The sequence below is a fragment of the Aegilops tauschii genome, chromosome 2 (genome assembly GCF_002575655.3).
Source record: "Aegilops tauschii subsp. strangulata cultivar AL8/78 chromosome 2, Aet v6.0, whole genome shotgun sequence".
Lineage (NCBI taxonomy): Eukaryota > Viridiplantae > Streptophyta > Magnoliopsida > Poales > Poaceae > Aegilops > Aegilops tauschii.
The window spans coordinates 165298310-165370109 of NC_053036.3; the positions used below are offsets into that span (position 1 = coordinate 165298310).

At 46.7% G+C, this 71800-nt stretch overlaps 4 protein-coding genes and 1 long non-coding RNA gene across 6 annotated transcripts; 3 read left to right on the forward strand and 2 right to left on the reverse strand.

The window, feature by feature from the left end:
- Nucleotides 1–20421: 20421 nt before the first annotated feature.
- LOC120973201 (uncharacterized) lies at nucleotides 20422–24686 on the reverse strand. Of its 2 annotated transcripts, XR_005767416.3 has the most exons (4): nucleotides 23732–24686; nucleotides 23521–23623; nucleotides 23332–23446; nucleotides 20422–21781 (listed from the first exon to the last, which is right to left on the reverse strand). It is a non-coding gene; the product is annotated as an uncharacterized lncRNA (long non-coding RNA). The 2 variants fall into 2 exon arrangements; XR_012202178.1 differs by having other exon boundaries at nucleotides 23332–23623; nucleotides 23732–24671.
- Nucleotides 24687–29256: 4570 nt separating this feature from the next.
- LOC109750811 (remorin 4.1) lies at nucleotides 29257–30872 on the forward strand. Its single transcript, XM_020309785.4, has 2 exons — nucleotides 29257–30216; nucleotides 30321–30872. The coding sequence occupies exons 1-2, from the start codon at nucleotides 29479–29481 to the stop codon at nucleotides 30510–30512; spliced, it is 930 nt and encodes a 309-aa protein (XP_020165374.1). The 5' UTR covers nucleotides 29257–29478; the 3' UTR covers nucleotides 30513–30872.
- Nucleotides 30873–32917: 2045 nt separating this feature from the next.
- Nucleotides 32918–38121, reverse strand: LOC109750912 (uncharacterized). Its single transcript, XM_020309860.4, has 3 exons — nucleotides 37746–38121; nucleotides 36270–36622; nucleotides 32918–36164 (listed from the first exon to the last, which is right to left on the reverse strand). The coding sequence occupies exons 1-3, from the start codon at nucleotides 37942–37944 to the stop codon at nucleotides 33168–33170; spliced, it is 3549 nt and encodes a 1182-aa protein (XP_020165449.1). The 5' UTR covers nucleotides 37945–38121; the 3' UTR covers nucleotides 32918–33167.
- A 124-nt stretch (nucleotides 38122–38245) lies between these two features.
- Nucleotides 38246–40249, forward strand: LOC109751069 (uncharacterized). Its single transcript, XM_020310007.4, has 2 exons — nucleotides 38246–38551; nucleotides 39762–40249. The coding sequence occupies exons 1-2, from the start codon at nucleotides 38299–38301 to the stop codon at nucleotides 40007–40009; spliced, it is 501 nt and encodes a 166-aa protein (XP_020165596.1). The 5' UTR covers nucleotides 38246–38298; the 3' UTR covers nucleotides 40010–40249.
- A 4292-nt stretch (nucleotides 40250–44541) lies between these two features.
- Nucleotides 44542–46008, forward strand: LOC109751170 (polygalacturonase inhibitor 1). The gene has a single exon (XM_020310092.4). The coding sequence runs from the start codon at nucleotides 44670–44672 to the stop codon at nucleotides 45672–45674; it is 1005 nt and encodes a 334-aa protein (XP_020165681.1). The 5' UTR covers nucleotides 44542–44669; the 3' UTR covers nucleotides 45675–46008.
- Nucleotides 46009–71800: the final 25792 nt, after the last annotated feature.

Genomic DNA, 71800 nt, shown 5'->3' on the forward strand with positions numbered 1-71800 from the left:
CCAGTGCCTGAAGCTGCTGAAGAAGAAGAAGATGACTCCGTTGTATTGAGGAAGCTGAAGTCCAAGATCCCTGGCCACAATGATGCACACCCAGTTGTAGAGAACATGAAAATCAGGAAGGATGCAGGACTGAGGTTATGGATACAGTCTGATCCATATGCTGTCAGGAGGAGAACTGTTGTGGACTAGAGGTTTCACACCAAGGAACATCAAGACTTTTATGAGACAATCTTGCTTGACAAGAAGCCCATTGTGTGTGACATGAGATGGGTTGACTGGGAGTACATCAAGAAGAATGAAGATCACTATCCAGGTGTGTATGATAGCTTCAAGGCATGTGGAGTTGACACATTTGTGGCCCACAAGCTCACCAAATGGAATGATGAGTTGATCATGCAGTTTTACTCCACTGCCCACTTCTATCCAGATGGAAGGATAGTATGGATGTCTAAGGGTACTAGGTACCAGTCTACAGTTGATGAGTGGGCCAAGCTTATCAATGCCCCTGAGGAAAATGAGGATGACTTAGATGTTTATGTTGAGAAGAAGAAAGACCACAACACAATGGCCAACATGTACAAAGAGATCCCAGATGATGCTTTGGATACTCACAAGTTTGCATCTGTCCACTTTTTGTTGTCTGGTCTGCCCACTATCAATTGGATCTTAAGGCACACACTGCTACCCAAGTCAGGTGATCACAAGATGATCAGAGGACATGCCATAAACTTGCTACATTTTTTTATGTGCCTCAAAAGTTCAAGGTCATGAGTTTGATTGTTGAGACAATCAAGAGGACTGCTGCTGACCAGAAGAGGAGTTGTGGGTATGCCCCACAAATTCAGGAGCTCATCAACTCAAAGATGGGCACAGGCAAATATCTTTTGGATAAGGAGCACCTGCCCATCTACCCTGAATTTGAAGACAACACTGTTGTCATGAATGAAAATGAACCATCTTCAGCTCAAGCACATGAGAAGAGAGAGAAGGCAAGGGCAGAGAAAGCTGCAAAAATGCTAAGTGTTGAGGAGGCATCTCGAGTTTTCCTAAAGAGCAAGCAAGATCAGTTAGCATATCTGATCCAGTCCACACTGAGGATTGAGAAGGGCTTGGCCACCCTGACTCGGAACCAGGAGAGCTTGGAGAGGATCATTGAGACAAAGTTCTATGATCTTGATCTGAAGGTCACTGAGATCCAAACTGCAGTTGAGCAGCTCCAGGAGGAAGCAGAGGAGAAGAAGGGCAAGTCTACTACAGATACTTTTGCTAGAGTGCCCAGAGGACAAAGGTCTGCTGCAGTGCTCGTGAAGGAGTTCTCTCTACACCGCCTACTGAAGACCAAGCCTAAGAGACATTTAGCACTATGCATTTTTGAACTTATTGGTAACTTGTTGCCAAAGGGGGAGAAAATGTATAGATCATGGTCTTCGAGAGAGAGTGTGTTGGTTTTATCTCTCTTTGCACTTATTTAGTTTGAACTTTATTTGTGTGGTTGTGTGATACACTTTACGTTCTTTTGTGAGATACTTGTTGATCATATGTTTGATCATATGCTACCCTTAATGCTTGTTGGATGATACTATCTTTTATATCCTTATATGATCATTCACTTTGCTTGGTGATGAGTGCATGTTTTTTTAATTTCTATCATTTTGAGCGCTCCACCAAGATGTATGTGACATGGAAGAGTAACCCATGATCCTAATCGATTGTGCATTTGCATTCAAAAGCAAATTTTAAATAATGCACAAATTTAGGGGGAGCTCTTTCTTATCACATACTTCTCAAAGCGACAATGTTTTTCAATCTTATTTCTCATTTGTCGAAGCTTTGATCTATATGTTGTCATCAATTACCAAATAGGGGGAGATTGAAAGTGCAACTATCCCTGGGTGGTTTTGGTAATTCCTAACAACATATAGCTCATTGAGCTAATGCTATTTCAAGATAAATATTTCAGGAAAGCTCAATGATTGGCATGGCATGGATTAGAAAGTGCACCCTTCAAAATGCTAAAGACAAAAGGTTGGCTCAAGCTCAAAGCACAAGACTCTACATTTTCTATTTTAGTGATCCAAGATCACATTGAGTCTATAGGAAAAGCCAATACTATTAAGAGGGGATGAGGTGTTGCTTAATAAGGTTCTTGCTCAAAATGCTTAGTGATATGCTCCAAAAACCCTCCACTACTTTCTCATATCCACTTATGTCCCAAACCAAAAAGTCCAACTCGGCCCCACCGAAATTTCATATCCGGAGCCACCGAGTTCAGTTGACATAGCCACTGCCAGAAACCCTAGTCTTTTCGGTCTCACCGGTGGGGATCTCGGTCTCACCGAGATGGGATTGTAATCACTCTGTTTCCCTTCGTAACGTTTCGGTCAAAACGAGATGAGCGATCGGTCTCACCGAGATTGCAATGCAAACTCTCTATTTCCCTTCCGTAACATTTCGGTCCAACCGAGATGAGCGAATCGGTCCCACCGAGTTTGCCTGAACAACTCTCTATTAGTCTATTACCAAAATCGGTCTCACCGAGTTTGTGTAATCGGTCTCACCGAGATTACGTTATACCCTAACCCTAATGAAATCGGTCCCACTGAGTTGACATGTTGGTCCCACCGAAATACCTAACGGTCACATTATGAACCAAATCGGTCTGACCGAGTTCTCTGAATCGGTCCCACCGAGTTTGGTGATTTGTGTGTAACGGTTAGATTTTGTGTGAAGGCTATATATACCCCTCCACCCACTCTTCACTCGTGGAGAGAGCCATCAGAACATGCCTACACTTCCAACACATATTTTCTGAGAGAGAACCACCTACACTTGTGTTGAGGTCAAGTTATCCCATTCCAACCACATAAATCTTGATCTCTAGCCTTCCCCAAGTTGCTTTCCACTCAAATCTTCTTTCCACCAAATCCAAATCCTGTGAGAGAGAGTTGAGTGTTGGGGAGACTATCATTTGAAGCACAAGAGCAAGGAGTTCATCATCAACACACCATTTGTTACTTCTTGGAGAGTGGTGTCTCCTAGATTGGCTAGGTGTCACTTGGGAGCCTCCGTCAAGATTGTGGAGTTGAACCAAGGAGTTTGTAAGGGCAAGGAGATCGCCTACTTCGTGAAGATCTACCCGAGTGAGGCAAGTCCTTTGTGGGCGACGGCCATGGTGGGATAGACAAGGTTGCTTCTTCATGGACCCTTCGTGGGTGGAGCCCTTCGTGGACTCGCGCAACCGTTACCCTTCGTGGGTTGAAGTCTCCATCAACGTGGATGTACGATAGCACCACCTATCGGAACCACGGATAATAAATCTCCGTGTCAACATTGTGTTTGCTCCCTCAAACTCCTCCCTTACCTTCATATGCAATTGTTTTACATTCCGCTGCTATACTCTTAGAATTGCATGTCTAGGTTGATAGCTTCACTTGTGCTAAGTTGCTAAAATCTGCCAAGAACTAAAATTGGGAAAAGGCTAGATTTTTATTTGGTCAAATTTCAAGCAAATGTTAGTCAAGATATCGGAATGTTGAGAAGGTTCACAAAATTGGAAGTAAAGCAAGTAGACCAATAACAAAGAATGGCACACAGAAACACACACACGGATAGATAAATGGGGTCGTGCAACCAAGGAGTGAGCTCAAAATGTGGAATCCATGAAAAACGCTCGTGTTGCACAACTCTAGAGAGACGCTAGCACGATTGCTCAATAGGCAGATACGACACTTGTGCACAACCTATGAGATGCCAAATGTATCAACTTTCTGTCACAAGTATGCTATATATGTATGATGTTCCGGTGTTTTGCACATGATGATCCAATATGATCAATATGGTAATATGATATGCAATGTGGCGATGTTATGGCTATTGCTTACAAGCTCTTTGCTTTTCTCTTTTTGCTTAAAATCTTATTCTTTTTTTCTTTGGACACTTTTGAAAAGCTCGAACCAAGATAGCAATTGTGTATGCAGGAACAATCTTGTGACACAATAGATGATATGATGATATCAAGATGAAATGGTATGAATGCAAAGGAAGGTACGGATCACTAATGTGCACAAGTAACGTTGCCGACAATAGTCGAATCGCTAGTCTCGATAGGCAAGTGACACAAAATGGCTCGGGGTTAACAGTACTATGGCAAGAAGAATGTACAATGATGGGATACCACGATACCAACATGATATAGAGGTTACCGTTCTTTCTTACAGTTAGGGTGTCAAAATGGTGAAGGTGGTCAATGACAAATCCTTGACGAAGTTGTGCGGCGGTGTTGTCGATGTCGAACCGTTCCTAGTTAGCCGAAACACCCTAGGAAACGAAAAAAAACACAAACTCAAAATCTCCAAAGGCAAACGTAAAAAGGTGGTTGTCGGTGTCAAAACCGGCGGATCTCGGGTAGGGGGTCCCGAACTATGCGTCTAAGGTGGATGGTAACAGGAGGCGGGGGACACAATGTTTACCCAGGTTCGGGCCCTCTCGATGGAGGTAATACCCTACTTCCTGCTTGATAGATCTTGATGACATGAGTATTACAAGAGTTGATCTACCACGAGATCGTAGAGGCTAAACCCTAGAAGCTAGCCTATGATTATGATTGTTGTTGTCCTACGGACTAAACCCTCCAGTTTATATAGACACCGGAGGGGGCTAGGGTTACATAGAGTCGGTTACAAGGGAGGAGATCAACATATCCGAATTGCCAAGCTTGCCTTCCACGCAAAGGAGAGTCCCACCCGGACACGGGACGAAGTCTTCAATCTTGTATCTTCATAGTCCAACAGTTCGGCCAAAGTATATAGTCCGGCTGTTCGAGGACCCCCTAATCCAGGACTCCCTCAGTAGCCCCCGAACCAGGCTTCAATGACAATGATTCCGGCGCGCAGATTGTGTTCGGCATTGCAAGGCGGGTTCTTCTCCAAATTCTAAGTACCTGTCGAGTAGTGTCCGGCTTCCCATGAATGTTGCACTCCTTGGCTTCTGCGCCTAATAATGGCTATCTTCCACGTGTCGAGCGAATGCGAGAAGTCGGGGCATTTTTACACTTGCCACCCTAACCATGTGAGTAAATCGTCTATTTAAAGAGCCGGGGATCCTCAGATCCAGATCACATCATCCTCCCACAGCGAGTATTCATTGGAGCGCGCCCGGAAAAGTCCATCCCATCATGGCCGGCCATCGCAGCTCCTCCTCTCGCTCCCGTAGCCCTAAGCCAGGCAATTGGAACAAGTGTTCCATCCCCCACAGCCAATTAGTAGAGTTACAGACCTAGGGGTTTCTCCCTCCTGCGTATATGGTCCCCGTCCGAGCCGGACTAGCCACTTACAACGGCGGGGAGCAAGCGGAGAGCTTTCCCAACCCATCCATGGGGGAGCGGGTATGCCTTGTCCCTTACTTATTAAGGGGACTTGGATTTCCAATCCATCCGTTCCTCCGCGAGCTCCTGGAGTTCTACGGCCTCCAGCTGCATAACTTTACTCCCGCCTCCATATTACACATCGCTAGCTATGTCGCCCTTTGCGAGCTGTTTCCGGGTTGCGAAGCTCATTTCGAGCTATGGCGGAGGCTATTCTGCCTTGTGCCCCATACATAGGAGGGGTCAATATATCAAGTGGGCGGAGCCGAAATATGGCGCATTGCCGGGACCGGATATCTGTCCGGTACTCCGAAGAAGACATCCGAAGACTGGCCTTCAGAGTGGTTTTATATGGAGGACGTCCCCCTTCCGGACCCTATTCGGATGGGCCTTCCTGAGTTCAATAACGCCCCTTTGGAGAAACTCCGCAGCTGGCGCCCTCGGAGCCCCCAGGAGGAAGATAACAGAGAGGTCCTTTACCTGATGGGTCGGATAAAAACGCTGGCCAAATCACGACTGACAATAATCGAGGTTATGTCAATATGTATAATGCGGGGGGTGCAGCCACTTCAATACCGGGGACAACCCATGTGGCACTTCAATGGAGAAGACGATGCCACCCGCTGCGGCCGTAAAGGTCCAGACTCCGCCGCTGCTCTAGCGAAAATACTGTCCGATTTATATAAAGGAGAGGAAGAGGAGTTCATCCGCATTAAACCACGGGATGGATTCTCCATGTACAACCCCCCAAACTGGGTGAGCTGCTACTTTTTACTCCAGACCTTCCCGCATTATTCATCATAAATATTTACCTTGCTATTTCATAGCAGGAACTGCGAAAAGCTGTGAGGGAGGTCCACAGCCCGTCTCCACAGCCAGAGGACCCTGACCAGGCCCTCGACCCCGGACTCGAAGAAGATCCGGACACATTTGTGGAGCTCATCGACAAGACGTTCTATCAGTTAAGCTGCGACGGTGCCTTGGTGGCCATCATAGCCGATTATCCTGGACTGCTCCCTGCATCGTATGTAAGTAAAACCATAGTCCCAACTTCCAATAAGGATCCCTTTTTTGCACTTCACCCACCGCACACATATGGTGCCTTACAGGGAAGGCCCTCGGGACGCCATGCCGAACCCGCGGTGACTCACCAACAAGGGGCACCAAAACCGGGTAGGCTTAAAAGGAAGGCGGTCAGGACTGAGACGCCGTCGCAGAGGTATGAAAAAGAACCCTACTCTGTGGTTGTCGTCTTTAAAATATAATAACGTCCATGGTTCCTGGTAGGAAAAACGCTTGCCGGACCGTATCCGGAGAGCCTGCCGGCCACGCCTCCACCAGCCGGGCTCCAGAGCCGGACTCAGAGGTAGATGCTAACGTGGGGACAACGCCGGATGTTCCTCCTACAGAGGATGTGGATAGGCTGTCCGCTACAAATTCCGAAGTGGAGAGCGCCATGAATCACAGGCGTCGCCGGGCCATACTCCACGACCCTGGTTTCTCTGAAGAGGCGTTCGATGCCTTCAACTCAGGAGACGCGTACATCCGAGCTGCTCAAAATGGTCTTGCCAGCGCCACGGACCAGTATGTAAAGGATATACGGGTAAGAAAAATCTGATAATTATGTATATCAGTAGCCCCTGAGACTTGAAACAGTTGGCACAACTGATTTAAGGATCATTATTTGCCTAGGTTCTTACGGAGAAGAATACCCAGTTGTCTCAAGAGCTGGAGGAATGCAAAGCCCAGCTACGGGCCACAGTTGCCACAACGAAGGAGTCCAAGAAGGCCCCATCTGGTAACACTTGTTCCTATCAAAAAGAACGACGTATACCAGTTAATATTCGGCATGCATGCAAATCTAACAATAGATTATGCGGATGATCCCGGAGTGAATCCGGAGGTCGTGCGAGGGGATAAGCAACATGCTCAACGACAGCTAAAGGCTGGCGAGCGCGTGCTTACGCAGGTTAGGCGGGAGAAAAACGATCTCCAAGATGCCAATACCCGGCTGAGTGTTGAACTGAAAGATGTTCCGGCCCAGCTTGCTGACTCCATAAAGGAAAATAAGAAGCTTTGATACGTCTCCAATGTATCAATAATTTTTTATTGCTCCATGCTATATTATCTTCTGTTTTGGACATTATTGGGCTTTATTATTTACTTTTATATTATTTTTGGGACTAACCTATTAACCGGAGGCCCAGCCCAGAATTGTTGTTTTTTGCCTATTTCAGAGTTTCGCAGAAAAAGAATATCAAACGGAGTCCAAACGGAATGAAACCTTCGGGAACGTGATTTTCAGAACGAACATGATCCAGGAGACTTGGACCCTACGTCAAGGAAGCTTCCAGGAAGCCACGAGGTAGGGGCGCGCCTACCCCCCCCCCCCCCCAGGCGCGCCCTCCACCCTCGTGGGCCCCACGTTGCTCCACCGACGTACTCCTTCGTCCTATATATACCTACGTACCCCCAAACGATCAGATACGGAGACAAAAACCTAATTCCACCGCCGCAACCATCTGTACCCACGAGATCCTATCTTGGGGCCTGTTCCGGAGCTCCGTCGGAGGGGGCATCCATCACGGAGGGCTTCTACATCAACACCATAGCCTCTCCGATGAAGTGTGAGTAGTTTACCTCAGACCTTCGGGTCCATAGTTATTAGCTAGATGGCTTCTTCTCTCTTTTTGGATCTCAATACAATGTTCTCCCCCTCTCTTGTGGAGATCTATTCGATGTAATCTTCTTTTGCAGTGTGTTTGTTGAGACCGATGAATTCTGGGTTTATGATCAAGTTTATCTACGAACAATAGTTGAATCTTCTGAATTCTTTTATGTATGATTGGTTATCTTTGCTACCTTTTTCCCTAAAACCAAAGATGGCAATACCTAGATCTATCCTTGCTACTATGCCTAGCTAGGGGTGTTAAACGATAGCGCTTGTTGGGAGGCAACCCAATTTTATTTTTAGTTTTTTTTTCTTTTTGCTTCTGTTTAGGAATAAATTTTTGTTCTGCCTCTGGTTAGATGTGTTTTAATGTTTTAATTAGTGTTTGTGCCAAGTTAAACCTATAGGATCTTCTTGGATGATAGTTATTTGATCTTGCAGAAAATTCCAGAAACTTTCTGTTCACGAAAATAATTGTTAAAAATCACCAGAACGTGATAAAATATCGATTCCAATTGCTGCTGATCAATAAACAAATTGCCTAGGTCTTCCTATTATGGATGATTTTATGGAGTTCCAGAAGTTTGCGTTAGTTACAGATTACTACATACTGTTCTGTTTTTGACAGATTCTGTTTTTCGTGTGTTGTTTGCTTATTTTGATGAATCTATGGCTAGTAAAATAGTTTATAAATCATAGAGAAGTTGGAATACAGTAGGTTTAACACCAATATAAATAAATAATGAGTTCATTAGAGTACCTTGAAGTGGTCTTTTGTTTTCTTTCGCTAACGGAGCTCACGAGATTTTCTGCTAAGTTTTGTGTTGTGAAGTTTTCAAGTTTTGGGTGAAAGATTTGATGGATTATGGAACAAGGAGTGGCAAGATCCTAAGATTGGGGATGCCCATGGCACCCCCAAGATAATCTAAGGACACCTAAAAGCCAAAGCTTGGGGATGCCCCGGAAGGCATCCCCTCTTTCATCTACTTCCATCGGTAACTTTACTTGGAGCTATATTTTTATTCACCACATGATATGTGTTTTGCTTGGAGCGTCTTGTATGATTTGAGTCTTTAATTTTTAGTTTACCACAATCATATTTGCTGTACACACCTTTTGAGAGAGAGACACATGATTCGGAAATTATTGGATTACTCTATGTGCTTCTCTTATATCTTTTGAGTTATATAGTTTTTGCTCTAGTGCTTCACTTATATCTTTTAGAGCACGGTGGTGGATTTGTTTTATAGAAACTATTGATCTCTCATGCTTCACTTAGATTATTTTGAGAGTCCTACAAAACAGCATGGTAGTTTGCTTTAACAATATTAGGCATACAAGATTAGTAAAAGAAAAATTCTTATGAGTGTGTTGAATACTATGAGAAGTTTGATGCTTGATAATTGTTTTGAGATATGGAGATGGTGATATTAGAGTCATGCTAGTTGAGTAGTTGTGAATTTGAGAAATACTTGTGTTAAAGTTTGTGATTCCCGTAGCATGCACGTATGGTGAGCCGTTATGTGATGAAGTCGGAGCATAATTTATTTATTGATTGTCTTCCTTATGAGTGGCGGTCGGGGACGAGCGATGGTCTTTTCCTACCAATCTATCCCCCTAGGAGCGTGCGTGTAATACTTTTCTTTGATAACTTGTAGATTTTTGCAATAAGTATATGAGTTCTTTATGACTAATGTTGAGTCCATGGATTATACGCACTTTCTTCCTTCCACCATTGCTAGCCTCTCTAATACCGCGCACTTTTCGTCGGTATCATATACCCACCATATACCTTCCTCAAAACAGCCACCATACCTACCTATCATGGCATTTCCATAGCCATTCTGAGATATATCGTCATGCAACTTACCACCGTTCCGTTTACTATGACACGCTCCATCATTGTCATATTGCTTCGCATGATCATGTAGTTGACATTGTATTTGTGGCAAAGCCACCGTTCATAATTCTTTCATACATGTTGCTCTTGATTCATTGCATATCCCGGTACACCTCCGGAGGCATTCATATAGAGTCATATTTTGTTCTAAGTATTGAGTTGTAAGAAAATAAAAGTGTGATGATCATCATTTTTAGAGCATTGTCCCAAGTGAGGAAAGGATGATGGAGACTATGATTCCCCCACAAGTCGGGATGAGACTCCGGACTAAAAAAAGAGGCCATAAAAAAGAGAAAAGGCCCAAATAAAAAAATGAGAGAAAAAGAGAGAAGGGACAATGTTACTCTCCTTTTACCACACTTGTGCTTCAAAGTAGCACCATGATCTTCATGATAGAGAGTCTCCTATGATATCATTTTCATATACTAGTGGGAATTTTTCATTATAGAACTAGGCTTGTATATTCCAATGATGGGCTTCCTCAAAATGCCCTAGATCTTCGTGAGCAAGCGAGTTGGATGCACACCCACTTTGTTTCTTTTGTTGAGCTTTCATATACTTATAGCTCCAGTGCATCCGTTGCATGGCAATCCCTACTCACTCACATTGATATCTATTGATGGGCATCTCCATAGCCCGTTGATACGCCTAGTTGATGTGAGACTATCTTCTCATTTTTGTCTTCTCCACAACCACCATTCTATTCCACATATAGTGTTATATCCATGGCTCACGCTCATGTATTGCGTGAAGATTGAAAAAGTTTGAAAATGTCAAAAGTATGAAACAACTTCTTGGCTTGTCATCGGGGTTGTGCATGATTTAAATATTTTGTGTGGTGAAGATAGAGCATAGCCAGACTATATGATTTTGTAGGGATAACTTTCTTTGGCCATGTTATTTTGAGAAGACATAATTGCTTAGTTAGTATGCTTGAAGTATTATTATTTTTATGTCAATATGAACTTTTATCTTGAATCTTTCGGATCTGAATATTCATACCACAATTAAGAAGAATTACATTGAAATTATGCCAAGTAGCACTCCGCATCAAAAATTCTGTTTTTATCATTTACCTACTCGAGGACGAGCAGGAATTAAGCTTGGGGATGCTTGATACGTCTCCAAAGTATCTATAATTTTTTATTGCTCCATGCTATATTATGTTCTGTTTTGGACATTATTGGGCTTTATTATTCACTTTTATATTATTTTTGGGACTAACCTATTAACCGGAGGCCCAGCCCAGAATTGTTGTTTTTTGCCTATTTCAGAGTTTCGCAGAAAAAGAATATCAAACGGAGTCCAAACGGAATGAAACCTTCGGGAACGTGATTTTCAGAACGAACATGATCCAGGAGACTTGGACCCTACGTCAAGGAAGCTTCCAGGAAGCCACGAGGTAGGGGCGCGCCTACCCCCCCCCCCCAGGCGCGCCCTCCACCCTCGTGGGCTCCATGTTGCTCCACCGACGTACTCCTTCCTCCTATATATACCTACGTACCCCCAAACGATCAGATACGGAGCCAAAAACCTAATTCCACCGCCGCAACCTTCTGTACCCACGAGATCCCATCTTGGGGCTTGTTCCGGAGCTCCGCCGGAGGGGGCATCCATCATGGAGGGCTTCTACATCAACACCATAGCCTCTCCGATGAAGTGTGAGTAGTTTACCTCAGACCTTCGGGTCCATAGGTATTAGCTAGCTGGCTTCTTCTCTCTTTTTGGATCTCAATACAATGTTCTCCCCCTCTCTTGTGGAGATCTATTCGATGTAATCTTCTTTTGTGGTGTGTTTGTTGAGACCGATGAATTGTGGGTTTATGATCATGTTTATCTATGAACAATATTTGAATCTTCTGAATTCTTTTATGTATGATTGGTTATCTTTGCAAGTCTCTTCGAATTATCAGTTTGGTTTGGCCTACTAGATTGATCTTTCTTGCAATGGGAGAAGTGCTTAGCTTTGGGTTCAATCTTGCGGTGTCCTTTCCCAGTGACAGTAGGGGCAGCAAGGCACGTATTGTATTGTTGCCATCAAGGATAACAAGATGGGGTTTTTTATCATATTGCATGAATTTATCCCTCTACATCATGTCATCTTGCTTAAAGTGTTACTCTGTTCTTATGAACTTAATACTCTAGATGCATGCTGGATAGCGGTCGATGTGTGGAGTAATAGTAGTAGATGCAGACAGGAGACGGTCTACTTGTCTCGGACGTGATGCCTATATACATGATCATACCTAGATATTCTCATAACTATGCTCAATTCTGTCAATTGCTCAACAGTAATTTGTTCACCCACCGTAAAATACTTATGCTCTTGAGAGAAGCCACTAGTGAAACCTATGGCCCCCGGGTCTATTTTCCGTCATATTAATCTCCCGACAACAAGCTATTTCTTTTGCCGTTTTTATTTTGTTTACTTTACTTTGCATCTTTATCACAAAAATACCAAAAATATTATCCTATCAGATCTATCAGATCTCACTCTCGCAAGTGACCGTGTAGGGATTGACAACCCCTTATCGCGTTTGTTGCGAGGATTTATTTGTTTGTGTAGGTGTGAGGGACTTGCGTGTAGCCTCCTACTGGATTGATACCTTGGTTCTCAAAAACTGAGGGAAATACTTATGCTACTTTGCTGCATCACCCGTTCCTCTTCAAGGGAAAACCAACGCAGTGCTCAAGAGGTAGCAGGCTTCGACGCGGCATTTTTAGTAAGTGCTTGAACGAACTTTTGTAGAGTTCGGTGAAGAAATCGGCTAACAGAGTTATATCTGTAGGTATGCTGACGGGTCGTCCCGCAGAGGAGATGCCCGGGTCTGTGGGTGATCTTTTGCCAGAGCTCTCACAACTGCACGAACAAGTTCGGCAGGTGATGCAGGGCATTGCCCAAGCCTTGTGGTCATCCGCCTCCCTGCCAGGAGGCATGGGCGAGCTTGTAGAGATGCTCAAGGGAGCGCGGCGGCGCTTCCGATTATGGAAGATATCTGCCTGCCGACAAGGTGTAAGGGAAGCCTGGGCCATGGTGAAGACTCGATATACCAAGGCTGACCCGAACCACATTGCCGACGTTGGACCTGTGGGGTCTGATGGGAAAGAGATCCCCGTCAGTTTGGTGTATGACCAGGTGAAATTAGCCGCAAAGTATTCTCAACAGGATTGTAGGCTAGACAGCCAGTTGGATGGTATAGAAGAAGAATTTAGTCAGTCTAAGTGACTGTGTACTTCAAGTGACATATATTGTCCCTACCCGGATTGTAAATCATTTGTCATGGCGGACCTTTTCGCTTCGACCTCCGGACCCGACAGTTCGGAGTGTATCCGAATACCCGCTCAGTTATGTACAAACCGGGGTACGCGTGGAAACCAGGCATAGGGGTCATAAGTGCTTGAACAGACAAGTACCCAACTAGCTATGTCATATTACATGGATAGTAAGAAACATCTTCCAGGTAGAATAGTTCCGTTAAGGGTTCCTTTCCCTGGGTACGCATGCATTAATGTGCATGTCCGAAATGCGAAAAGAGACGCGGGATATAAACATCTGGGGGCATGTATTACAATAAGTATAAGTCATCTTTTGTTCATCGACCAAATATTCCCTTAAGAACGCTAGCTTTCGGCTTCACCCAGTCTGAGGTACACATCCGGCTGACCCGGCAGTAACAATCGCAGAGGTGCTCCCCTTATGCCCTAGCCGAATTAACGGGAACGTAGGGCATAAACACAAGAGCCAGGCAACCCAGCTTGGCCAAAACTTAAGTCATATCGATGCATATAATGGCGAAGAAAAGGTACATGTGGAAAAGTAACACATGTGCGTGGGGCGTAGAGCCCGAAACATAGTTATATTAAGCTTCTGTATAAGAAGCCCCCAGGTATAGTGAGCACACCTAGCGCGTCAAGATTGTGTAGTCAAGACACATTTTAACCTTTTAAGGCCGTGAAGAAAAAGGGAAGAAAGAAAGAAAGAAAAGACAGATAACGGATATATATATAAAAAATTGACGGAGGTAAGGAGACGAACATAGAGTCCGGCACTAGGCGTAGAACCTTCAGAGTCTGGCTGCGTTCCATGGGCTTGGCTCGAGTCGATTGTCCGATGCATCCCGCAGACGGTACGCTCCACCGGTCAGAACTTTGTCAATAACGAAGAGACCTTCCTATTTGGGCTTGAGCTTGTCCTTTTTCTTCTCTGGTAGGCATAGAATGAGTTCACCAACGTTATAAGTTTTGGCCCGTACTTCTCTGCTTTGATACCGTCGAGCCTATTGCTGATAGAATGCGGAGCGGGCTTTTGCCACGTCACGCTCCTCCTCCAGGGCGTCCAGACTGTCCTGCCGATCAAGCTCGGCTTCTTTCTCTTCGTACATGCGCACTCGAGGTGAGTCATGAATGATGTCGCAGGGCAGTACCACCTCTGCGCCGTACACCATAAAAACAGTGTGTATCCGGTAGTGCGATTCGGCGTGGTCCGCAGCCCCCATAGTACGGAGTCGAGCTCCTCGACCCAGTGCGTATCTGATTCCTTCAAGGATCGCACTAATCTGGGTTTAATGCCGCTCATGATAAGACCATTTGCTCGCTCGACTTGACCGTTAGTTTGAGGGTGATAGACAGAGGCATAATCGAGCTTAATGCCCATGTTGCTGCACCAAGTTTTTACCTCGTCGGCTGTAAAGTTCGAGCCGTTATCGGTGATGATGCTGTGGGGGACACCGTAACGGTGTACAACCCCGGATATGAAGTCTATCACTGGTCCGGACTCGGCCGTTTTAACTGGTTTGGCTTCTATCCATTTGGTGAATTTACCCACCATGACCAATAGGTATTTTTTCTTATGGCTTCCTCCTTTAAGGGGTCCGACCATATCAAGCCCCCAGACCGCAAAGGGTCAAGTAATGGGGATTGTTTGGAGAGCGGTAGGTGGCATATGGCTTTGGTTTGCAAAAAGCTGGCAGCCGACGCAACGTTGAACGAGGTCATTTGCGTCTGCTCGGGCCGTCAGCCAGTAAAAACCTGTACGGAAGGCCTTGCTTACAAGGGCTCGAGCTGCGGCGTGGTGGCCGCCAAGTCCAGCATGAATTTCTGCCAAAAGTTGTCGTCCTTCCTCTTCGGAGATGCACCTTTGAAGTACTCCGGTAGCGCTTTTCTTATAAAGCTCTCCCTCGTGGACCTTGTAGGCTTTAGACCGCCGCACAATGCAACGTGCCTCGTTTGGGTCCTCAGGGAGTTCTTGCCTAGTTAGGTAAGCCAAGAAGGGTTCTATCCACGGGGCGATGACAGCCATAATCACGTGGGCCGAAGGTGTTATTTCGGTGGCAGAGCCTCCGATTACGTCAAAGTGTTCGGGGTCTGGCGTTGTGGCCGGATCCGGACTGTTTTTGCCGGTCTCCCCTTCCCACACCACGGATGGCTTAAACAGCCTTTCCAAGAATATATTAGGTGGGACAGGGTCGCGCTTAGCGCTGATGCGGGCGAGGATATCCGCCGCTTGATTGTTTTCTCGGACCACATGGTGGAATTGGAGCCCCTCGAACCGAGCTGACATTTTGAGGACAGCGTTGCGGTAAGCCGCCATTTTTGGGTCCTTGGCGTCAAAGTCTCCATTTATTTGAGATATTGCGAGGTTCGAATCCTCACGCACCTCTAAGCGTTGAATGCCCATGGAGACTGCCATCCGGAGACCATGCAACAGGGCCTCATATTCTGCTGCATTGTTGGAGTCTGTGTATAATATTTGGAGTACGTATTGGACTGTGTCTCCGGTGGGGGATGTCAGGACGACACCTGCCCCTAGACCAGCCAGCATCTTAGAGCCGTCAAAGTGAATGATCCAATTGGAGTACGCGCCGTACTCTTTAGGGAGTTCGGCTTCTGTCCATTCAGCGACGAAATCAGCCAGTACTTGTGACTTAATGGCTCGCTGTGGTTTGTATGTTATGTCGAACGGGAGGAGCTCAATAGCCCATTTAGCAATCCGGCCCGTGTCATCGCGGTTATTTATTATGTCGTTGAGTGGTACTTCAGAGGCCATCATAATTGAACACTCTTGAAAGTGGTGTCGTAGTTTCCGGGATGCCATGAAGACCGCGTATGCTATCTTTTGATAATGTGGGTACCGTGATTTGCATGGAGTGAGGACAGTGGATACATAGTATACCGGCTTTTGAAGCGGGAACTTATGTCCGTCCGTCTCTCGTTCGACGACGAGCACTGCGCTTACAACTTGGTGTGTTGCCGCTATACATAACAACATTGGTTCGCCGATATTTGGCGCGGCCAAGATTGGGTTGCTGGCCAAAACGGCTTTTATTTCTTCCAATCCGGCCGTGGCCGCATCCGTCCACTCGAAGTGTTCAGTGCGTCGAAGAAGGCGATAAAGGGGTAGTGCCTTTTCTCCCAATCGGGAGATAAAGCGGCTTAAGGCAGCCACGCATCCAGTTAATTTCTGGATTTGCTTGAGGTCTGTTGGGATAGCCAACTGTGACAGAGCTCGGATTTTGGCCGGATTTGCTTCAATTCCTCTATTGGAACGATGAAGCCCAAGAGCTTACCGGCGGGCACGCCAAAAACGCATTTTTCCGGATTGAGCTTGATGTCATATGTTCGGAGATTGTCGAACGTGAGCCTCAAGTCGTCTATTAAGGATTCGACGTGTCTGATTTTAATGACCACATCGTCTACGTATGCCTCCACTGTTTTGCCGATTTGTGTCTCCAGGCATATTTGAATCATGCGTTGATAGGTTGCACCGGCGTTTTTGAGCCCGAAAGGCATGGTGTTAAAACAGAAGGGGCCGTATGGAGTTATGAATGTCGTTGCGGCTTGATCGGACTCCGCCATCTTAATTTGATGGTATCCGGAGTACGGGTCGAGGAAACACAATGAGTCGTGACCTGCGGTAGCGTCGATAATTTGATCGATGCGGGGGAGGGGGAAGGGATCCTTGGGGCAAGCCTTATTAAGGTCCTTGAAATCGACACATAGGCGCCAGGATTTGTCCTTCTTTGGTACCATTACCAGGTTTGCTAGCCAGTCCGGATGTTTTATTTCTCTAATGAATCTGGCCTCGAGTAACTTAGCTAGCTCCTCTCCCATGGCTTGTCACTTAGGCTCTGAGAAACGCCGAAGAGTCTGCTTGATCGGCTTGTATCCCTTTAGAATGTTTAGGCTATGCTCAGCCAGCCTGCGCGGGATTCCTGGCATGTCTGAAGGATGCCAGGCGAAGATGTCCCAATTCTCGCGCAAGAACTCCCGCAGTGCGGCGTCTGTTGTGGGGTTCAGCTGTGCCCCGATGGATGCTGTTTTTGTAGGGTCCGTTGGGTGGACCTGGAATTTGACTATTTCGTCCGCTGGTTTAAAAGAGGTGGACTTGGGCCTTTTGTCGAGTATCACGTCATCTCTGTCCACTATGGAGTGCAGCGCAGTTAGTTCTTCGGCCGCAAGGGCTTCGGATAACGCCTCAAGGGCCAGTGCGGCGGTTTTATTTTCGGCGCGGAGTGCTATGTCCGGATCACTAGCTAGAGTGATGATTCCATTGGGCCCTGGCATTTTGAGCTTCATGTACCCGTAATGGGGTATAGCTTGGAAGATCGTGAATGCCTCCCGCCCTAAAAGGGTGTGGTATCCCCTACTGAACGGGGCCACTTGGAATGTGATTTCTTCGGACCTATAATTCTCCGGCGTGCCGAATACCACATCTAGTGTGATTTTCCCCGCACATCGTGCCTCCCGACTAGGGATGATTCCTCTGAAGGTCGTGCTGCTTTGCTCAATGCGGCTCTTGTCTATTTCCATTTTGTTAAGAGTCTCCTCGTAGATGAGGTTTAATCCGCTACCACCATCCATGAGCACTTTAGTAAGCCGGAAGCCGTCCACAATTGGACTAAGGACCAAAGCGGCTGGTGCTCGGGCTGTTCGGAATTGAGGTTCGTCACTGGCATTGAAGGTTATAGCCGTGTCGTTCCATGGATTTATTGCTGCAACGTGGCAGACTTCGGCAAGGCTGCGGAGTGCTCGCTTGCGCCTATTATTTGAGGCGAAGGTCACGAAGACTGTCAATACTGTATTGTTATTTTCCATGGGATGGTGCTCTGTGGTATTGTTGATGAGGAGATCCTCACCGCTCTTGGCCACCTGCCGGAGTATCCAACATGCTCTAAGGCTGTGTGTTGGCATGGTATCCGGTGTACTGTGAATTTTGCATGGCCCATTGAGCCATCCCTCCAATATAGTTCCACGCCCTGTAGTGGGCTTTGGTTTCTTTGTAATTGGATCAGGTGACTTACGAGAGTACGCCCTTTTAGTTCGGACGGGGGGTCTAGTGAGAGCCGGAGGATCCCAGAATTTTGTTTGGGTTTTCCAGGCGCTTTCCATCGCACAGTACTTCTGTACTATGGCCGCCAAGTCAGTGAAGTGTGCTATGTCACGGCGACTTATGGCGTTGAGGATTCCCTTGTCCGTGCAATATTTGCAAAAGAATGAGATTGCGTCTTCCTCACGACAGTCCTTGACCTTGCTCATTACAAGGAGGAATCTGGCCCGATAGTGATGTACAGTCTCTTGGGGATCTTGTCTAATATGGGAAAGATCACTTATGTCTAGGTGGGTGGGTAGATTTAGGTCCAAACCCTGACCCGATCTGAGACCCAGGGGCGGAGGAGTTTCCGAGCTTGGCAGTTCGGGCTCCGGGATGTTGCCCAATAGTTCTGGCCCGCTGTCTGATTCTAGGTTCGAAGCTTGGGCCATGTCCTCCCGTAGACGGGTATCCGGCTTGGAGAGCTCGGGAATCCGGACATAGTTTGTCCTCAAAATAGAGGAGAATCGCTACATTTCTCCTCCACCACCGCTATCTGATGGGTGACCGGCGGAGAGTTAATCTCCCTTTGGTCGGGTTTAAGCCCGATCCGATCATAGTCCGTAGCGACTCCCAGGGCGGCGATGCGATCCAAGAGCTCGTTCAAGGAAGAGAGCTCCATTGGATCCATCTGCTCGGCGAATCCCGAGCCGACGTGGAGGCTGTTTTTGATGACCCGAGAAGTCATTGTCGGCGCGACGGCCGAGCGGGCGGTCATGACGAAGCCACCTAGTCGAAGAGTTTGGCCTACAGCCAAGGCTCCCCAGAGGTAATGTTGTCCTTGACAGCAAGACGAGCCATCAAGCCTTATCGTGACGACACAGTGGAACTCTCAATGAAAGCACCAATGTCGATGTCAAAACCGGCGGATCTCGGGTAGGGGGTCCCGAACTGTGCATCTAAGGCGGATGGTAACAGGAGGCGGGGGACACAATGTTTACCCAGGTTCGGGCCCTCTCGATGGAGGTAATACCCTACTTCCTGCTTGATTGATCTTGATGATATGAGTATTACAAGAGTTGATCTACCACGAGATCGTAGAGGCTAAACCCTAGAAGCTAGCCTATGATTATGATTGTTGTTGTCCTACGGACTAAACCCTCCAATTTATATAGACACCAGAGGGGGCTAGGGTTACAAAGAGTCGGTTACAAGGGAGGAGATCTACATATCCGAATTGCCAAGCTTGCCTTCCACGCAAAGGAGAGTCCCACCCGGACACGGGACGAAGTCTTCAATCTTGTATCTTCATAGTCCAACAGTCCGGCCAAAGTATATAGTCCGGCTGTTCGAGGACCCCCTAATCCAGGACTCCCTCAGTGGTAGCGAAATCAGAGGTGGTTTCGAAGTTGGCAATGCGAAAGTTGTGGTGGTGGTTGATAAGAAGCAACCGTCCCTAAGTATCTGAAACACCTTAGGAGACTCAAGTCACCACTCAAGCAACCACAAATGCTATATGGTTCAAAATGGGTTAGGTTGCGGAAAGCTATGGTGGTTTTGCGGATGATATGGTGGATGGCCTAGGCAAAGAAGCCAAAATGCCAAAAAAAATATGGAGTCAAATGATGTTTGAACCTATCTAGATGGATGGGGGATGTCAATAGCTACACAATGAGCTAAAGAACGTCAAAATCGGACTCCCGGAGTGAAAGTTATGGCCGAAACGAAGTTGTTGTTGGGCTGATTCGGGTGGGTACGGGTGCCCGGGGTGGTTAGCGGGGTTGAGCAAATTTGCCCGAGGGTGCGGGCACCCGGTGGTGGCCAAAATGGGCGAAAATTGTGGAAAATGGATGAAATTGGTGGATTTCGTGGTGGGAAAGGTGGGGATGGATGGGGGAAGGCTAGATCCAGTTGCCAAACAACAAATCCATGGACCAAAACAACAAAATCTCACAAGAACCAACAAATTGCAAGAAAAATTTTTGGGGCTATTTTTGTGGGGATTTTCAAATTGGGACCAAAAAGCAACGAAATTAGGCTAGCAAATGGGGGGTAGGGACTCCAAGATGTGAATCAACCTTGCTCATGATACCAAGATGTTGTAGGATGAAACCCTAGATGGGATCTTTTCCCACTTGGAGGGGGAAAGAGGAAGAACACACAAGAACACAAGGAGGAAATCACTCAAACAAACCCAAATAACACATCCACTAGAGTAGCATACATGAGATCCACAAGCATACAAGAACAATTCAAGGAAATTAGCACTAGGGTAAAGTTCTTCCCACTCCTAGGAGATGAGGTCTTGATGTTGATCTTCTCCAAGAGGAGGCCTTGATAATCCACAAGGATTCTTCCCAAGATGGGGGCTTGATCTCCAAGAGGAGGCGATACAAGGAGCAAAGCTCTCTAGTGTCTATCAAATACTTTGCCAACCTCTATATGAGCTAGGGGAGAGTACTTATAGCCTAGGGACGAAATAAGAGGGAAAGAGGGGTACAAGGGTCATATTGCCCGAGTTGCACATAGACAAAATCGGCGGAGTTCGGGCACCTGGGGTAAAGGGGTCCGGGCACCCGGACCGGTCTGAGGGAGGCGCCAAAGAGGGGGGCTGGGCACCCGGACGGGTCAGAGGGTCGACGGCCTAGCCGCGGTAGAGGCCGGGCACCCAGGGGTCGCGGCCCGGGCACCCGGAGGCAAGGGCCAGCGCCCAGCGGGGTGGCCGGGCACCCGGGGCGGCGAGCAGCGCCCAGGCTGGGGCGGCCGGGCACCCGGGTGTCCAGTGGCTCCACTCCTTCATGCCCTTCTTCCTTCTCCTTCCTCCATGTGTGCTTGAGTCTCCCTCCTAGCTTCTGCATGGTCAAGTCCTTAGTACCTAAGAAGGCACAACGAATCCATTTGAGGTAGAACCCAACTCTCATGTAAATCTAAGAGGAAAGAATTAACCTCAGTTTCGATTGCGCGTGCTCTTGTCATTGGTCCACCTCGTGCTTAATGAGTTGTAGTAGAGTCCATGGGGATGATGTAGGGATGCTCCGCATCACGTATCCCGCCCTTTTGTAACATTTTGCATTGTTCCTGTGCTAAAATCCCCCACCCTCTTCTTCCAAATCGTCACTCTTCACCTAATTCCCGCCATTTTCTCTCGCTTCTTCTTCGCTGCCGCCGCCGACACATGGAACCGGACCAGGACCTGCCGGAGATGGAGGTCGGGGAGTGTGGCACCCCGATCCGCATGGAGCAGGGGGCCTTCGCACGTCAGCCCAGCATAACACCTGACGCACGACAGGTCCATAATACAGCATTCCAGGTACAATAATATTCATCGAATACATGTGCATCAGAGTACATCATTGATGAATACAATCATCTGGCATAGCCATAAGGCTAGAAAATAACAGCGGAAGTCTATTAAAATGGCGGCAGAAGTCTTGGTTTGACAGCATAACAACTCTGGCTGGGCTCCACAACTCACAGGACTGGCAAGGTTACGGCCTAGCACGACGGATCAAGCAAACAATTCGGGTATGACCTACAAAACTGGCATGACACGCCAGGTCAGTACACTGAATGTACTTGCAAGACAACCAAATACATAGCATCCAAACAAGCAGAAGACAAAGCAAGAACCAAGCGCATGCAACAACCTATCTCATATCAATTACTAAACATGGCATGATAAAAATTCAACTAAGCATGAACCAAATCATAACATCTACTAACATGGCAATGACATGGCATATCAGATCATGCTTCTAACATGGCAATGGCAAAGCATATCATCTCAATCATGGCATAATTTAACATGCCAATCGAAGCATGGCATGGCATCATGAAACTATGCTGAAAATAAACTACCGATTATATCCAATGCAGACATAGCATGTTAACTATATACAATCATCTTCTGTTCTGCCTTAGGTTTTTAAATGCAACATATTACTCATGCAATGCAACCAAACTCGTACACCGAGTCCCTCGGACTCTCTTACCAACGTGTTGCCTCGCAACCGAGCGGTGATCATTCCGGCGATCACAACCATGACCAACACTTGGTCTCCAACACTTATCGAGACCTCGTCTCGTGATCATATCAAAACATCGTCGTGACTTCTCACAACTATCTCATAGTCCAAGTCACCATATTTTTGTTATCACATATTTATTTACCAATTTAATTATTTCAGGTTTATCCTCCATTTCGACCAAGACCTGATAGTGGGACCTACTACGAACTGTTGCTATCGATAGACTTTATACACTCTGCAGAGGTAGCACACTGTACCCACACCACGGAACCCATGGCCTCGTCATCCCATTCGGGTGGACCAACGGCATTCCGACGAAACCAACCTACTGCCATGACGCTCTCCCGGCCACTCCGACCCAATCCCCAATGGGCTGGTCCTGGGTGGCCCCGTGTCTACCAAAGACACCCCGACCACCGTCGTGGTCAACTCCCACTCGGGGACTGGTACCAAAAATCTCAAAAACGAGCACACAAGGTTATGTCCGCTTACCTGATCAGGGTAAGCACGCCCATAACCTTCCCTAGTGGGAGGCACCAGCGAGAGGTCACGACAATAGCTCGCATTAAGGCCTTCCCACAAAGGCAAATGTGGCTGCACTGAAAAAGTTCGATTTGGTGGCACTATGACTCGATCCCATCGATGACGGAGGAGGTTTGTTATTATTAAGTCATTTTAATTCCTTCTCCATCATCATGAACATGAATGCAACAATGAGCATGCAGCATACGATTGCATGAACAAAATATTGAACTACTCAAGTGCACAGCTATAGCATAAAGAACATGACAATACCAAGTAATAGCATACCAACGGTGCATTACAATCCTCATAACATTGTATAATGATGACATGCAAATAAAGTAGAGTAGTGACATGGCATTATCAATAACAACATTTTAATTAGCATGGCAAAAGATATCATGAAAACACAAGCATGCATAATAGGCATAATAACTGCAGACGAAAATGATGTGAAACAACTGCAACTACACACACACACACAAGGTGCAAGCAAAGTCAACATGCAAGTTCGAGGCTCATGATAAGAGGTTGGCTTGCCTGGGGGTCGAGGAATACTCCGAGAAAAAGTGCGAAACGATCGCGGAAAGATTTGCCGGAAACAGTTCTCTCTCGGAGGGGTTGTTTACGTGCAAGGGCAAAATGGTCATTTTCACTGTACGAAAACATTATGAAAATGATACCAACGGAAAGGGCTCGATGAACAGAGAACGTGAGCATTGGAATCACCTCAATCGGAGTTACGGTTGAAAAGTTGTGGCCGTTCACTTTTTAGGCAGAAAATGCACTCAAGCAGTGAACGTTCACAAAATAAGCACTTCGGCGGGCGGGGCTGAAAAGAGAAAACGCATTTCAGAAAACACGTCTTCATAACACTGAAAGCGTATTCCTGACAGAAGAAGCAGCAGAGTACGCTTTCTTTAACCGGAGACGTACTTACATGAAATGCGCTTCCACTTAATCCAGTCAGCAGGTCCGCCACATCAGCGCTGAGACAATGACAGGCAGGGCCCACGGCATCTTCCCTCTCCTCCCGCCTGGCCTTCTTCTCCAGCGCGACGCAGAGAACAGGGGCGGGCCGGCCGCCGACCTGGCCATCGCCTCGCAGCTCCCCGGGGCCGGATGACAAGCGGAGGGGCTCTGCCACTCCACGCCGTGCCTGCTGGTGGCCGCGGGGTCGCGTGGGACGGCCCACAGTGCCGACGCCACGACTCGGGCGCCATGGCCGGAGCAAGGCAGGGTCAGGGTCGCAACGACAGGGCTTCCCCGGCGGAACTGGAGGGCGGCGGGGACTCCGCATGATCCAGAGGGAGTAGGGGACGCCGAAGAAAGGGAGGGGAAGGGCCATGGCCAAGAAGTGGCCGAGGGGGATCGGCGGCGATGCTTCGGCCATGGAGCGGACAGGGGAGCTCCAAGGCGAGGGGAGAGCTACGGGTGTCGAGGGGAGGAGTGGAAGGGGTCGGGGAAGCTGCAGATGAGCTCGGACGAGGCGCGGACGGGCTATATATAGCCGGGGCAAGGGCACCCGAGCTGAGCTCCGCCGAGCGAGTTCGGCCACAGCTCTGCCGGCCGCAGCAGTCACGGGGGCGCACGGGAAGGCGACGAGGAGGGTGCGGACGAGCGCCAAGGAGTCACGGAGACGAGCAAGGCTCGAGGACAAGAGGAGGAAGCGGACACCGGCGAGGAAGAGGACGAGCTCACGGGCACGCACTGTTCGAGCGTTGGCACGGCTCGCCGGAGAAGAAAACAACGGGGGCCAGAGGTCCAGAGGGAAGACGACGACGAGGGGGGCTACTGGACATTAATGGTGAGGCCAGAGGCGGTCGGAGCAGCGCTGCCGACGAGAACAGTGGCTAGACCACCGTTTTGGCTGGCTGCCCTCGTAGTCACCACTGGCATGGCGCGCTCTGGGGTTTTAACTGATGTAAATTCATGTCTACCGCGTAGTCCTTCCAGAGTGGAGTATTACCATGGTAAAGAAACGGGCAGAGACAAATTGAGCTGAGTAAACCAAGCTCCACAAGTGTGCTGTTGCAAACTTGGCAACATCCTAGAGATAAAACCAGAGAGGTTAAATGGTAAACTTGATGTCCGGGAGGCTTGGGGTAGAAAGGACTACGGTCCTTGGAGTTTTGAGGTAAAATGGACAACTATTTACCATAGTTGTTGTACAACCACCAAATCTGACCCAGAAACTGAATCATGATGAAGCACTCACTAGGAGTGATGGATTGAGCTAAAACTTGGCAAAGCCAGATGATTTGGACATACCATGATGCTGTAAAAATTTCATATCAAATGGACTTACCAAAATGGTACTTCCTTCACAGCTATCATTTCTGTCCAAAAACTTCAGAAAAATCCTCAGGGCAATTGGCTATATGAAATGAGCCACAATCTTGTGTAGATAGGTATATGATTAGGAGAAGGCCTGGAAAAATTATCAGCCATAATGGAGCAAGATAAAATACACTTGCTTCACAAACTGAAAATTTGGACAGAAAACAAGAATTGCTCCTGTGCTCACATAGTTCAATGAAATGAACTGAATTTGGGTGGAGGATAATGATTTGAGATACTTGATAGGATGGAAAAGTTTCATCCCATTTGGAAACACTATGAAGGTACTTCCTTCACAAACTTGTGTTCTGGTCAGAAACTTTGAAAAATTGCACAGGGAGCTAGGGTGAATGTATTGAGCTCATCTTTGGTATCCATGGGTTATTTAACAATGTTAAACACCCTGCCAAATTGCAGCTCAATTGGACTTAGCAATAAAGCACTTCCTTTGCAAAATTTCAGAGAAGGCAACAACTTGCATTGGATCATGTGCCAAATTTTGAACTGTGGAATCATGATATAAGGATGGAACTAGTGATTATATAGCAAGGACAAGCTCCACAATTTATGTGGGAATTTGCTCTGCTATAAAAATAGTAGTTCCTTTGGAAATTGGCAGAAATGCAATATTGGCATTAAATAGGAAAAGACAATTTTCCTTATTTAATTATGGCCAATATACTTGCCAGAGCTTAGATTAGGCATAAGCATCAACTCCACCAATTCTCATGAATTTAGGAGATGGCTAGCTATGCCTTTGGATTTTATTCCTCAGAAAGGCAAGAAAAGGAATAAATCATAATTCAAAAATATTGCATTGGACTTAGCAATATTTTTGCATATCCAAGGTTAAGAAAGATAGGATGATCTCTGGGATCAATTGGGAGGATCAACAGAACAAGGAAAATGGTGGCTCCTTTGTAATCACAAGGGCATATCCAAATTCCAAAAATTTGGAATTAGGGTTTAAGAGGAATTGAGCTGATGCAAATGAGGTCTTGCCCACTGAAAAAGACATGAGTAGGATTTTGAAAGGTTGGAAATGACAAAATTTCTCAGAGTCATCCAGCAAACTCAGGAGAAGGATTTTGAAAATGAGTGCCAGGAAGGAATAACAGCACAAAAAATGATAACCCAATTTTGGGGCTGTTACAGGGAGGCGCAGGATGATCTGAGCATCAAACTCGCCCAAAAGATCAACTCAGGGAGGCGACAAAATTGCCGCGTCAAAGCGAAGGCCACAAAGCAAACAACACTCATGAAGAAGAGGAAGGCCGATGGAGGGCATGCTTGTGGCGTTCGTGGCGGTGGGCGTGCGGGTCGCAGATATGGTGGAGATCGCGGTCGGGGTCACGAAGTGTAGATGGTGTCGCCCACCGTCCAGACGCTACAATGGCCGGAGCATCACAAGGCTCCGTACTACTACGCTGCCAAGCAGCTCGGTAGGCAGTCTGCGGCAACTGCTGCCGGGCAAGTGCATGTACGCTGATGTCAACGAGGCGCCGCTGCTCTTCTCTGAGTTTGCTTTGCCACAGCTCGTCCGGATGCGGACAGCGGACGGGAAGCACATGGGTGCCCACACGTTGTTCACTGTTATTCCTAAAGTCGGGTGAAGGCGTACGACAACGCGGACATGGAGATGTTGGACATCATCCCTGACGGCACCGGAGGAGGAGGAGGCTATGAGAACGCGGGTGGAAGACTCTACTCACACACAGCAGGGCTACTCCCAGGCCGACATGCAGCAGACCGGCAAGGGCACACAACAACAAGAGGATTGGGCCATCGGACAGACATAGGAGGATGAGGACGGCGAAGACGATGATCCGGATGGTTTTGGTGGCGATCCAAAGAAGAAGGGTAGAGGAGAAAGCTTCAACATGCGGGAGGACGAGCCGTTGTGCCATGCATGGTTGTCCACTAGCCTCGATCAGATCCATAGCATGGAGCAAAAGGGCTCAACTTTTTGGGCCAACACTCACATATGGTTCCATGAACACAAGCATTTCACGCCCTACTCTGACGCGGTGATCCGCAACCGTGAACCAAAGTCCCTCAACCACCGATGGTACACCATCCAATAGGCCGTGTCGATGTATTGTGGCCACTTGGCGCATCTCATCACACGGTGGTTTATTGTGGTGCCCAAATCACCGAGCAAGTAAGTTATCACTTGTCGGAAATGCATAGTTGTGTTGATCATTTTGTAGCCGGATATGCTTTTGTTGATCATTCACCGGATATGAACAGCTTAGGCGCCGTATATGCATAGTTTTGTTGATCACTAGCCGGATATGCATAGTTTGTTGATCGTTGGATGGATGTGCCCAGTTTTGTAGTCGGGTATGCATAGTTTTGTTGGTTGATCACTAGCCGGATATGCAGACCTTTGTTGATCACTAGCCGGATATGCCGAGTTTTGTTGATCATTGGCCAGATGTGCCCTGTTATGAAGCCGGATATGCATAGTTTTGTTGATCATTGGCTTTTTTGTAACCTTGTCGTGCTTGTACGGTGTTCAAGAAATTGAAGAAGAAAAAATTCACCGTCATGCATTGTTGGTTGAAGTTGAATGGGCAACCGAAGTGGAACCTATTCATAGCCAAGACTAGCTCCCAAGCCACCGAGGAAGAAACCGGTGACCCAACCGACCCAATGAAAGAACCACCCAAGAAGATTAGAAGAGGGTTTCAGAGAAAGAACTGGGAGAAGGAGAGGGCGAAGCGAGAAGGTGCGATGGTCAAGATGACAGAGAGGTTCAAGGACATCTTGTCCAAGAAGGAGGAGGCATTCGTCAAGCGCTCGAACATCAAGGAGAAAAAAAAGATGGAGAGGTTCAAACTATGGATGGAGGCGATCAAGAGGAAGCTAGTGCTAAAAAAGAAGAGGGCCTTGACTGAAGAGAAGAAGGTCATGCTCGAGGAGAAGAAGGCGGGGCTCGAAGAAAAGAAGGTGAAGATCGCAGCCGATGCAGAGGACGCCAAGATGTTGTCCTTGAAGGTGGAGTCTTTAGATGTTGACGCAAGAATGATCGTGCAAACCATCCGCTACAAGATGTTGCACCGCCAGAAAGATGTGTTGGAGGCGGTGGACAAGGAGGAGGAGGAGGCGAAGAAGGAGATGGAGGCTGCATACGCGGCGGCGGCGACACCTTGAGTGTGGAGGAGGCTCGGATTGCCGGTCGAGAAGGGCAGAAAATCTCAATTTTCTGCACGGACTAAAATTCTCTTCTGATCAAGATCGGGCATGTAAAAAACTTAAGCATACTACCTTTTTTGGTTGTGATCGAGCATGTCATCCGGCGCGCCATGGACCAGACTTTTATTTGAATTTCAAATAGCCCTTTACTGACGGACATATACATGATAGCATTGGATGACCGGCCCCCGTATCAGTGTCTGCGGACTGATCCTCTTGTCCGTAAACGCATGTCGGAGCAAATTTGCGGGTCAGTGTTAGAGATGCCCTTAGCATCGATCACTAGCTCGATGGTTTGGCAATTATTACCCGGTTCTTGCCGCTGATTACATTATAAATGTTCATGCACCAGGGTTCAAGTCCTGGTGCTCGCATTTATTCATGAATTTATTTCAGGATTTTCGGCGATGCGCATTCAGTGGGAGGAGACGTTCCCGTCGACGACAAGGTGCGTACAATGACTTCGTAAATTTCAAGATGATATGCCGGCTCAGTCTTTCGGAGGTACTCATAGAGATAGGGTGTGCGTGTGTGCGTTTATAGGAGTGAGTGTATGCGCGTGTATATAAGCGCTTGCGTCTATACTGTGTTAAAAAAATGTTCATGGTACGTTTTTTTTTTCTTTGCGAGTACTAGTATATGATGAAAACCTGCAGAGTGCAAAGAGATGGCAAAAAAAATATCATCTGGTATTACGATGATGCATGGTGGAACGGCAATATGATAGTGTGAGTCAGCGCACTTTGCCCACGCGACCCTTGCGCTCCCAGAAAACAAACATAATCTCCGGAATAAGAAAGCGCGAGGAAGCAGCACCAAAAGGAGCGGGAATTGAAGCAGAAATAGGAAAATATCCCGATTTCTTTCCCAGTGCGGCTCCTCTCACTCTCTAACCCCCCGCCCTCCATTGGTGGGCGCCTCCGCTGCCACAACCTGGCCTCTATTTAAGAAGGCTCCTTGCGCCACCATCCTACTCACCACCGCACCACAGACCACACCCGCACCGCGCAGCTCGATCGCGTCCCCAGCTTCAGCTGAGCTCCAACTCAACTCAAATTAATCGCAGATGGTTTCTTGTGCGCCAGTAGTGGCTTAGCGCATTAGCGGCGGAGGTTGGTACGATCAGGTAGGCCGGAGGTGAGGTGCCACATGTTGAGTGGACAAACGGCGGTTAGTGGCAGCAGCAGCAGCATCATCGTCATCAGCCGCGGCGTCGAGCAGGGGAGCGGGAGCGGGGAGCAGCAGCACCAGCGGCGGCCGATCGAGGTGGAAGAGGGGGAGGAGCCAGAGTTCAGGGACATCCACGCGCTGAGCCCGCCCCGCGCGCTGAGCCTGTACCGCCGGAGCCGGCCGGGCAGCAGGGACTCTTGGGGGTCTGCGGCGGGGGCAGGGGGGAGCAGACACACGTCGATTCGCTCCGTCGGGAGCGACACCGCCCCCAGCGAGCTCTTCCCTACTATGAGCAGGGAGTTCTCGGCCATGGTCGCCGCAGCAGCCAGCGCTAACGCCTCGTCCTCCGCCGCGGCGGGCCACAGGGAGAGCGTGGACCGCGTGGCGAACGAGGACGCGCTGGGGAGGATCGGCGAGGAGGAGCTGGAGGAGACGAACCCGCTCGCCATCGTGCCGGACAGCAACCCCATCCCGTCGCCGCGCCGGGGGCTGTCGCCGCGCCCGGTGGAGGTGGCGGCGCCCGGTGCCGGACATGGACAGGGCGACGAGGTGTCGGTGGGGCAGGTGAAGAAGGACGAGGTGGAGACCAAGATCGCGGCGTGGCAGATCGCGGAGGTCGCCAAGGTCAACAACCGCTTCAAGCGCGAGGAGGTCGTCATCAACGGGTGGGAGGGCGACCAGGTCGAGAAGGCCAGCGCATGGCTCAACAAGTACGAGGTACACACAGCCCCAATCTTCTCCATCAATGATCAATCCACACCACACCATGCTCGCTCTGAACGAATTCTGATCGCGTGAATGTGAAACTCCCGTGCGTGCAGAGGAAGCTGGAGGAGAAGCGGGCCAAGGCGATGGAGAAGGCGCAGAACGAGGTGGCCAGGGCCCGGCGGAAGGCGGAGGACAAGCGTGCGTCGGCGGAGGCCAAGAGGGGCACCAAGGTGGCGCGCGTGCTGGAGCTCGCCAACTTCATGCGGGCCGTCGGCAGGGCGCCCACCAAGCGCTCCTTCTTCTGAGCTGCCCTGCTTGCTCCTCCTCCTTGATCAACTTCCCGCCATTATTTCGCTTTTTACTCGCCGTCGCCTGATCGTTCACCGCTTCGCTTCATAGGAACCTCCTGTGCTCGCTGCTTCGCTGTGTGGAACTCTCGTTTTAGTGTTGTATCCACATGTATGGTGTGTCTTTCTTTCTTCTGCATTTCTCGTGTTTGATATGGAGTAGTACATAGCATAAGAATGGAAGGGTGTGCTCTGCCTGCTGAGTCCAAGTGCAAGAGCTGCCTGTATTTTGTTTTTGTTTTTGTTTTTGTTTCCGGTCGAGGATATTGTGTGTGTGTCAATATGAACAAGATATGCAGTAATTTACTGTTCTATGCACATTTGCAAGCCTTCTGAATCACCAGTTTCTTGATTTCCAATATTCACCCGTGTCACTTATTTTCAGCTAAATAGTTTTTTCTCTGTCCGGCTTCTTTTATTGTCTCACCAACACCTTGTCCGGCTTCTTTTATTGTGTCTTCAATGCTCAACTAACAACACTTTGACATAAAAAATCTTGGAGGCCCAGTGTACTGATGAAGAGTTGCTTTTGTTTTGACTTCTGAAGATCTGGTGAAGAGTAGTCAAACGATCAGTAATTTGGAACTGAAGTACTAAACTGAGTTTTCTGTCTTGATGATGGCATGCGACCTGCCGGCTTCACTATGAACAGCAGAACGTGCCCTGTCTTTCAGTTCACCGGCAGAACGAGGATTACAGTCGCGAGCTAGTCCTGCTCACTCAATTGTCACGTAAACGAGCTGAGAGTCCGTATTCGAGAAAAAAAATGAGGTGAGAGTCTGGGGGAGAAACGGCAGTCATGCAGCACACATAACACATATCTGAGCGTATTCATTGCAAAACGGAAATTATTTTTATGTGTTGGTCTCGCGTAGTTCGATAATGTTCCAAATTAGCACAACCAAGCTCAACTAACATGAATTACGTATCCTCGATTGACAGTGACCTGTGCTCTTCATATTGGCGTGGGAGTGGACCATTCTTGTGTACTGAATTCAGAAGTATCTGAGCTTGGCAACTTTGGATTCTCAGCATGGGGGCGTAGAATAATGACACTCGCCACTTTCACATAGTACGTTTTATACGAATTCCACAGAAATTTCAGTTCGATAAGAAAGAACAGAATCTCTGCGAATCAAAGAATTGTTAAGATTTCTGTTGACTGGAAATAGTAGTTGATGGTAACAGCGTGCCTGTGCATGTGAATGCAGCACAGGTATGCATTTTTTTTGCTGTTGCATTCCATATACCATCATCATGGACACAAAACGACCAGGCGTCAATGCTGGATCAGACAATACCTGAATAATTCCGTGCGGTTGTTCAAAGAGAGAGGATACGAATCCCATGGATCCGTTGCACTTGGCACTCTATTGGCGAGCATGGCCAGTGAGTGGGCCTCCGTCTTGCAATTAAATGCCTCTACGTTCCTTGTTGTTGTGGTGGGGCGCAGCGGCCCATGATCCAGGACTAGCCCATGTGCATGCATGCATCATCGTCCTCTCTCTAGCCTAGAGAGAAAAAATGGTGGGGGCAACAAGCAAGCTCACATGTTGAGCTTGTTCTCCTGTTTGATCACGTCTCATGGCGTGTTCCGAATAATTGGTGGTTACATTGATCATGATGACGAGGTGGACTCTGCAAGCGCCGGAAATGCGAGAACTGGTCCAGTCCAGCAGTGTGTTAATTTTCTTACCGGTTACTTTTTAATCCAAGGGAATAAAACAACTACTTCCTCCGTCCGAAAATACTTTCTAGATACATCTTTTTTTATCCATTCTGATGACAAGTATTTTCGGACGGAAGGAGCACTACTTTGTGACTTATCAACGAAACATCTTACAAATATCAGATAAATCTCCCGTGGGGAAAAACTACCAAATAATCACAGTATGCAGCTAGAAAAATGTAAATGTAAGCACTATCACAAAATATAAAAGAGAAAACTACCATAAAACAATAAATATTCTTCACAGGCAGATGACGTGATCTTCATGTCTGAAGAACATCTTCAGACTACCCACAATGGGAGTAACATAGGTAGTAACATCACACATATCTAGATAAAGTAGATGATGTGGCAAGCAATAAATGAAGAAAGAGAGGAAAGTAATAACATAGCTACTTACTAGTAGTATGAGTAACATCACACATATCAATGCAAGATGTGTCTATAGCCTAATAAATGAAGTGTTGCATGTTACCACACATATGTTACTCCCCACTATAGAGGTAGTAACATAGACTAGTAAGATGGGCATGTTACTAGTCTATGTTACTACCCATTGTGGCTAGTCTCAGAGTGCTCGTATCATGAAAGTTTACTCTTTGCAGTTTTGCATACTGAAATGATTTAAAGGTCATTTTTCATAAGATTAAACTTTGTTATTTTGGTCACGCTAAATATGCTGCACACCACACGGCAGAAAAGCAAAGTGAGCCAAAGCTACATTTATACTGTTCGGGGACATATATGTACACAAAAACTGCATGGCCGTGGAAGAAAACTCTGTCATCACTTTTGTACATGCCACACCAGTTAAGAAAGAACTATAAAGTGCAGCTGAGGATACGAGTCTTATCCATGATAAGTAGAGCCAGTACGCATTTAACCTAGATAAGGCTATCAGGATGTTCTCCACTGCTCCCTCCAACAAATGTCTCTGAAGTTTTTGGCAGATTGTCTACACTGGCAAAAAGCTCGTCCGCCGCAGAAGCATACAAGCTTGAAGGCTCTGGCAGATCAACCACATCAGCGAAAGGCTCGTTCACTGAAGCGGTATATGTCTCTGAAGGGTTTGTTAGATCAACCACATCAAGCAAGGGTTTGTTGGAGGCACAAGCATTGACCTCTGACGGTGCCGGCGCATCAACCACGTCAAATAAAGGCCCGTCCATGGCGAAGGCATCATCATCTGAAGATGGGAATGCAGTGAACAAATGATCCGAACCAAGGCCAGCAGCATCATTGTCAGAGTCCTCCACAGAAGAAATTTGCGATTCAGAATCAGATGATTCAGCAAGCAAGTCGAGAGAAGGGCTGCTTGTACTCGTTCTCTTCGATACGAAAGCCATGCCCAATATGTCGTTCTCCTGTGACCCCACAGTTGGGCTTACATCAGGACGAGCTCCATTGCCCGCAAAAAGTTCTTCCACATGATTTCCAGTCGCGGCATTCCCTGAACCGGTGGCTTCTCTGGAAGAATCTCCATCAGATGGTTCCGTACCACTCAAATCTGACAAGGAGTGTTCTACCTCTGGTTTTCTGAAGCTTTCGCTGGGGCTTGAGTACAAGCTGCCACAGAATACAGAGTCCATCCCACCAGAAAGCCTAATGCTGCCCTTTGTATTCTCCAGAACTCCATCCTCATCTGACAGGGTTTCCATTGCATTGGTACTGTGCCCACCAGAAGGCATAATGCTGCCCTTTGTATTCTCCAGAACTCCATCCTCATCTGACAGGGTTTCCATTGCATTCGTACTGTGCCTGTTAGCACCATTTGCAGGAGTTGCGTAGCTTGATGGTTCAAAGGTTGTCTCGATGGATATGTCGTCACAAAAGTTTCCGTCTCCCTCATCAACCTCTAAAGCTTTCTTCAATAGTGAAAGTTGGAAGATTGGGTTCTTCTGGCTTGCTTTGCTGTCACCACCTTCCAAGTTCTGATGTGCTCCTGCCAATGTTCTCTGGAAGGACGGAATTGCAGCGTCATCATTACCACAGCACACCTCAGAAGTACCATTCCTAAAAGCATTCCGTGCCGCCAGAAACTCTGCCAATGGTAAGGAAGGTCTGTTTTCATCCACTTGAGCTGTCTCACCAACAGATTGAAATATGGTAGGAGGTTTTGCCTGAGTTCCGCCATCAACAGACCCGAAGTGTGTAGCAAGCTGAGAAGGATTATCCACAGGTTCAGTGCTTGTGACAAGCGGAATCATGTCCGAATTAGGACCATTGTTCTGTACATTTACCTGAGTGTAATCATCTATAGATCCTGTAGGAGACTGTGAAGGAACAACCAACAGTTCAGTGCTAGCACATGCCTTCTTGTCCGGATTCATATCAATATTCTGTCCATTTACCTCAACACTGCTAACCAAGTTTGCCTTAGATACAGAAATGAGTGGAGCCGCATCAACCTCCTGAAAAGATATCAAGGTACTAATCTTCTTTGTGTCACCAAAGATGCCATGAAAGTCATCTTTAGTGGATGTGTCATGAAGATGTCCATGAGAAGGGAAGGAACTAGAGGAATCATCAGTATTTCCACAACTTACATTACTGCCAGTGCAAGCAACAGACTTTGAAGGTGATGTTCCTTTGGTGGAAGTGAGAAATGCCTCCAAGGCAGACGCTAATGCGCCATCGACAGATACAGGAGTTTTGCCTTTGAAGCTGTTGTCAGTGCTTTTGCTCAGAGTATCATTAGAATTTGTACGACCATCATCAACATTGTCAGCTTCTGCTTGTTTATCTTCCTCCACTTCATCCTCTTCATCATTTAGGAATTCAGGAACCTTGATAACTAGACCTGGGGAAGTCTTGCGTTCTCTCTCAAAAGGTAAAGGCCCACCATGAAGCTTCTCACATATAAACCCAGGTTCACAGATGAAATCAGGAGCCTTAAGGACCCTTGGCACAACATTAGGTCCATGTAAATTAACTGTATTCTCATCAGCCACATCACAATTAGAGTAATCTTCTGAAGAAAATTCCGGTGCCCTCATAAGCAAGCCTGGCTGCCTGTTCATCACAGAGGCAGAAGTTCCAGAATTCCCACCATTATGTTCCTGTTGCTGCGAGTTAATTGTATCAGGAAAAACATTTGGTGCTGACATTCTTGCAGAAGAACTTCGTAGAGACTGAATCTCCACAGAGAATGAATCAAACTGCTGCTCCAGTCGCTGAAGCCTTGCCTCAATGCTACTGAGGGGCCTCATCATTTTCTCCTCAAACCTAGAGCAACATAACTCCACCTTCTCCACCTTAGAGATCAGAGTATCCAGCATTCTCTCAATGTGATTGTGTGGAGTAACATTTTCATTCATAATAGGACTAGCCTCCGGGTACAGATTTGATACTGTCTTATCCTTCGCCAATGTCACTTGTACATTTTCTGTTGTTTTTACAGGCAATGGAAGAGGCTTGGGATCATTTAACGGGAACTCATGTTGGTTGCCATCATCATCACATATCGTACCACTCTGCGCAGGTGGTAGTCTGCTCTGCACTCCAGCTGGCCTAAATTTGGAATCATTTGTACCATAGAGCCCTGCTTCTTTCGCTATGTTTCCACATGGGATGCTATCTTTCAACGCGCAGCCTTCAGGAAGTTGGGCTTTCAAGCCCTCAGCAAAATATTTGTCATCTATTTTGCAGTCCCTAGATTTGGAAATTTGCATAAGGCCAGGAACAAGCATAGCCAACAAAGAACTACCTCCCATGTTTCCAGGACCTGCTACTGAATCATCACTGCTGGATTCAACAAGATCAGCAAATATGTAGATCTCTTCAATATGCACTGATGTCTTTGACTGAAGTGAAAGAAGACGGACAGTAAGAGATACACATGGGTTTGCATCAGTTATCTCAGCAGTTGCTTCGTAGTGAGCCTGGAATGGACAAAGTAAAACAAAATTGTAGTATACGTAAGAAGCTAAGAAAATTTCTTTGATAGCGAGTACTAGACAATGGCTGCTGATAAAAAAGGGAAATACCAGAGTATTTTTCTGGCAGATTCCTATCGCATTCCTTTCTTCTTGAGATTCTGGCGTGTAATTTCCAAGAGGAGACTCAGGAATTTTGACCTCAACCCAGCTATCTTCATCACTACTGCTTGTAACACTTTTGGCCTCTTGTTCATGCTTTTCACCGGTTGCAGCATTGCTACTCGCCTGAGATACACATTCTTCACCAGGAGGCTGCGGTTCTTGAGCAGCAATTCCACAGCGTACAGTGCATAGATATTCTTTACTTGCATCCTTCAGGTCAGTTGAATAGTATATTTCATAAGTTCGAGCTGTGCTTCGCACATACACTCTATGAATCTCGTACTTTCCTGTGAAACTAACTGAAGAAAAGAAATGGATTAGATACACTGATAATGAAATGGAAAATGGTTTGATATTTAGCAGTAAAATATCACATAGTATTTCTAGAACAAGATGGAGACTGACAGGAAACTGGGTCATGAAAGGCACCGTGGTGTACACAGAATGAGATGGAGCCTGACTCCACAATTGCAATGTTAAAAGGATGGATGTACAACGAGAAATAGAAGTATTGCTTCCACTGTTTGTATTCTAACATAAGCTAGCCGTCAAAATTCTGCAATTTATCCCAATTAAAGGAAGGAGATAGATCATGGGAATTTCAACATGATCGATGTTGGGTGGACTATTCATACGGAACAACTTACTTTGATTTCAGGCTAGTCGAAGATGTGGAACCTAGAGTTGTAAGATGATGCAGATATATTCTAAAGTAGTACACGAAACACCAATTACGGTGATCATGTGCAGAATAAGAAACACTGGAGTATAATGTATTTAAGATATTTAAATCTAAATGCTCAGGCGTTGTTATGGAGATTAAATGCCCGTGCATTGCTATAGAAGTTCTATTTAATTGCATGAGCTGGTTAGACGCTTGTGTCATTGTAGTACCTAGCTTTGTGCAGATAAAAAAGTACTATCTCAAAATATACAGCAATCAAATCAACTAACCAAAGGATCACGATACATCTGTCTGCTAAATAGAAAGTAGCATAATTGCGGAAATTAATTTATGGCAACTTAAGAGGTAATCTCAGAGGGTAAATGGACGACCACCAACTCAGATATTATAACAGTAAATATAAGATGTACTACTACAGTTTGTGTTATCCACTTCTAGCATGAGCTTGTGAACAAGAACTGGGGCATCTATAATGATATGGTAGTCCAATTTCAACGGACTATAAACTGGAACCCCAAACAGCGATGGCCAGTTTGGGGCTTGGCTTGTACTAGCCAACTAGGGTTTATCCACCCATACACTGACTACCGCGACAGAGCAATTCCCGACAGCGCGTGCATCTGCATCCAACCAGCGACAGGAACCATCGCAACAAAGCAATTCGCGATCAAACCGCGCAAACTCCTCCAGCAGGCTCAACCTTTCCAGAAAATCAAAGAGGAAAAACGAGGGCTCACTCGTAACTTCGCAGGGAGTTGGATCCTCGCTGCCGTCGGACGGCGGGCGGGCGAGGACGACGGCCGCGGGGGAAGTCTCGGCGTCGTCTGCGGTCGTCTCGAACGACACGGCGTCCTCGACCGCCGCGCCTCCGGCTGGGGCCCAGGTGCTAGTCGCCGTCCATGGCCTCCCCGGGCCTCCCGATCCCGGTGTCCCCATCGATCGTGGTCGCCGCGCCCGCCGCTTGCGCGGAGACGGTGGGTATCGGCGGTGGCGTACCGGTGGTGTTCGCCGTTGGTCGCCTCGCTCACTTCCGGATTCCGCGAGCGCTCGCTCAGTACGCGAATCTGGTGCGGGATCCGATCTTACGGGCCCTCGAAGCAAAGTGCAGAGGATTTGGGTTAGCCGCGTCCTTCGTCGTCCTACCGTTTAGGCCTGTAAAAATGAGGCCGACTCAACCTATGGGCCTCCCGCGCATTGGGCTTCGGCCCGTTTTCAAATCGTTATCCACACCGCGAATGCTCCACCACCGCAGCTGCAGAGGATGCTTCCCGAGCGCGGGCGGCAAAGAGGATGCAGCTCCGCTTCCTCCCGTTGGCCGCGAGCGCCGTGGCCGGAAGGAGCTTCGTCGCCGCTATTCCTCGGACAGTGACGGAGAGAAGGAGGCAGATATGTTGCAACGCGGGCAACTCCTCGTCGGAGAAGGAGGAGGGCGGCGAGCCTAGCACGGCGGAAGAGGCGCTGCGGCGGCTGGCGGAGCTCGACGCCCAGCTGGAGGGGCTGAAGGAGCCCAAGATGAGGCCGCCGCCGCCCCCTCCTCCCCCGGGTAATCATTGCCTTTCCCACCCCGTTCTCCTGGTGCCAAGTTGCCTGCCTCTCCGGTTTTCCATGCATCCATGCTCCCCTGTCCTCCCATTCAATCAGTCGTCTAGAGTTCGAGATCTTCATCGCGGCCAATAACAATTGATTCATGTCAAGTTCGCCGTTCGCGTGTTCTCTGAAATGAAAATTTAGTTGTGCTGCCTAACCTACGGAGAAGAGATGGATCAGTCTCCACTCTGAAACAACTGCTCGATGGAACAGGTCCTCTCATTTGTTAGCCTCGTCACTAACTCTGGTGCATACGTACTTCAGTATACAGTAGTGCTAGTCATTTCTCAAGTACTACACCTACGGGGCTACGAATACGAGTATTTCATTACTGAATGCACAGAAATTGTTCATTTCCTCATTTGTTCTTTCGTAGCAGTACTATGTCCTTTAAAGTTCACAAGTGAGTGCACTAGTAGCACTTACTTTACACTTTACAGCGTAGAGCAATGCTTCTAGATATACCAAGCCCGAGTGATCCGTGCAATTCATCAGTTGCTAGGCCACGACAGCACATTGATCCTCAAGTCGCTTCCTACTTTTTCTAGGGGAGTACTGTGTGCTTGCTAGCATAGCATGTATGGAAGTACTTCCCATCACAGTCCATGCCATTGCTTTGCCGTTCGCGTGTTCTCTGAACTAAAAATTTAGCTGGGCTGCATAATCTACGGAGAAGAGATGGACCGATCTTCAATAGACTCTGAAACAACTGCTCGATGGAACAGGCCATTTGTTAGCCTCGAGCCTCGTCGCCAACTTTGGTGCATACTTCGGTATACACTATACAGTAGTGCTAGTCATTTCTCATGTTGTAGTACCTATGAATAGGAGAAGTATCGTTTCATTACACAATGCACACGAACAGTTCATTTCCTCATTTGTTCTTCAAAGTTTAAGTGCGTGCAGTAGCACAGTAGTGCTTACTTTACAGCGTAGAGCAATGCTTCTAGATATACCAAGCCACAGTGATCCGTAGCGTACAATTCGCCAGTTGCTAAGCAACGACAGCACAATGATCCTCAAGTCACTTCCTACTTTTTCTAGGGGGGTATCCTTACTAGCATAGCATGTACTATGAAAGTACTTCCCATTATAGTCCATGCCATTGCTTTGCCTGCTTGATCACTTCTCTGTATGGGTACTTATGTTCAATTTTGTTAGCACAGACCCTTTCATGGACCGCGATATGATAATACAGCGAGGACGCCCAAGTGATGAGCTCCCGGAAATGACACCGGCCTACGTGACGTTCTCGACTCTGGCAATTTTTATCTTGACCATCTTCACCAACGTGGTGTTCAACGTGTACATCAAGCCTTCCGTGGACGGCGCCGATCAGCCGGTGAGGATCCAGAGAGTGCCTCTGGCCGATCCTAGCTTCCAGCAGCCCGGCAATTCTAGTGGTAGCTCGTAGACATATATGCAGGACACGATAATACAGTTTGGTAGATACAGTGTGAAGGGCTGTGCTTTGCAAGTTAACTCAAGTCATGTGCCTCATATTTGCATCATGATGTATTTAATACCCACATGCTCTAAACGAGCTATGTTTTGCTGGCCTCCACATTGAGGGCTTCATTATGATGCAATGTGCTGCTGCATGTGCCCATGGGACTTCACCTGTACTATGTATATCCATTTTTTCTTTCGGTTAGCAGCTTCCATCGACTCAATGATGATCAATCAATTACAGTCAGCAACACAATGATCTCCTTGATTGAATATATCAGACCCAACTTCTGAACCAATTAATTGTATCAGCGGTGATCATGGACGCTAAACTTGGAGAGCAAATTGCCTCTTCTCGCACTAATCAGCAGATGGCGAGGCAAATTGTTAGCAGCAACATGCATATGCTGACGCCAAAATTCCAAAAACGCCGACATGGATGAGCTGTGGACAATGGTCGTGCGGCACGCGACAGAGGCGGAGCAGCAGGTTACGTAGCGTACGCCCGTGGTAGCGGTCCCGGGCTCTGCGATCTTCTACTGTGTCGCTACTGATTTCTTGCAGCTGTGTATAACCTTATATGGAGTACTGTACTATTTCTTTGGCTCTCTTGATTTAATTTTTCTCTCCTTTCTTGTATTTGGCTTGTTTCGTCCGGAATATACACCGGCTCTGCTCTACCCTGTCGGCAGTTCTTGGTTCCCGTAAAGATCACACAGCTTTCTCGTTGCCTTTCGCTTTCCCTATGCAAGATTCTCAGTTGCTTTCCTATCGTAGACACAGTACGTCTTGGTTTTTTTTTTTTTGAACCGTGACACAGTACATCTTGGTTTGTCTCCTATTTCATCACAGCTCGAGTCATTTTAATTTCCTCTTTAGTTTCGTTTGAAATACTACTACTCGTGTGAATCGGAGGGGGGTACTACTATTTTTTACTGCGTCTGATTTCGATGTGGCGACACAACAGACCAAACTTTGACCCTAGTTTGAACCTCGCATGTAGGCCTTCCATGCTGTCCCTGTTTATTTCCCCTTCTTTATTTATTTCTTTATTCATTTCCCTTATCTTGTTCTAACCCAACCTCGAACAAATACCTGGGCGTGTTTGTTTAGAGGAATCTCGTAACATGGACACCATAATTTATCTCTGCCAAAAGAGAACATACTTCAACTCTCTCTGGATCGAGTCACCGAGTTCCAGTCCAGCTACCAACATCTCACGTGCCGTCACCCAAGCACTTGTGTTTTTCCCTCCTTTTTTTTTCTTGAGGGAGAGCTTGTATTTTCCTAGTACTAGTATTTTGTATGAAAAAGTTTGTCCCTTAATTAGACGTGTCTAGCACCAAATTAGTGCTAGATACATCCATAGAAACAAGCTTGAGACAAACTTTTTCGGACAGAGGACGTAGTTTTTTGTACTGCTACAAAGCGGTGTTGCGGGTACAATCTAGCTCTCCTCACGAGAAACTCCTCTCAGGACGATGGTCTTCTTGCCTCCCGTCGGCGTTCCCGCTGATCCACACTGTCTTAGGGTCATGGAGGCGGATGGACCTCGGCCCTTGTTGCTGAAGGGCTCCTGCTCCGTTTTCAGATTCTTTTTTAATGGTTGATTAGGGTTTGTGTCCTATTTAGGAAGACGAGATGACGACAACTCCCTGTAGTTGGAATAAGGTCCTCCCACTTAGTCCCTGTTTTGGCCGTGCGTATAGCGTCGTTGGAAGGTGTGTGGAGGTGTGTCTCTGGCGTTTTCGTGGGATTTGGTCAGTATTGATCTTCGGTGGATCTCCATGGATTCAGTCTTGGTGCGTCTACATTCTTGTGTCTACAAATTGGATTCTTCTGATCTATGCTTGTCTTCATCGGAGATGATTGTTGTTCTAGTGGGCTGGTCTTGTGGGGTCTTAGCACGAGGACTTTCGGATTGTCTACTACAATAAGTTTTGCTTGACACCGGTGAAGAAGGGACGATGATGACGGCGTGTCTTTCTTCAGTGCTTATAGTCGTCGCTAGGTGATCAATTGAGCTGGATGTAATTTTTATTATTTCTAATGTTCTTCATACTGTCATGACAGTTGATAAATGCTCCCTCCGTTTCATATGGTAAGACCTTTTGTGACACCCTAGAGTATGTGACGGAGGGGATAGACGGAAAGTTTTTTTAAAGCGGTGTTGCGATTTACTAGCGCGCAAGGAAACCAGCTTACTGTTCCACGTTTGACTTTAGTTATGAGATCTGAGAGCTAAACTGACAGAGGTTCAGCATCACGCGTGCCATCCTTTTCGTCCAGGAACTGCAGCTGCATGCATCGCCCCCATTTCGTGTGGATCATGCATGTGCATCCCAGATCCGGTTCATCTCATCGGGAGCAACCGGACAAGCGCTTGGACTGCGCGATCGGGACACCGGACGGACACGTCGCCGCGCCCGCATCCGCCCGCTCGCGCGGCCGTCGGCAGGTCGTCGCCCACGCGCTCGCCGGCCGCTCCCCGTGCACGCGCGTGCGTGATCGGGAGGCAGGAGGCTAGCTCTCCTAGCCGCGAGTTGCGACGCGAAGCCCTCGGCGACCGGAGGATCGTCCGCGGCGATCGCGACCGCTGTCGCGCACCGGTGGTGGGCCGGGCGGGGAGGCTCGCGCGCAACGCAGCGCGATGCATCGGGGGATGGACGGACGCCTTTCTTTCTTTCACTTCACAGCACGCTCGCTGTCCGGGATGATTCGTGAATGAGTGCGCGCGCGCGCGTATGGGGTACGGCTCGAGAAATCGATCGGTAACAATAATTGCCGGCGACGGAACGAATCGATCTGCCTGGCCCTGCGCTGCCCTGGGCGGTTTGGCCGGGCATGTGAAGCTCAGCCGCGCGCGCGCGGTGGCCCGGCAGATCGCACAGGCCAGTGGACGCGGCCAATTACTTATCCCTGCCACTGCCCCTGCCTTGCGTATTCACTCCGGCCTGCGGCGGCACAGCGACGACAGCTGCTAGTGATCGATTCTACTTTTTCACGAGCGCATCCACGTGATCGCCCGCCAGCCACTTGCTAGTTGTCACTCACTCGCTTGCCAGTAGGCGAGGCTAGCATCGATCTGTGGCGTACACTCACTCGAGTAGTACAGTACAAATCTTATCTTACCAGAGCTAGTAAGATCTTTTCTCGCTCGTCTCTTTTCTATTGCGGGCGGCCTTCCTCAATCGGCTCGTTTTACACACGATCTAATTCACCGACCCCACCCTGCCGCAAAAAGAAAGCGTAGAGATGACGATCACTCGCAGCGCAAGGTGCACGCCCGCCGAACCCTTTGATTGGTGAGCCCGAGGAGCATCTCCGCGGCCATGTGGTGCGCAGCTGGAGGCCGGAGGGAGAGCGAACGCAAAGCTGCATTGCATTGCATGCGGCCGGGCCAGGCGAGCGCTGCGCTGCTCGTCATCGGCCCGGAAAGCCGAAAGAATCCTTTTGCTTTTGGCCATCGCTGCCTGCCTTCCTTCCTTCCCCGGGCGCCTCACTCTTTCTTGCTTGCTTCCACATGCGCTCTCGTGTGCGGCCTGAACCCTGTCGGACACGTCCATGCCGCATTATTCAGCCTCCTCTCCTCTCCTCACATGGGGCGCTGAAGCGGTGCAAGACTCGAGACGTGATTCGTGATATGATGCCGAGCCGGGCTAGAGGGCGGCCACTAGCTCGTACGTTTCGGGTCAGAGGGTCACTTAGTGTCTGCCCGCTGCCGGCGTGTGCCATGCGTGCGCTTTCGTTGTGATGTGTGAGTGACTTACGTGCCACGGCAGGAGCTGCCTTCCATGCCTTGATGAGTATGCTACCTACATTTACCATTCTTGGCTTCCTGCTCCCGCGATTAATCTCGTGAAAAAGATTGCATTTGATTATGCATCTCCTTGCAAAAATTTCGAGAAATCCAAGCGCAAAAAAGGGTTGGGCGTGACATTGTACTCTGGCAAAGGAGCATACGTAATTCCTCCAAACTGTTTCTTGGATTTAAAAAGCTCTAGTTGTTCTCGTGTGGCTAGGCGACGCCGGTCTTGGTTCTGGGAGATCGGCAAGCACATGTACGTGCATTAAGACTGCTACGTGACGAGCCGGGTTGGCAGCCCAATTATGCGGAGGCCGAAAAACGGACGAGCGAAAGCCTGGGTCTGGGAGTTCCCACATGCTAATCTAATCATGCACGCACCAATGGCGCCATATTGACCTAAAAAAACAATGGCGCCATACGACGCGAGTCGAGCCGAACCCACTGGGATGCTTCCCTGTTACCGCCGCTCCTTGTCCGGTTGCAGTCTGGGATTCATCCACCAGAATGGTTCCGCTTCTCGCGCCATGCCATGCTGCTACTGCTGCCTCGTGCCCTCCCTCGCAGTCTCTGGGCCACCTCAGCACCGTCCCGGTTCGATGGTGGTCAAAAAACCTAGCAAAGGTATAAAAATAAAATAAATTAAAGGTGGGACATTTATCCCCGGCCTCACGCCCTTTTAATACCGCCACCTCCAGAGCTCAGCTCAGCTCATCACTCCCGCACTCAACACTTCCGCCACCTTGGCCTCCTCCTCCATAGCTAGCTAGCAAAGCTGAGCTAGTAGAAGGTAGCAGCCACCCACAGCCACAGGGCCACGATGGCGTCGACCGCCTCCTTCCTCCCGCTGCTGGCGCTCCTGCTGGTGGCGACGGCGCATTGCTCGCCGCTGCCCCAGCGGTGCCCGCAGGCGGACCGGCAGGCGCTGCTCCGGGTGAAGCAGGCGCTGGGCAGCCCGGCGACGCTGAAGACGTGGTCGCCGGCGTCGGCGGACTGCTGCGCGTGGGACCACCTCACGTGCAACGAGGCCGGCCGCGTGAACAACGTCTTCATCGACGGCGCCGACGACGTGCGCGGCCAGATCCCGTCCGCGCTGGCGGGGCTGACGGCGCTCATGTCGCTCTCGCTCTTCCGCCTCCCGGGCCTCCAGGGCTCCATCCCGGCCTGCCTCACCTCCCTCTCCAAGCTCGAGTTCCTCACCGTCTCCCACACCAACGTCTCCGGCTCCATCCCGGAGTCCCTGGCGCGCCTCCACAGCCTCGACTCCGTGGACCTCTCCAACAACAAGCTCACGGGCTCCATCCCCAACTCCTTCGCCGACATGCCCAACCTCCGGTCGCTGGACCTCCGCCGGAACCAGCTCACCGGCCACATCCCGGCCAGCCTCGTGCAGGGGCAGTTCCGGTCGCTGGTGCTGTCCTACAACCAGCTGACGGGCCCGATCCCGCGCGACGACGCGCAGGACGAGATCAACACCGTGGATCTGTCGCACAACCAGCTGAGCGGCGACGCGTCCTTCCTCTTCTCCGAGGGGCGGCCCATCGGCAAGGTGGACCTGTCCTACAACAACCTCGAGTTCGACCTGAGCAAGCTCAAGTTCCCCAAGGAGCTCACGTACCTGGACCTGAGCCACAACCGCATCAGCGGCACCGTGCCCAGGTCGCTGGAGGCGCTGTCCACGCTGCAGACGCTGGACCTCAGCTACAACAACCTCTGCGGGCCGCTCCCCAAGCTGCACGGCGTCATGCGGCACGGCTGCAAGCCCTACGAGCACAACCTGTGCCACCGTGGGGCGCCGCTGGAGAGCAGCTGCCACCAGCTCTGAGCTCGTGAGCTCGCTCGCCGCCGGCAGGCGTACGTTATATGAGTGGTGTGTTGGCGTTCTCGTGCGCGTGCGTACGTACGTGGTTATGTGTACGAACTACGAAGGACGGTGCTTTGGGGCTTAGCAAACTAGTGGAGTGGAGCACCGCGCTGGTGGTAATGCCTGACACGCGCGGTCCTTGAGCTCTGTGTACGAAACGATAGAGATGTGTGCGTGCTGTGTGTGTGCCGTCTGGAGATGCGCCAGAGAGTGTGTGTTGCCGTGTTTGGGATGGATCATCCCAGTTACCTGATGTATCAAGTGTTAAATGGTAATTATGTTTGGCTTACTTTCACATGCTTTTCTGAGAGGCATCCAAACGTTTTTTTTCTTCTTCTTTTTGAGGGTAGAGGCGTCCAAATGTTGGTTGGTTTGGACTCAAGAAATGAACTCGCTGGAATTTTGGGGAAGTAGCATGTACAGTAGAGGGTGGGTGAGAACTTAAAAGTTCAGTTCATGCATGCACATACCGCAGCAGATGTCTGAAGGATTCTGAATTCTAAATACATCCGACTCAGCGTGCGCACAACATGCAAAAACTGATGGTTTCAAGCGAGAACAAAGTTTGTGTTATTGGCTGGAGATGAATCATACCCGTCGACTAATGAATGCACGCAAATAATCATATCGGCGAAGAGCAAAGTTAATAAGTTATACTAGACCGAAGCTCTGGCTAAAGCAATCAAAACACCGATTGATGAACTGCAACAACGATCATCCATATCAACCATTTATTGACATCACAAAAATTACCAGAAAGGTTGAATGACACCAACGCCTTCAAAAGGGGAATAATGCTCAAATGACATCCGGATCCAACTACAAAGAGTCAAATCTTGGGTTTTCACCGTGAAAATAATAGTCCGAGTAAATCAAAACAATGCCTTCAATAAGGCAACAGTACAAAACCACCGTCATTTCAGGAATAACCAATTAGAGTACGGCCTTGGATTTTTCACCACGGAGCTCTAGACCTGGTACTTGAAAAGCATCACCAAATCAAAATCATGTGTTGTAGCCACCATTTTCCGCTATCCCAGCAGCCACATGCATAGCACGACTTTCATGTGAAATGCCATGCAAATGATGACCACACCCGCCCAAGTAGGCAGTCAAACTGCAACAAGTGCGGTCTCTATGAAATGCACAGAACAACAAAGGTTGTCATTGCACATGCGACAAAAAATGTCGAGGAAGGAAGGTCATCAGTGCCGCCAAAATCCTAACTGGGGACACTTTGGTAGTCCCAAACTACCCTCATACTCCGGCGTCCTCGTCTACGGCGACACAATTGATCGGCAAAACAAGTTCGTCCTTCTCGCTGAATGGGAAGGTCGAAGATCCTCCAACTTATTGTGACAACCACCTAGCAGCGCAGGAACACGACGCGGTCCGTGCCCACGGGCGGAGGACCGCCTCATTGGGATGCAGAAGGGTGCCATTGTCGTCCACATACCTGCAGATGGGATCAGGGTCACCGTTGCCTCACCCCCAAAGATCACCAGCCCGTCCGGAAACACCGGCACCGCCGTTGCACAACTATAAACCTTTGGCTCAACTTGTAGCTCGTAGATCGCATCCCGCCGCTAAAGGCTACTAAAGATCGCATCCCGTCCACGTCGAATCATCCCCCGACACTAGCTAAACCGTTTTCGCTGCCACATGTGGCCATTGTCGCGCCACCCCGCCTTGCCCTATGTGCCTCCTCCGTCGTCGTCCCAGCCACCCCTCTAAGGGAACCTCTAGTCGATCTCCCAAAAGGGCTTAACTCCTCAAAAAATCCCTTTTGAGGAGTTAAGTCGCACATAGCCGAACCCTCATCTGGTTTAGTTGCTTAAATGTTTTAGGAGGGGCTTCGGTTAACTCTCAAATTTGAGCAGCTGAAGCAACTTCTCAAGGAAAAAATTGCCACCTTGAAGGCCTCGCTCTCCCGCTTGCCCGCATCCACACTGGTGTTGCCTCTGGCGACCATCCGTACATTCCACCAACACCTCATACCCCCCCCGCCTCCCCGCGCACTTTGACTCGCTCATTGGTCACCGCCATCACCGAAATGGACCCATATCTTTGTTGCCTCGCTCTTGTGGACGAAAAGGCCCACCATCGAGCTAGGTTTCGTCCTAAACAGAGCTGGCAGATGGCCGAGATGCCTTAGCACCTGATAACCCACAAGTATAGGGGATCGCAACAATTTTCAAGGGTAGTGTATTCAACCCAAATTTATTGGTTCGACACAAGGGGTGCCAAAGAATATTCGCAAGTATTAGCAGTTGAGTTGTCAATTCAACCACACCTGATAGACTTAATATCTGCAGCAAAGTATTTAATAGAAAAGTAGTATGATAGTAATGGTAACAGTAGCAATCGTAACAGTAGCAGTTTTGTAGTGATTATAACAGTAGCAACGACGAAAGTAACTTAGCAAAGACCAATATGTGAAAAGCTCGTAGGCATTGGATCAATGATGGATAATTATGTTGGATAACATTCATCATGTAGCAGTTATAACCTAGGGCGACACAGAACTACCTCCAATTCATCAATGTAATGTAGGCATGTATTCCGTATATAGTCATACGTGCTTATGAAAAAGAACTTGCATGGCATCTTTTATCCTACCCTCCCGTGGCAGCGGAGTCCATAAGGAAACTAAGGGATATTAAGGCCTCCTTTTAATAGAGAACCGGAACAAAGCATTAGCACTTAGTGAATACATGAACTCCTCAAACTACGGTAACCACCGTAAAGAATCCCAATTATTGTCACCTTGGGGTATGCGGATCATAACTTGTAATAGGTGCGTATAACTTATAAGATAGGATCAAGAACACAAACATATTCATGAAAACATAATAGGTTCAGATCTGAAATCATGGCACTCGGGCCCTAGTGACAAACATTAAGCATAGCAAAGTCATAACAATATCAATCTCAGAACATAGTGGATACAAGGGATCAATCCCTAACAAAACTAACTCGATTACATGATAAATTTCATCCAACCCATCATCGTCCAGCAAGCCTACGAAGGAATTACTCACTCCCGGCGGTGAGCATCATGAAATTGGTGATGGAGGAAGGTTGATGATGATGACGACGACGGATTCCACCCTTCGGAGCCCCGAACGGACTCCAGACCAGCCCTCCCGATGAAGAATAGGAGGTGCGGTGGCTCCATATCGTAAAACACGATGAATCCTTCTCCCTATTTTTTCTTGGCGAATAGGTATATATGGAGTCAGAGTTTGGGTTGCCGGAGGTCCAGGGGGCCCACAAGCTCGCTAGGTGCGCCCTGGGGGTGGGCGCCCCCCGAGCTTGTGGCTCCTAGGTGCCCCCCTCTAGTATATTTTCCACCAGTATTTTTCATATATTCCACAAAAATTCTCCATAAATTTTTAGGTCAATCCGAGAATTTTGATTTCTGCACAAAAAACAACACCATGGCAATTCTGCTGAAAACAGCGTCAGTCCGGGTTAGTTTCATTCAAATCATGCAAAATAGAGTCCAAAACAAGAGCAAAAGTGTTTGGAAAGTGGAGATGTATCAACTCCCCCAATCTTAACTCGTTGCTTGTCCTCAAGCAATTCTGTTGACAAACTGGAAGTGACAAAGAAAAACTTTTAGAAACTCTGTTTGATCTTGTTTCTGCAAATATGTCTAACCAATGTTCAGGTTTTCAGCAAAGATTATGAACTAACCATATTAACAATAACACTTAGGACTCACATTTGCTCATATCAATGGCATAATCAACTAGCGAGCGATAATAAGATATCTCGGATGACAACACTTTTCAAAACAATCATGATATAATATGACATAATGGTATATCGGTAGCCCTTTCTGAGACCGCAAAACATAAATGCAGAGCACCTCTGAAGTTCAAGCACTGACTAGACATTGTAATTCATGGCAAAAGGGATCTAGTCAAGCTCATATTCAATATCAACTAAACACAAATCATAGAAATGACAATAGCGCTCTCTAGCCGGTGCTTTGATGAGAAGACGATGAATCAACAATAAAAGTAAATAGATAGGCCCTTCAGAGAGGGAAGCAGGGATTTGCAGAGGTACCAGAGCTCGAAGCTTTTAAAAAAGAGATGAATATAATGTTGGGAGGCATGCTTTCATTGTCAACGTAGCGACCGAGAGTTCCCAATATCTTCCATGCTAGACACATTATAGGCGGTTCCCAAACAGAAAGGTAAAGTTTTACTCCCCATCCAACAACAAACACAAGCCATGGCTAGCCGAATCCTCGGGTGCCCCCCATACCAACAACAATCCGGGGGAGTTTTGTTTCATTATTATATTTTGATTTTGATTATAGGACTGGGCATCCCAATTACCAGCCACTTTCTTGTGAATGAAAAGTGAATAAACACTTATCATGAGAATAACCCATTGATGTCTACTACACAACCTTCTTTTTGTAGACGTTGTTGGGCCTCCAAGTGCAGAGGTTTGTAGGACAATAGCAAATTTCCCTCAAGTGGATGACCTAAGGTTTATCAATCCGTGGGAGACGTAGGATGAAGATGGTCTCTCTCAAGCAACCCTGCAACCAAATAACAAAGAGTCTCTTGTGTCCCCAACACACCCAATACAATGGTAAATTGTATAGGTGTACTAGTTCGGCGAAGAGATGGTGATACAAGTGCAATATGGATGGTAGATATAGGTTTTTGTAATCTGAAATTATAGAAACAGCAAGGTAGTAAGTGGTAAAAGTGAGCGTAAACGGTATTGCAATGCTAGGAAACAAGGCCTAGGGTTCATACTTTCACTAGTGCAAGTTCTCTCAACAATAATAACATAGTTGGATCATATAACTGTTGGGGAACGTAGTAATAATTCAAAATTTTCCTACGTGTCACCAAGATCAATCTAGGAGATGCTAGCAACGAGAGAGAGGGAGTGCATCTTCCTACCCTTGAAGATCGCTAAGTGGAAGCATTACAAGAATGCGGTTGATGGAGTCGTACTCGCGGCGATTCAAATCGTGGAAGATCCGATCTAGCGCCGAACGGACGGCGCCTCCGCGTTCAACACACGTACAGCCCGGGGATGTCTCCTCCTTCTTGATCCAGCAAGGGGAGAGGAGAAGTTGAGGGAAAGCTCCGGCAGCTCGACGGCGTGGTGGTGGAGCTTGCGGTTCTCCGGCAGGGCTTCGCTAAGCACTATGGAGGAGGAGGAGGTGTTGGAGGAGGAGAGGGCTGCGCCTGGGGAAGGGTGCGGCTGCCCTCTCTCTCCCTCACTATATATAGGGGGAAGGGGGTGGAGGAGGCGCCCTAGGGTTCCCTAGGGGAGGGGCGGTGGCCACAGGGGAAACCCTAGATGGGTTTGGGCGCCCCCACCCCTAGGAAACTTGCCCCCCAAGCCGGGAGGGGTGGCTTCCATAGGGGAGGCGCCCCCACCTCTCCACGTTACGTGAGATGGGGTGGGAGGGGCGCACAGCCCCTTAGTGGGCTGGTGTGCCCCCTCCCCTTGGCCCATAAGGCCCCCAACGCTTGCCGGGGCCTCCGAAACACCTTTCGGTCACGCTGGTCATCACCCGGTACTCCCAGAACAATTCCGGACTCCAATACCCTTCGTCCAATATATCGATCTTCACCTCCGGACCACTCCGGAGTTCCTCGTCACGTCTGGGATCTCATCCGGGACTCCGAACAACCTTCGGTAACCACATACTGTTTCCCATAACAACTCTAGCGTCACCGAACCTTAAGTGTGTAGACCCTACGGGTTCGGGAACCATGCAAACATGACCGAGACACCTCTCCGGCCAATAACCAATAGCGGGATCTGGATACCCATATTGGCTCCCACATGTTCCACGATGATCTCATCGAATGAACCACGATGTTGGGGATTCAATCAATCCCGTATACAATTCCCTTTGTCTATCGGTATGTTACTTGCCCGAGATTCGACCGTCGGTATCCCCATACCTCGTTCAATCTCGTTACCGGCAAGTCTCTTTACTCGTTCCGCAACGCATGATCCCGTGGCTAACTCATTAGTCACATTGAGCTCATTATGATGATGCATTACCGAGTGGGCCCAGAGATACCTCTCCGTCATACGGAGTGACAAATCCCAGTCTCGATTCGTGCCAACCCAACAGACACTTTCGGAGATACATGTAGTGCACCTTTATAGTCACCCAGTTACGTTGTGATGTTTGATGCACCCAAAGCACTCCTACGGTATCCGGGAGTTGCACAATCTCATGGTCTAAGGAAACGATACTTGACATTATAAAAGATCTAGCAAAACGAACTACACGATCTTGTGCTATGCTTAGGATTGGGTCTTGTCCATCACATCATTCTCCCAATGATGTGATCCCGTTATCAACGACATCCAATGTCCATGGCCAGGAAACCATGACCATCTATTGATCAACGAGCTAGTCAACTAGAGGCTTACTAGGGACATGTTGTGGTCTATGTATTCACACATGTATTACGTGAACAAGGAAATATAATAATAACCATTTTATTATTGCCTCTAGGGCATATTTCCAACAGTCTCCCACTTGCACTAGAGTCAATAATCTAGTTCAGATCACCATGTGATCAACACTCATAGTTCACATCGCCATGTGACTAACACCCAAGAGTTTACTAGAGTCAGTAATCTAGTTCACATCGCCATGTGATTAACACCCAGGAGTTTACTAGAGTCAACAATCTAGTTCACATCACCATGTGATTAACACTCAATGAGTTCTAGGGTTTGATCATGTTATGCTTACGAGAGAGGTTTTAGTCAACGGGTCTGCAACATTCAGATTCGTGTGTTCTTTGCAAATCTCTTTTTCATATTGTAGATGTTGCTACTATGCTCCACTTGGAGCTATTCCAAATGGTTGCTCCACTATACGTATCCGGTTTGCTACTCAGAGTCATCTGGATAGGTGTTAAAGCTTGCATCGACGTAACCCTTTACGCCAAACTCTTCATCACCTCCATAATTGAGAAAACATTTCCTTATTCCCAAGGACAATTTTGACCGCTGTCCAATGATCCACTCCTGGATCATTCTTATACCCCCTTTCCAGAGACGTGGCAAGGCACATCGCGGGACACATCATGGCATATCGTATAGAGCCTATGGCTAATGCATAGGGAACGACTTTCGTCCTTTCTATTTCTTCTGCCGTGGTCGAGCTTCAAGTCTTAACTTCACACCTTACAACTCAGGCAAGAACTCCTTCTTTGACTGATCCATCTTGAACTCCTTCAAGATCATGTCAAGGTACGTGCTCTGTGAAAGTCTTATCAGGCGTCTTGATCTATCTCTATAGATCTTGATACCCAACATGTATCTCTATAGATCTTGATACCCAACATGTAAGCAGTTTTACACAGGTCTTCCTTTGAAAAACTCCATTCAAACAACCCTTTATGCTTTCCATAAATTCTACATCATTTCCGATCAACAATATGTCATCCACATATACTTGTCAAAATGTTGTAGTGCTCCCACTCACTTTCTTGCAAATACAAGTTTCTTGCAAACTTTGTATAAACCCAAATGCTTTGATCACCTCATCAAAGCGTATGTTCCAACTCCGAGATGCTTGCTCCAGTCCATAGAAGGATCGCTGGAGTTTGCATACCTTTTAGCATCCTTAGGATTGACAAAACCTTTTGGTTGTATCACATACAGCCTTTCCTCACGGAAACCGTCAAGGAAACTTTGTTTTGACATCCATCTGCCAAATTTCGTAAATGAAAATGCAGCAACTGCTAACATAATTCTAACAGACTTTAGCATCGCTATGATTGAGAGAGTCTCATCATAGTCAACCCCTTGAACTTGTCGGAAACTTCTTTGAGACAAGTCGAGCTTCACAAATGGTGATATTACCATCAGCGTCTGTCTTCTTCTTAAAGATCCAATTATTCTCAATGGCTTGCCAATCATCGGGCAAGTCCACCAAAGTCCATACTTTGTTCTCATACATGGATCCTATCTCGGATTTCATGGCTCCTAGCCATTTGTTGGAATCCGGGCCCACCATCGCTTCTCCATAGCTCATAGGTTCATCGTTGTCCAACAATCATGACCTTTAAGACATGGTTACCACTCAGAAGTTGTACACACCCTTGTCGACCTATGAGGTTTGATAGTAACTTGATCTGAAGCTCTATGATCATCATCATTAGCTTTCTCTTCAACTAAGGTAGGTGCCATAGAAACATCTTTCTGTGCTGTGCTATTCTCTGGTTGAAGTAAAGGTTCAACAACCTCATCAAGTTCTATCTTCCTCCCACTCAATTCTTTCGAGAGAAACTCTTTCTCGAGAAAGGACCTGTTCCTAACGACAAACACTTTGCCCTCAGATCTGAGATAGAAGGTATACCCAATCATCAGACACAATTTTCCGCTTTGGGTTCGAGCTTTTCTGGCCGAAGCCTATCGACAAAAGCATCATAGCGCCAAACCTTAAGAAACAACAACTTAGGTTTCTTGCTAAACCATAGTTCATACGGTGTTGACTCCACGGACTTAGATGGCGCCCTATTTAAAGTGAATGTAATTGTCTCTAATGCATAACCCCAAAATGATAGCGGTAGATCGGTAAGAGACATCACAGATCGCACCATATCCAATAGGGTGCGATTACGACATTCGGACACACCATTACGCTATGGTGTTCCAGGTAGCGTCAACTGTGAAATGATTCCACCTTGTCTTTAGTGATTGCCAAACTCATAACTCAGATACTCTCCCCTTGATCAGATCGTAGGAACTTGATCTTCTTGTTATGATGATTCTCAACTTCACTCTAAAATTGCTTGAACTTTTCAAACATTTCATACTTATGCTTCATTAAGTTAATATACCCATATCTACTCAATTCATCGGTGAAGGTGAGAAAATAACGATATCCACTGTGTGCGTCAACACTCATCGGACCGCACACATCAGCATGTGTGATTTCCAACAAGTCACTTGCCCGTTCCATTGTTCCAGAAAACGGGGTTTTAGTCATCTTGCCTATGAGGCCTAGTTCGCATGTGTCAGGTGATTCAAAATCAAGTGACTCCAAAAGTCCATTAGCATGGAGGTTCTTCATGCGCTTTACACCAATATGACCTAAGCGACAGTGCCACATGAAAGTGGTACTATCATTATCAACTTTACATCTTTTGACATCAATGTTATGACCATGTGTATCACTACGACCGAGATTCTATAAACCATTCACATTGGGTGCATGACCATAGAAGGTATTATTCATTTAAACAGAATAACCATTATTCTCTGACTTAATGAATAACCGTATTGCAATAAACATGATCTAATCATGTTCATGCTCAACGCAAACACCAATGCAAACAACATTTACCTGGGTCCAACACTAATCCCTAAGGTAGAGGGAGCGTGCGATGGTGATCATATCATCCTTGGAAACACTTCCAACACACATCGTCACCTCGCCCTTAGCTAGTCTCCGTTTATTCCGTATCTTTTGTTTTGAGTTACCAATATTAGCAACTGAACCGGTATCTAATACCCATGTGCTACTTGGAGTACTAGTAAGGTACACATCAATAACACATATATCAAATATACTTTTGTTGAAGTTGCCAGCCTTCTTATCTACCAAGTATTTGAGGCAGTTCCGCTACCAGTGACCGTTCCCCTAATAGAAGCACTTCGTCTCGGGTTTGGGTTCTTGGGTTTCTTCACTGGAGTGGCAACTAGCTTTCCATTCATGAAGTTTCCCTTCTTTCCCTTGCCCTTCTTTGAAACCAGTGGTCTTGTTAACCATCAACACTTTGATGCTCCTTCTTGATTTCTACCTTTACGGCCTTAAGCACGACGAACAGCTCCGGGATCATCTTCCCTTGCATGTTATAGTTCATCACAAAACTCTAGTAGCTTGGTGATAGTGACTGGAGAACTTTGTCAATCACTCTCTTATCTGGAAGATTAACTCCCACTTGATTCAAGCGATTGAAGTACCCAGACATTCTAAGCACATGCTCAATGGCTGAGCTATTCTCCCCATCTTGTAGGCAAAGATCTTCTTAGAGGACTCAAACCTCTCAACATGGTCATGAGCCTGAAATACCAATTTCAGCTCTTGAAACATCTCATATGTTCCATGGCATTCAAAATGCTTTTGGAGCCCTGACTCTAAGCCGTAAAGCATGGCGTACTAAACTATCAGGTAGTCATCAGAACGTGTCTGCCAGATGTTCACAACATCCACGGATGACGCCAAAGGGGTTGGCACACCGAGCGGTGCATCAAGGACAGAAGCCTTCTGTGTAGCAGTGAGGACAATCCTCAGACTACGGCCCTAGTCCGCACAATTTCTTACAATATCTTTCAACTTAGTCTTTCTCTAGGAACGTATTAAAACAAGGAGCTAAAGCGCGAGCTATTAATCCACAACATAATTTGCAAAGACAATTTAGACTATGTTCATGATAATTAAGTTCATCTAATCAAATTATTTAATGAACTCCCACTCAGATAGACATCCCTCTAGTCATCTAAGTGATACATAATCCGAATCGACTAGGCCGTGTCCGATCATCACGTGAGACGGACTAGTCATCAACGGTGAACATCTCCATGTTGATCGCATCTACTATACGACTCATGTTCGACCTTTCGGTCTCTCGTGCTCCGAGGCCATGTCTGTACATGCTAGGCTCGTCAAGTCAACCTAAGTGTTTTGCATGTGTAAATCTGGCTTACACCCGTTGTATTCGAACGTTAGAATCTATCACACCCGATCATCACGTGGTGCTTCGAAACAACGAACCTTCGCAATGGTGCACAGTTAGGGGGAACACTTTTCTTGAAATTTTAGTGAGGGATCATCTTATTTATGCTACCGTCGTTCTAAGCAAATAAGATGTAAACATGACAAACATCACATGCAAATCATAAAGTGACATGATATGGCCAATATCATCTTGCGCCTTTGATCTCCATCTTCGAGGCACGGCATGATCACCTTTATCACCGGCATGACACCATGATTTTCATCATCATGATCTCCATCATCGTGTCTTCATGAAGTTGTCTCGCCAACTATTACTTCTACTACTATGGCTAACGGTTAGCGATAAAGTAAAGTAATTACATGGCGTTTTCATTGACACGCGGGTCATACAATAAATTAAGACAACTCCTATGGCTCCTGCCGGTTGTCATACTCATCGACATGCAAGTCGTGATTCCTATTACAAGAACATGATCAATCTCATACATCACATATATCATTCATCACATCCTTTTGGCCATATCACATCACATAGCATACCCTGCAAAAACAAGTTAGACGTCCTCTAATTGTTGTTGCATGTTTTACGTGGCTGCTAAGGGTTTCTAGGAAGAACGTTTCTTACCTACGCAAAAGCCACAACAGTGATATGCCAATTGCTATTTACCCTTCATAAGGACCCTTTTCATCGAATCCGATCCGACTAAAGTGGGAGAGACAGACACCCGCTAGCCACTTTATGCATCAAATGCATGTCTGTCGGTGGAACCTGTCTCACAGAAGAGTACGTGTAAGGTCGGTCCGGGCCGCTTCATCCCACAATGCCGCCGAATCAAGATAAGACTAGTAACGGTAAGCAAATTAAACAAATCATCGCCCACAACTACTTGTGTTCTACTCGTGCATAGAATCTACGCATAGACCTAGCTCATGATGCCACTGTTGGGGAACGTAGTAATAATTCAAAAACTTCCTACGTGTCACCAAGATCAATCTAGGAGATGCTAGCAACGAGAGAGAGGGAGTGCATCTTCATACCCTTGAAGATCGCTAAGCGGAAGCGTTACAAGAACGTGGTTGATGGAGTCGTATTCGCGGCGATTCAAATCGCGGAAGATTCGATCTAGCGCCGAACGGACGGCGCCTCCGCGTTCAACACACGTACAGAACGGGGATGTCTCCTCCTTCTTGATCCAGCAAGGGGAGAGGAGAAGTTGAGGGAAAGCTCCAGCAGCACGACGGCGTGGTGGTGGCGCTTGCGGTTCCCCGGCAGGGCTTCGCCAAGCACTATGGAGGAGGAGGAGGAGGTGTTGGAGGAGGAGAGGGCTGCGCCTGGGGAAGGGTGCGGCTGCCCTCTCTCTCCCTCACTATATATAGGGGGAAGGGGAGTGGAGGAGGCACCCTAGGGTTCCCTAGGGGAGGGGCGGTGGCTACAGGGGAAACCCTAGATGGGTTTGGGCGCCCCCACCCCTAGGAAACTTGCCCCCCAAGCCGGGAGGGGTGGCTGTGTAACGCCCACGATGCGGCTATATCTCCCACGTGTCGAGGCACGACTTAGAGGCATAACCGCATTGTGGTTTTATCGCAAGAAGGGTCATCTTCACACAATCCCATGTAATGAACAAGAATGGGATAACGAGAGTTGGCTTACAATCGCCACTTCACACAATACATAAACATAATTCATACATCATCCAAAATCCACACATATAGACCGACTACGGTCAAATCCAAATGAAAATAAGATAACCCCAAATGCTAGATCCCCGATCGTCCCAACTGGGCTCCACTACTGATCATCAGGAAAAGAAACATAGTAACGTCCACGTTCCTCATCGAACTCCCACTTGAGCTCGGTTGCGTCATCTGCACTAGCATCGTCGGCACCTGCAACTGTTTAGGTAGAATCTGTGAGTCAAGAGGACTCAGCAATCTCACACCCGCGAGATCAAGACTATTTAAGCTTATAGGAAAGGATGGTGTAATGAGGTGGAGCTGCAGCAAGCACTAAGCATATATGGTGGCTAACATACGCAAATGAGAGCGAGAAGAGAAGCAACGCAACGGTCGAGAAGCTAGAAAAGATCAAGAAGTGATCCTGAAACTACTTACGTTCATGCATAACTCAAACCGTGTTCACTTCCCGAACTCCGCCGAGAAGAGACCATCACGGCTACACACACGGTTGATGTATTTTAATTAAGTCAAGTGACAAGTTCTCTACAACCGGACATTAACAAATTCCCATCTGCCTCATAACCGCGGGCACGGCTTTCAAAAGATAATACCCTGCAGGGGTGTCCCAACTTAGCCCATTATAAGCTCTCACGGTCAACGAAGGATAAACCTTCTCCCAGGATGACCCGATCAGTCTCGGAATCCCGGTTTACAAGACATTTCGACAATGGTAAAACAAGACCAGCAAAGCCACCCGAATGTGTCGACAAATCCCGATAGGAGCTGCACATATCTCGTTCTCAGGGCACACCGGATTGTCCAAGCTTCCGATAGGCGAGCCCAGAGTTGCCCCTGGTGGCCACCGGCGACTGACAGGTTGGGCCAATACTCAGAGGAGCACTGGCCCGGGGGTTTAAATAAAGATGACCCTCGAGCTCGCGAAAACCCAAGGGAAAAGGCTTAGGTGGCAAATGGTAAAACCAAAGTTGGGCCTTGCTGGAGGAGTTTTATTCAAGGCGAACTGTCAAGGGGGTCCCATAAATCACCCAACCGCGTAAGGAACGCAAACTCAAGGAACATAATACCGGTATGACAGAAACTAGGACGGCAAGAGTGGAACAAAACACCAGGCATAAGGCCAAGCCTTCCACCCTTTACCAAATAAATAGATGCATTAATTAAATAAGAGATATTGTGATATTCCAAAATATCCATGTTCCAACATGGAACCAACTTCAACTTCACCTGCAACTAGCAACGCTATAAGAAGGGCTAAGCAAAAGCGGTAACTTAGCCAAACAACGGTTTGCTAGAAAAGGATGGTTAGAGGCTTGACATGGCAATATGGGAGGCATGATATAGCAAGTGGTAGGTAGCGCAGCATGGCAATAGAACGAACAACTAGTAAAGCAAAGATAGAAGTGATTTCGAGGGTATGGTCATCTTCCCTGCAAGGTTCTCAGAGTTGTCGAAAGCTTGATCCTCGTAAGCGTACTCAACAAGTTCCTCGTTCACGAACTCGTCTCCCGGCTCTACCCACAGCAAGAACACAAGCAATGGAACCACAATCAATCATGGGAAATGCACAAGCAACATGATGCAAAACATGTATGATATGCGAGATGTGGTATGCGATGCATATGCGTGCTCCGGAAGAAAAATGGTGAACAAGGCAGTAACTTGGTAACCCAAGCATGCCACTAGAAATATGAGATGATTTCGGTCGAAATCGATATAAAGATCACCGGAAACGGATGCACGGTTTGCAAATGGCAAGCAAAATAAGAATGACACGAATCTGCGATTAACAGCATGATAGCACTTAGAATACATCAAGAAACTATGCTACAGCACCCTACCATAGCAACAAAGCATATGGCAGTAATCTACAGGAGATGCTTGACAAAAGATGAACACTGAGCTACGGCTAGATCACACCACAGAAGGTTCAAACAAGCATGGCAAAAGTGCAAAAGATATCAGGGTCACAGACTTAGAGAAATTACTGGACATGCCTGAAACAGTATCAGGTAGCAATGTTCAGAGCACGAAATCAACATGCTACAGGAACTTAACATAGCAAAACAAGGCATGGCATGAATCTACTAAAAGCATGGAACAAAAGTCCCTTACTGAACATAAGCCAAAAGGAGCATAAAATATGATGGCAACCATGTAAACGTAGCAAGTTTCGTTAACAGGTTCCAGACTTGGCAGAAAACAGAGCATGGCAGAACCAGACATTATGAGGACATCTTTGTGAGCTTGATTCACTCACCACAAGGCAATGCATAACAAAACAAGTATACCTACAACAAGATGGCATGTTTATGAAGCTATCCATGGCAAGAGAAAGTATATAGCATGTATGAAACAACTACAACAAGCTTGGAAAAATTGAATATCATGTTAACAATCTGCCAGAAATATTTTATAGCAAAAGTAGAGCAAGATTGAGTCATGCTATCGCATCCCATAATTGCAAACAAGGGCATGAATGGATCAACTACAACAATATCTACAAAACATCCTTACTGAACATCACCAAAATAAGCATGGATCTCTCTGTAGCCACATGGATACATAGCAACAAAATAACAGCAGTCACAGACGGTAAAATTACTCTCTGAAATCAAAAACATCACGAAGCCTAGTTTGCATGCTTGTGCTAGTCACCACAGAGATCACAAAAATACATGGCATACATCTATGTAAAGATGGAATGGCATACATCAAAACACATGTAGAGCTCATGCCCATAAGATGCACAGATTAAATGAAACAAAAATAACAAATCCTCAAGTTCTGATAAGTAATAGCAATTAACAGCAACTAGCACTCTTGCACCAGAGATTTGGGCATCAAGATGGACTCAAATGAACATGGTGCAATGGAACAAAATGAAGACCATCTCAAGCCGACCATTTCGATATATTACACGCGCGAAACAGAGCTATATACAGAGAGTTATGCCATGATGAAGTATGCAACAAAATATGAAATATCACATACTTGGAGAAAATCGGGGGAAACAGAAGTCAACCCTAGGGTTCGACCCGATCGGATCTGGCTCGAGGGAGCTCGAGGCGGCGGCTTGCCGGAGCTTCGGCCGGAGCGGGAGGAAGAAGGAGGCGGGGCACGGGCGGAGCCGGCTCGGGCCGCGGGGCCGGCTGCGGGCCTCCCGGGCCGCGGCGTACGGGGCGCTGACGTGGCGGCCTCTGAGTGGCTGGGGGTGGCGGCGCCGATGTGTCCGGCCCCGGGCGGACACGTCCGATGGCGCGGAGGAGCGGGTTAGGGTTTCGGGGATCCGGAATTTTGGGCTATTTGGAGGAGGGTTTTGCTGCAACACACAAAAGGAACTTGCGGTTACCCGGTTAACCGTTGGAGCACCAAACGACCTCCAAATGGAACGAAACTTGACAGGTGGTCTACCGGTGGTATACCAAGGCCACTTGACAAGACTCGACCATTCCGAGAACGTTCAACACACGCTCACGAAAAGAAAACAAGAGGGGTGCGCCGGATGAGGTGGGAGTGCCGGATTGCAAAACGGACAACGGGGAAAATGATCGGATGCAAGAGACGAACACGTATGCAAATGCAATGCACATGATGACATGATATGAGATGCATGACATGAACAAAATGCAAAACGAAAAACAAAACCCCACCACGAAGGGAATATCATAACACATAGCCGAAAATGACAAGAGTTGGAGTTACAAATATGGAAAGTTACATCCGGGGTGTTACAGGCTGCCCTAGGGGAGGCGCCCCCACCTCTCCACATTATGTGAGATGGGGTGGGAGGGGCGCACAGCCCCTTAGTGGGCTGGTGTGCCCCCTCCCCTTGGCCCATAAGGCCCCCCAACGCTTGTCGGGGCCTCCGAAACACCTTTCGGTCACGCTGGTCGTCACCCGGTACTCCCAGAACAATTCCGGACTCCAATACCCTTCGTCCAATATATCGATCTTCACCTCCAGACCACTCCGGAGTTCCTCGTCACGTCCGGGATCTCATCCGGGACTCCGAACAACCTTCGGTAACGACATACTATTTCCCATAACAACTCTAGCGTCACCGAACCTTAAGTGTGTAGACCTTACGGGTTCGGGAACCATGCAAACATGACCGAGACACCTCTCCGGCCAATAACCAATAGCGGGATCTGGATACCCATATTGGCTCCCACATGTTCCACGATGATCTCATCGGATGAACCACGATGTCGGGGATTCAATCAATCCCGTATACAATTCCCTTTGTCTATCGGTATGTTACTTCCCCGAGATTCGACCGTCGGTATCCCCATACCTCGTTCAATCTCGTTACCGCCAAGTCTCTTTACTCGTTCCGCAAGGCATGATCCCGTGGCTAACTCATTAGTCACATTGAGCTCATTATGATGATGCATTATCGAGTGGGCCCAGAGATACCTCTCCGTCATACGGAGTGACAAATCCGAGTCTCGATTCGTGACAACCCAATAGACACTTTCGGAGATACCTGTAGTGCACCTTTATAGTCACCCAGTTACGTTGTGACGTTTGATGCACCCAAAGCACTCCTACGGTATCCGGGAGTTGCACAATCTCATGGTCTAAGGAAACGATACTTGACATTATAAAAGGTCTAGCAAAACAAACTACACGATCTTGTGCTATGCTTAGGATTGGGTCTTGTCCATCACATCATTCTCCCAATGATGTGATCCCGTTATCAACGACATCCAATGTCCATGGCCAGGAAACCATGACCATCTATTGATCAACGAGCTAGTCAACTAGAGGCTTACTAGGGACATGTTGTGGTCTATGTATTCACACATGTATTACAGTTTCCGATCAATACAATTATAGCATGAACAATATACAATTATCATGAACAAGGAAATATAATAATATCCATTTTATTATTGACTCTAGGGCATATTTCCAACAATAACTATCCCTCAACATGCAACAAAGAGTCACTCCAAAGTCACTAATAGCGGAGAACAAACGAAGAGATTATGGTAGGGGTACGAAACCACCTCAAAGTTATTCTTTCCAATCAATCCGTTGGGCTATTCCTCTAAGTGTCACAAACAGCCCTAGAGTTCGTACTAGAATAACACCTTAAGACACAAATCAATCAAAACCCTAATGTCACCTAGATACTCCAATGTCACCTCAAGTATCCGTGGGTATGATTATACGATATGCATCACACAATCTAAGATTCATCTATTCAACCAACACATAGAACCTCAAAGAGTGCCCCAAAGTTTCTACTGGAGAATCAAGATGAAAACGTGTGCCAACCCCTATGCATAGGTTCATGGGCGGAACCCGCAAGTTGATCACCAAAACATACATCAAGTGAATCACGTGATATCCCATTGTCACCACAGATACACACGGCAAGACATACATCAAGTGTTCTCAAATCATTAAAGACTCAATCCGATAAGATTACTTCAAAGGGAAAACTCAATCCATTACAAGAGAGTAGAGGGGGAGAAGCAACATAAGATCCAACTATAATAGCAAAGCTCGCGGTACATCAAGATCGTATCACCTCAAGAACATGAGAGAGAGAGAGATCAAACACATATCTACTAGTACATACCCTCAGCCCCGAGGGTGAACTACTCCCTCCTCGTCATGGAGAGCACCCGGATGATGAAGATGGCCACCGGTGAGGGTTCCCCCCTCCGGCAGGGTGCCGGAACAGGCCGATTGGTTTTTGGTGGCTACAGAGGCTTGCGGCGGCGGAACTCCCGATCTCTTCTGTTCCCCGATCGTTTTAGGGTATATGGGTATATATAGGTGAAAGAAGTACGTCAAGGGAGCCACGAGGGGCCCACGAGGGTGGAGGGCGCGCCCAGGGGGTGGGCGCCCCCTGCCTCGTGCCTTCCTCGTTGCTTCTTTGACGTGGACTCAAGTCTCCCGGGTTGCTTTCCTTCCAAAATAACTTCTCCAGAAGGTTTCATTCCGTTTCGACTCCATTTGATATTCTTTTTCTTCGAAACACTGAAACAAGGGAAAAAACAGGAACTGGCACTGGGCTTTGGGTCAATAGGTTAGTCCCAACAGTAATATAAAAGTGTAAAATAAAGCCCATAAACATCCAAGATGGATAATATAATTGCATGGAACAATAAAAAATTATAGATACGTTGGAGACGTATCAGCATCCCCAAGCTTAATTCCTGCTCGTCCTCGAGTAGGTAAATGATAAAAACAGAATTTTTGATGTGGAATGCTACTTGGCATAATTTCAATGTAATTCTTCTTAATTGTGGTATGAATATTCAAATCAGAAAGATTCAAGATAAAAGTTCATATTGACATAAAAGTAATAATACTTCAAGCATACTAACTAAGCAATCATGTCTTCTCAAAATAACATGCCAAAGAAAGTTATCCCTACAAAATCATATAGTCTGGCTATGCTCTATCTTCACCACACAAAGTATTTAAATCATGCACAACCCCGATGACAAGCCAAGCAATTGTTTCATACTTTTGACGTTCTCAAACTTTTTCAATCTTCACGCAGTACATGAGCGTGAGCCATGGACATAGCACTATATGTGGAATAGAATGGTGGTTGTGGAGAAGACAAAAAGGAGAAGATAGTCTCACATCAACTAGGCGTATCAACGGGCTATGGAGATGCCCGACAATAGATATCAATGTGAGTGAGTAGGGATTGCCATGCAACGGACGCACTAGAGCTATAAGTGTATGAAATCTCAACAAGAAACTAAGTGGGTGTGCATCCAACTCGCTTGCTCACGAAGACCTAGGGCATTTTGAGGAAGCCCATCATTGGAATATACAAGCCAAGTTATATAATGAAAGATTCCCACTAGTATATGAAAGTGACAACATAGGAGACTCTCTATCATGAAGATCATGGTGCTACTTTGAAGCACAAGTGTGGTAAAAGGATAGTAGCATTGTCCCTTTTCTCTTTTTCTCTCATTTTTTTATTTTTTTGTTTGGGCCTTTTCTCTTTTTTTTTTCCTTTTTTTTCTTTTTTATTATTATTTTTTCGTCTGGAGTCTCATCCCGACTTGTGGGGGAATCATAGTCTCCATCATCCTTTCCTCACTGGGACAATGCTCTAATAATGATGATCATCACACTTTTATTTACTTACAACTCAAGAATTACAACTCGATACTTAGAACAAAATATGACTCTATATGAATGCCTCCGGCGGTGTACCGGGATGTGCAATGACTCATGAGTGACATGTATGAAAGAATTTAGGTAAGGTGGCTTTGCCACAAATACGATGTCAGCTACATGATCATGCAAAGCAATATGACAATGATGGAGCGTGTCATAATAAACGGAACGGTGGAAATTTGCATGGCAATATATCTCGGAATGGCTATGGAAATGCCATAATAGGTAGCTATGGTGGCTGTTTTGAGTAAGGTATATGGTGGGTGTATGATACCGGCGAAAGGTGCGCGGTATTAGAGAGGCTAGCAATGGTGGAAGGGTGAGAGTGCGTATAATCCATGGACTCAACATTAGTCATAAAGAACTCATATACTTATTGCAAAAATCTATTAGTTATCGAAACAAAGTACTACGCGCATGCTCCTAGGGGGATAGATTGGTAGGAAAAGACCATCGCTACAATCAATAAATAAATTATGCTCCGACTTCATCACATAACGGTTCACCATACGTGCATGCTACGGGAATCACAAAATTTAACACAAGTATCTCTCAAATTCACAACTACTCAACTATCATGACTCTAATATCACCATCTTTATATCTCAAAACAATCATAAAGAATCAAACTTCTCATAGTATTCAATGCACTTTATATGAAAGTTTTTATTATATCCCTCTTGGATGCCCATCATATTAGGACTAGTTTCATAACCAAAGCAAATTACCATGCTGTTCTAAAGACTCTCAAAATAATATAAGTGAAGCACGAGAGTTCATCTATTTCTTCAAAATAAAACTGCAGTCGTGCTCTAAAACATATAAGTGAAGCACTAGAGCAAACGACAGACTACTCCGAAAGATATAAGTGAAGATCAATGAGTAGTTGAATAATTATTTAGCTATGTGAAGACTCTCCCATTTAATAATTTCAGATCTTAGTATTTTATTCAAACATCAAGAAAATCTAAAGAAAATAAAACGACGCTCCAAGCAAAACACATATCACGTGGTGAATAAAAATATAGCTCCAAGTAAAGTTACCGATGAAAGTAGACGAAAGAGGGGATGCCTTCCGGGGCATCCCCAAGCTTAGGCTCTTGGTTGTCCTTGAATATTACCTTGGGGTGCCTTGGGCATCCCCAAGCTTAGGCTCTTGCCACTCCTTATTCCATAGTCCATCGAATCTTTACCCAAAACTTGAAAACTTCACAACACAAAACTTAACAGAAAACTCGTAAGCTCCGTTAGCGAAAGAAAACAAAACACCACTTAAAGTTACTGTAATGAACTCATTATTTATTTGTATTGATGTTAAATCTACTATATTCCAACTTCTCTATGGTTTATAAACTATTTTACTTGCCATAGATTCATCAAAATAAGCAAACAACACACGAGAAACAGAATCTGTCAAAAACAGAACAGTCTGTAGTAATCTGTAACTAATGCAAACTTCTAGAACTCCAAAAATTCTAAAATAAATTGGTGGACCTGAGGAATTTGTCTAGTAATCATCTGCAAAAAAGAATCAACTAAATAGCACTCTCCAGTAAAAAGTTTTAGCTAATCTCGTGAGCGCTAAAGTTTCTGTTTTTTACAGCATGATCATAAAGACTTCACCCAAGTCTTCCCAAAGGTTCTACTTGGCACAAACACTAATTAAAACACAAAAACACATCTAAACAGAAGCTAGATGGATTATTTATTCCTAAACAGAACCAAAAAGCAATAAACTAAAATAAAATTGGGTTGCCTCCCAACAAGCGCTATCGTTTAACGCCCCTAGCTAGGCATGATGATTTCAATGATGCTCACAAAAAGATAAGAACTGAAACATAAAGGGAGCATCATGAAGAATATGAATAGCACATTTAAGTATAACCCACTTCCTATGCATAGGGATTTTGTGAGCAAACAACTTATTGGAACAATAATCAACTAGCATAGGAAGGCAAAACAAGCATAACTTCAAAACTTTAAGCACATAGAGAGTTAACTTGATATTATTGCAATTCCTACAAGCATATATTCCTCCCTCATAATAATTTTCAGTAGCATCATGAATGAATTCAACAATATAACCAGCACCTAAAGCATTCTTTTCATGATCTACTTGCATAGAATTTTTTATTACTCTCCACATAAGCAAATTTCTTCTCATGAATAATAGTGGGAGCAAACTCAACAAAATAACTATCATGTGATTGAAAATTAAGATCAAGATGACAAGTTTCATGGTTATCATTATTATTTATAGCATACGTGTCGTCACAATAATCATCATAGATAGGAGTCATGCTTTCATCATAATAAATTTGCTCATCAAAACTTGGGGGACTAAACATATCATCTTCATCAAACATAGCATCCCCAAGCTTGTGGCTTTGCATATCATTAGCATCATGGGTATTCAAGGAATTCATACTAACAACATTGCAATCAAGCTCATCATACAAAGATTTAGTGCCAAACATTTTATAGATTTCTTCTTCTAGCACTTGAGCACAATTTTCCTTTCCATCATTTTCACGAAAGATATTAGAAAGATGAAGCATTTGAGGCACCCTCAATTCCATTTTTTTTGTAATTTTCTTTTATAAACTAAACTAGTGATAAAACAAGAAACTAAAAGATTCGATTGCAAGATCTAAAGATATACCTTCAAGCACTCACCTCCCCGGCAACAGCGCCAGAAAAGAGCTTGATGTCTACTACACAACCTTCTTCTTGTAGACATTGTTGGGCCTCCAAGTGCAGAGGTTTGTAGGACAGTAGCAAATTTCCCTCAAGTGGATGACCTAAGGGTTATCAATCCGTGGGAGGCGTAGGATGAAGATGGTCTCTCTCAAGCAACCCTGCAACCAAATAACAAAGAGTCTATTGTGTCCCCAACACACCCAATACAATGGTAAATTGTATAGGTGTACTAGTTCGGCGAAGAGATGGTGATACAAGTGCAATATGGATGGTAGATATAGGTTTTTGTAATCTGAAATTATAGAAACAGCAAGGTAGCAAGTGGTAAAAGTGAGCATAAACGGTATTGCAATGCTAGGAAACAAGGCCTAGGGTTCATACTTTCACTAGTGCAAGTTCTCTCAACAATAATAACATAGTTGGATCATATAACTATCCCTCAACATGCAACAAAGAGTCACTCCAAAGTCACTAATAGCGGAGAACAAACGAAGAGATTATGGTAGGGTACGAAACCACCTCAAAGTTATTCTTTCCAATCAATCCGTTGGGCTATTCCTATAAGTGTCACAAACAGCCCTAGAGTTCGTACTAGAATAACACCTTAAGACACAAATCAACCAAAACCCTAATGTCACCTCAAGTATCCGTGGGTATGATTATACGATATGCATCACACAATCTCAGATTCATCTATTCAACCAACACATAGAGCCTCAAAGAGTGCCCCAAAGTTTCTACCGGAGAATCAAGACGAAAACGTGTGCCAACCCCTATGCATAGGTTCATGGGCGGAACCCGCAAGTTGATCACCAAAACATACATCAAGTGAATCACGTGATATCCCATTGTCACCACAGATACGCACGGCAAGACATACATCAAGTGTTCTCAAATCATTAAAGACTCAATCCGATAAGATTACTTCAAAGGGAAAAATCAATCCATTACAAGAGAGTAGAGGGGGAGAAGCAACATAAGATCCAACTATAATAGCAAAGCTCGCGATACATCAAGATCGTATCACCTCAAGAACACGAGAGAGAGAGATCAAACACATATCTACTGGTACATACCCTCAGCCCCGAGGGTGAAGTACTCCCTCCTCGTCATGGAGAGCGCCGGGATGATGAAGATGGCCACCGGTGAGGGTTCCCCCCTCCGGCAGGGTGCCGGAACAGGGTCCTGATTGGTTTTTGGTGGCTACAGAGGCTTGCGGCGGCGGAACTCCCGATCTCTTCTGTTCCCCGATCGTTTTAGGGTATATGGGTATATATAGGTGAAAGAAGTACGTCAGGGGAGCCACGAGGGCCCCACGAGGGTGGAGGGCGCGTCCAAGGGGGTGGGCGCGCCCCCTGCCTCGTGCCTTCCTCGTTGCTTCTTTGACGTGGACTCCAAGTCTCCCGAGTTGCTTTCCTTCCAAAAATAACCTCCAGAAGGTTTCATTCCATTTCGACTCCGTTTGATATTCCTTTTCTTCGAAACACTGAAACAAGGGAAAAAACAGGAACTGGCACTGGGCTCTGGGTCAATAGGTTAGTCCCAAAAGTAATATAAAAGTGTAAAATAAAGCCCATAAACATCCAATATGGATAATATAATAGCATGGAACAATAAAAAATTATAGATACATTGGAGACGTATCACCCACGCAGCATGGAAGATACTGACCGCACCCTGTCGCTTCATGAGTGATTCGGGCATACAAAACAAATTATTATTTGAAGATTTAGAGTTTGGCACATGCAAATTTACTTGAAAGGGCAGGTAAATACCGCATATAGGTGATGACCCACAAGTATAGGGGATCAATCATAGTCCTTTCGATAAGTAAGAGTGTTGAACCCAACGAGGAGCAGAAGGAAATGACAAGCGGTTTTCAGCAAGGTAATTTCTGCAACCACTGAAATTGACGGTAATAGGTGGTTTGATAGTAAGATAATTTGTAACGAGCAAGTAACGGTGACGGTTACAAAAGTACAACAAGGTACCCCAATCCTTTTTTAGCAAAGGACAGACCAGAACAATTATAATAAGTAAAGCGTTCTTGGGGGCACACGGGAATTTCATCTAATCACTTTCGTCATGTTGGTTTGATTTTCCTTCGCTACTTTGATAATATAATATGTGGGTGGACTGGTGCTTGGGTGTTGTTCTTACTTGAACAAGCTTCCCACTTATGATTAACCCCCCTCACAAGCATCCGCAACTACGGAAGAGGAATTAAGATAAGTTCTTACCATAGCATTAAACATATGGATCCAAATCAGCCCCTTACGAAATAGCGCATAAACTAGGGTTTAAGATTCTGTCACTCTGGCAACCCATCTTCTAATAACTACTCCACAATGCATTCCCTTAGGCCCAAAGATGGTGAAGTGCCATGTAGTCGACGTTCACATAACACCACTAAGGGAATCACAACATACACATCATCAAAATATCGAACGAATATCAAATTCACATGATTACTTGCAACATGAATTCTCCCGTGGCCTCAAGAATGGGGGCAAATACTCACTAATAATATTCATGCTCAAGATCAGAGGAGTAATCGCTTTGATTTCCCCCTCGAGGAGGGAAGTTACCCCGGCATAATCGGTTCGCCGGAGGGCAAAAGTGTTCCTGCCCAAGTTCCAGCTCGAGACAGTGGCGCTCCATCCCGAAAGTCCTCTCCTGATTTTTTCTAAGTCAAAAGACCTTATGTACCAGAATATGAGCACCAGAGGTGGGCCAGGGGGCCCACTACCCACCAGGGCACGCCTGGAGGGGGTGGCGCGCCATGGTGCCTAGTGGGCACCTGGGTGACCCCTCTGGTATTTATTTTCTCCAATATTTATTATATATTCCAAAATAATTCTCCGTGAAATTTTAGCTCATTTGGAGATGTGCAGAATAGGTATCTCTGACATAGCTTTTTTAGGTCCAGAATTCCAGCTGCCGGCATTCTCCCTCTTTGTGTAAACCTTGCATATTATGGGAGAAAAGGCATTAGAATTACACCACAAAGTGTTATAATGAATAAAAACACTAAAAAAATAGTAGGAAAACATGATGCAAAATGGACGTTTCAATAGGTAGGTATGGTGGGCTCATCTGAAATAACTTTGGGTTTAAGGAAGTGGATGCAAAAGCAGTATTCCCACTTAGTACAAGTGAAGGCTAGCAAAGAGATTGAGGAGCGGCCAACTAGAGAGCGACAACGGTCATAAACATGCATTGAGATTAATCAACATTGTGTACAAGCATGAGTAGGATATAAATCACCATGAACATAAATATCGTGCAGGCTATTGATACGTCTCCAACGTATCTATAATTTTTTATTGTTCCATGCTGTTATATTATCATTCTTGGATGTTTTACAATCATTTTGTAGCAACTTTATATCATTTTTTGGGACTAACCTATTGACATAGTGCCCAGTGCTAGTTGCTATTTTTTGCTTGTTTTTTACTTCGCAGAAAATCAATACCAAACGGAGTCCAAAGGCAGCAAAACTTTTTGGTGATTTTTTATGGACCAGAAGACACCTGTTGGGCCAAAGAAGTACCAGAGGGGGGGGGGGGCTCTGAGGGGAGTCAACGAAAATCAATTCCAGCCGCCGCAAGTTCCAGAAACCACATATCCAATCTAGACACCATCACAGAGGGGTTCATCATCCTCATTGGTGCCTCTCCGATGATGCGTGAGTAGTTCATTGTAGACCTACGGGTCCGTAGTTAGTAGCTAGATGGCTTCCTCTCTATATCTTTTGATTCTTAAT

Coding starts and splice junctions, on each gene's coding strand:
- LOC109750912 (XM_020309860.4), bottom strand. CDS start 37,944: ATGGGGACACCGGGATCGGGAGGCCCGGGGAGGCCATGGACGGCGACT. Junction 36,623..37,745: donor AACTCCCTGCGAAGTTACGA/GTGAGCCCTCGT, acceptor TCTTTTCTTCAG/TTAGTTTCACAGGAAAGTAC. Junction 36,165..36,269: donor TCTGCCAGAAAAATACTCTG/GTATTTCCCTTT, acceptor TGTCCATTCCAG/GCTCACTACGAAGCAACTGC.
- LOC109751069 (XM_020310007.4), top strand. CDS start 38,299: ATGCAGCTCCGCTTCCTCCCGTTGGCCGCGAGCGCCGTGGCCGGAAGG. Junction 38,552..39,761: donor GCCGCCCCCTCCTCCCCCGG/GTAATCATTGCC, acceptor TTGTTAGCACAG/ACCCTTTCATGGACCGCGAT.
- LOC109751170 (XM_020310092.4), top strand. CDS start 44,670: ATGGCGTCGACCGCCTCCTTCCTCCCGCTGCTGGCGCTCCTGCTGGTG.
- LOC109750811 (XM_020309785.4), top strand. CDS start 29,479: ATGTTGAGTGGACAAACGGCGGTTAGTGGCAGCAGCAGCAGCATCATC. Junction 30,217..30,320: donor CATGGCTCAACAAGTACGAG/GTACACACAGCC, acceptor CCGTGCGTGCAG/AGGAAGCTGGAGGAGAAGCG.